We start from the raw sequence: 71,747 nt of genomic DNA, 5'->3' as shown, positions 1-71,747 counted from the left end.
TAATCAATCTGCCAGGCCTCCCCGTATTTGTACTTAGACCACCGCCCCCCATACCAGAGGGGCTTCACCCGCTTGGCCTGCTTAATGGCAGCGCACGTCTCACAGTCATGAATAACTTGAGAGATACTGTCCATGGTTAGATCCACCCCTCGGTCTCGTGCCCACTTATAGGTGGCATCTCTACCCTGGTGGCCTGAGGCATCATGGGCCCATCGTGCTAAGAATAACTCTCCCTTATGCTCCCAGTCCAGATCTATCTTCAACTCCCCTATCTTTGCAGCCTGATGTACTTGCTGGTTGTTTTGCTGCTCTTCATTAGCTCTACTTCTGGGGACATGGGCATCTACATGACGAACCTTCACAGGTAACTTCTCTAACCGAGTAGCGATATCTTTCCACTCTTCCACAGCCCAAATTGGTTTTCCTCTTCGCTGCCAGTTCGCCTCTTTCCATCTCTTCAGCCATCCCCATAGAGTGTTGGCTACCATCCAAGAATCGGTATACAAATAGAGCCTTGGCCACTTCTCTCTCTCTGCAATACCTAGGGCCAGTTGAATAGCTTTGATTTCAGCAAATTGACTGGATTCGCCTTCTCCTTCAGTAGCCTCTGCAACCCGTCGAGTGGGACTCCATACAGCTGCTTTCCACCTCCGTTTCATCCCTATGACGCGACAAGAACCATCGGTGAATAGAGCGTAACGCGTTTCTTCTGCTGGTAACTGATTGTATGGCGGAGCTTCCTCAACCCGGGTCACTGGCTCTTGTTCCTCATCCGCGACACTAAAGCTTTCAGCTTCGGGCCAATTTGTAATTATTTCCAGGATCCCAGGGTGATTTAACTTCCCAATTCGAGCGCGCTGCGTAATGAGGGCAATCCACTTACTCCAAGTAGCATTGGTGGCATGGTGGGTAGAGGGAACCTTTCCTCTGAACATCCATCCCAGCTCCGGTAGTCGGGGTGCCAGAAGAAGTTGTGCCTCTGTACCAATCACCTCCGAGGCGGCTTGGACTCCTTCATAGGTGGCCAAGATTTCTTTTTCTGTTGGGGTATAGTTATCTTCAGACCCCCTGTAGCTCCGACTCCAAAATCCCAATGGTCGGCCTCGGGTCTCGCCAGGTAGCTTTTGCCAAAGGCTCCAGGACAGACCATGGCTCCCGGCTGCAGAGTAGAGCACATTCTTCACATCTGGTCCCATCCTGACTGGACCAAGGGCTACAGCATGAGCGATCTCCTGCTTGATTTGGACGAAAGCTTGCTGCTGCTCAGGGCCCCAATGGAAGTCGGTCTTCTTGCGGGTAACCAGATAAAGGGGTCTCACAATCTGACTATACTCAGGGATGTGCATCCTCCAGAAACCTATAGCGCCTAAGAAGGCTTGTGTTTCCTTCTTATCGGTTGGTGGGGACATAGCAGTGATTTTGTTAATAACATCTGCAGGAATCTGACGCCGTCCATCTTGCCACTTCACCCCCAAGAACTGAATTTCTCGGGCAGGTCCCTTGACTTTGCTCTTCTTAATGGCAAATCCGGCTTCCAAGAGAATATGAATTATCTTCTCTCCTTTCTCGAACACTTCTATTGCCGTGTTCCCCCAAACAATGATATCATCAATATATTGTAAATGTTCTGGAGCCTCACCCTCTTCTAGTGCAGCCTGGATCAGTCCATGACAGATGGTAGGACTGTGTTTCCACCCCTGGGGCAGTCGGTTCCAGGTATACTGCACTCCCCTCCATGTAAAAGCAAACTGAGGCCTGCATTCTGCTGCCAGAGGGATGGAGAAAAACGCGTTAGCTATATCGATGGTCGCGTACCACTTTGCTGCCTTGGACTCCAGCTCATACTGCAGTTCCAGTATGTCCAGGACAGCCGCACTCAGTGGTGGAGTCACTTCATTCAAGGCACGGTAGTCCACAGTCAGTCTCCATTCTCCGTCAGATTTTCGCACAGGCCAGATAGGGCTGTTGAAGGGTGAGTGGGTTTTACTGACCACCCCTTGGCTCTCCAGCTCTCGGATCATTTTGTGGATGGGGATCACGGCATCTCGATTCGTCCGGTACTGCCTGCGGTGCACTGTTGAGGTGGCAATTGGCACTCGTTGCTCCTCTACCTTCAAGAGTCCTACTGCAGATGGGTTCTCTGATAGTCCAGACAAGGTATTCAATTGTTTAATACCCTCTATCTCCACTGCAGCTATTCCAAAAGCCCACCTGAATCCCTTAGGATCTTTGTAATAGCCATTCCGGAGGAAGTCTATGCCCAAAATACACGGAGCCTGTGGACCAGTCACAATCGGATGTTCCTGCCACTCCTTCCCAGTCAAGCTCACCTCAGCTTCCAACAAAGTCAACTGTTGTGATCCCCCCGTCACTCCAGCAATGGAAACAGGTTCTGTCCCCACGTGTTCCGATGGCATTAAGGTACACTGTGATCCAGTGTCAACCAATGCTTCATAGTCTTGTGGCTCTGATGTGCCAGGCCATCTGATCCACACCTTCCAGAAAACCCGGTTCTCCCGTGCCTCTTCCTGGCTGGAGGCAGGGCCCCTCTAAGCCAGATTGTCCTTCCTTCCTTGGGCATATGCCTTAGAAGTTCCTTCAAGGGGATCGGACATGTCATCGTCATCAGCATACTTAACATCTCGGCTACGAGCGACCGGAGCTGCTATCCTTTTGGTGATACTTTCTCTTTTCTTCAAATCACACACCCGTTGTGCCAAAGCAGCGGTGGGTTTTCCATCCCATCTCCTCATGTCTTCTCCAGACTCACACAGAAAAACCCATAACTCAGCCTGTGGGATGTACCTTCTCTCCCAATCAAAGGAGCGCCAGCGTTGGACACCAGGGCCTCTAATTTGTACAGCTGAGACTTGAATAAGGTCCTCCTTAATCTCTTCCCGGAGTTTCTTATGATTCTCCTCTATTTTGTCCTCTAGTTTCTGCAGTCGGGTTTCCACTGCTGCAATTCTGGCATGAGTTGGGCCATGCACAGCATCTGCATACATCTGCATACACTCGAAGCTTCTTTGCCATATCGAGCACAGTCTCATATGTATCATCCCGCTTCATTATTGCTAGGGCAGAAGCGTATTCAGGTGGCCCAAGTTGCACAAGTTTCCTCCACATTACAGGTGTGCATGGTACCAGGTCCGGATTCCTAGTTGTTGTATCATCTGAGAAAATGAGCTCTGCCACCGCCATCTCTCTCAGGCGTTGGATCCCCTGTTCTATGGTCTTCCACCGTGTCTGCTGCATATAGAGATCATCCGTACACAGGTATTGTTCTGCTAAGCTTCTTAGGACCCGTTCCCAGAGGCTGTGAGGGTTAGCCCCCCTCATCATACCTTGATCGATGACAGGATCATGTGACAGGGATCCCAAATGCCTCGCTTCAGTACCATCTAAAATCGTAACCTCCCCTGCAGCATCCCAAAGGCGGACTAACCAACTAATTATAGATTCGTCAGGTTGTCGTCTGTAATCCTTTCTTAGGCCTCTGAGGTCCTTCAGAGAAAAGGAGTCAATATTAGCTCCAGATTCTGTGCCCCTTGATGTGGCCTCTGATTTTGGTGAGGGTCCTTCTCCTGCATCATCATCATCATCCTCCACCTTTCGATTGGTCTTGCCTTTACACTTTCCACCTCTTGTATTAGCTGCAACAGCCATGGTTTGGGGCCTATTGTCTGATTCAGCTGCTAGCCTGGAGCCTGGGATGTTAGCTGCAGCCTGGGTCACTGGGATAGTAACTAACTTATCTCCCTGTTCCTTTTCTGCTATCTGCTGCTCCACAGTATCTAGCAGAGTACGGTAAACAAATGCCAAGGCCCAGCTCACTGCAGTAATCCTTTCTTCCTTAGTATTACCATGGCACTTCTCCCTCAAATACTTTGCCACCTCGACTGGATCCTGAATTTGATCAGATGGAAAGTCCCAGTCTATATGATCGGAAAATTCCTTTAAAGTCGGGCCCATATCCTCCCATTTCCCGCTCCAGTCAAGATTTTTCCTGCTTTGTTTTACTCCTAAGTCAGGAGTGTCTCTAACCCCTCTAGAAATCTCAGTCTTCATTTTATACACTCTCCAGACAGTATAGAAAAGGCTTAATATATTAAATGCCAGAAAGACGGTTTCTTTCAAACTCAGGGGAAATTCAGTATTTTCTAATAGAGATGTCAACAATTTGGAGGAGAAGAAGGAAGACAAAGGCTGAAAAGCCCCTTCCCCTTCTTCTCCCCAAACAAACTGTGTACACAGCCATAACAACAATCCATACGTTCCTGAAACAAAGTCCAGCATTTTTATCCCACACATCATCACACATAAGACCAGCACAATGAATATTCTGGTTAGTGCCCCCTGCTTACAAAAGCTACTTATTAGGGACAACATCAGAGCTATTTTTGGGTAAGGAAATAACCCCAGGGACCACAAAAGTATTAAAACTTCAAAAACCCCTAGGGACCAGAAATACCGGCAAGCTTCCACTCCAAATGACATTATGAATCACCAATATGCCCACAAAATAACCAAAACCAAAATATTATTGTTATAGGTTTTTTTCCACTGTTTTTTGGCCTCCGTTTCCCAGGCCAACGCACCAAAAGATATATTGTCCTGGTTTAGGACAAATTAGGGGAAATCTCCAAAAGGGAGCCCCCCAAACAAAACAAACCTCCAACCACCCCTCCCCCAACACCGGGTTCGGGAAGGAATTTCTTGGAGGAGCAAAGTGGAAAGCAAAACCTATTTATTTACAAGTAACAAAAGAACACTCCCCAACACAAGAAAAGAAAAGAAAACACACTGTGTTGTGAGGGCGCCAAGCTTCTCTCACAAGCTCCAGGTGTCCTGGACGTCTCAGGTCAGGTCCGGAGGCGGTCCAGTATCTTCAGGGGAGGGTAAGAAAGAGGGAACAAAAGAAAAGGAAAAAAACCAGCGCAAAAAGCAGAAAGCAAGCAAGCAAAGCGGCTAGCCAAGCCAAGAAGCCAAAAGCCAAAAGAAAAAAGGCCTGGTCAAACACTCCCCACCTCTCTTCCCCGCCCCGCTTCAGCAAGACGGCCGGGGGGGGCGGGAAGAGAGAAAAGGCACAGCTGCCAGACACAACACACGATATTGGGATAAAGGCTGTCAACCCTCGACAATAGCCAAGGGGTGTGAAAGCCTGCCAACAGATCATAAGGAAAGAGGTCAAATTGAGGAAGACGTCTTGGCCTTCATTAGAAGGAGACCATTCCCCACAAGTCTTTAGGAGACAACTCCTCCTGTGCCTGGCTGTAATAAACACACCACCTCCTACCTTTAACTGTGGGGAGTTCTATTCCACACCTCATTTGCTGACCGCGGCAGGAACGCTTCCCTGCTCCAGCAAGAACATCCGGGCTCTGGACGTCTCTGGGCGCTGCCAGGACATTCCTTTCCTGGAGGCACCTCCGCTCTCGGCTGGTCCTCGTGGGGAACAGACAAGACTGCTGGCACTGTGGAGAAAGGAACGTTTAACTCTGTATAAAGTAACCCGTAAGGCGTATGCAGGGGAAGGGCTGTTCACAAGTCACACAGAGATGTCCTGTGCACAACGTACGCCTGTGCAGTTTGGGCTTGGGTCTGGCTGATGGCAGAAAGGATTTGCTGTGTCAATAAGGACCTGCTAGGAATTCTGGGGGTGAACTGAGCAAATCCTGTTTTATTGCTGCTGTTTTTCCTGTGTGTTCTAATTGTGGTTGTATTTTCAGTGTGTGAATGTTTGAGGAAGATGATGTGGGTGGATGCCGATGTGGTGTATGGTGTGTGTTGTGTTGAGAAGAGTGAGCTCTCTGTCCCCTCATAAAGAGATATTCCCTTCCCGGTGAGCCTGTGTGTGGGGACTTTCTAGTTGCAGGGGTTGGTGCTCCCTGTGACACCTGGTGCTTGGGTATACAGGGGGGTTGAGTGGTTTTTCTCCCACATTGGGGTCATTTGGAACTGCACGGTTGTGTTTGGGGAGATTTCAGGATTTTGTTTGCAACAAGTGCAGCAATTTATGCAGAAAACTACAGTGTGGTGATTTATTATGCTGAACTATGGCAGTTCCTTTCTACTGCCCCCCTCTCCGAGCATTTACAGTCTCCTGCCACAAGGAGGACACTCTCTTGCCTCCCCTGGACATCCTCTTTCCTTTCCTGGACACTCCCTTTCTCTCCTGGAGCTGTTCTCCATTAAAGCTGTGGGACTTTGGTCCCGGGAAGAGAGAGCGCCTCTCGTCTTTTGCTTTTGTCCTTGTCAGTGTCACTGGGCCCAGAGCTTGCCAAACTGATCCCCCACGAGATGAAAACTGACAAATGGTCCCATATACACAGCTCAAAAATTGGCCACATTTTTGATGGACTGGAGTGTTCGCCACATTTTGGAATTCCCTATTCCTACACAGGTCAGGCAATTGTTGAAAGGACGCACCACACTCTAAAACCATTCTACAACAAGAAAACGGGGAGTGGCCCAAGCAACACCCCAGATGAGGTTGAGCAAAGCTTTATATGTCTTTATGTTTTTAATAGCTCATTTGCAGGAACTAATCCTCCAATTTTTAGGCACTTTTCAAACAGCACACAGGAAAAATTGAAAGAAATTCCTTCAGTTTTGATCAGAAACCTTGAGTTAGGACAAACTGAAGGACCATTTCCACTAATCACTTGGGGCAAAGGGTATGCTTGTATTTGCACAGGTGCCAGACCTAAGTGGGTCCCCGCAAAGGATGTGAAACTGTCTCATACACAAGAGCACACCGACAATTCCACCAGCAGGGAAATGAGCACGCAGACGGGAGCCGCACGGAGAAGCTACTGTGCGTGCCAGACGTTCCCCGTTCAACCTGTGAAAGCTACAATTCTGGAGTTTGATGTTGATTTTTGGACTGGGAAAATGGTTTGTATCATAGAGCTCTTTCAGCAAAAGCGTGGTGTCCATTGTGTTCCAAAGAATTCTAAGATATCCAAATTTGTAAAAATTGAAGGTTAGAGGGACAGTTTAGTGCCCTATAGTTGGCCAGTCCCTGAACAAGCGCTAAAAGATTTGCTTGAGAACTGAAATAGATGGGGAAGCTTTTGCCAAAAAACAGCTGAACAGGAACATGGAGCTTGATCAAATGATATACTGGCACTTGTTGGTTTTGCTTGCTTGCTTTTGCATGCATACGTGCCTGTAGATCAACCAAAAATGAAGGTTTGCCTTGCTTTAGCCAAGTCAGCAGGCTCAGACACCGTGTGTTTGACCCATTTCAGCCCAGACAAATCATTTGCAACCCGTCTGGTCGGTGTGCCTGTGCCAGCCAAGGAGCAGCCAATACCCAATCGTGACAAATATTGGTGTGAGGCTGCCAACGAGACCAATCCCATAACCAGCTGACATCACTGGGCCCCTGATCTTCTTAAAGCACCTTCTGAACATCAAGAATTGGGATTCTTGGTTCATTGGTGATGGAATTTTGTGCTGAGTTTCAGTACCAGGGAGATCTACAGTTGAATGTTACTCCCCATCATCCTGAGGACAGATACTCCAGTTTGTGGTGCAATTGTACTACCCCAGTGCCCCCTAAGGGTGAAACTGCTGACCAGTAGATGACCTAGATGAGTCCCCACATCAATTAGCAACAGAATATTGGCTCATTTGTGGAGATAGAGCCTGGCAGGACATTCCCTCAAAAATTAAAGGTGGCCCATGTAGCATCAGGCAACTCACTGTGATAGCACCTATCGTTCAAAAAGCCAGCAAGAGAAAACACAGAGAAAAAAGATTTGCCCATCATTATAAAGAAAACTGTAATAGCAATTTCAGACCCTAGGGCCCTGCAAAATGAGGTACATTGAATTTATTTCTACATCAACTTGCCTTGGGTGAGGCATTGAAACCATTACACCGATTGGGGTGTTGGCTGAAGAAAGAAGACAGTGCTACTTCCATTGCAATTAGTGACATGAGGACTGATGTTAGTGCTGTCAGACATGCAACCTTACAGAACAGAGCAGCAATTGATTTCCTTAGCAGCCATTCCATGTGTTCAGTGTCACCCCCATGTTCAACACTGTCACTGTCAGCTTTGACAGCTTTTGGACTGTGTTTGAGAAGTCAATTTTTTCTGACTGTTGAAGGGCTTTGGGGCCCAGAGTTCTTGTTAGGAACAAGGGATTAAGTGTGTGAGCCATGGAGTTGTTGGAGCAGGTGTTTTGTCTAAGTGGTGAGAAGGGTTTCTTCCTTTCTGTTTCTCTTTCAAGGGGAATATTAATGTTGCCCCTGAGTCCTCAGGAGGGGAGCCTGTGGACAGAGCTGCAGCAGAGGGAGCTTTGCCTGGCACCGAGAGCTGTGGGAACCATCCCCAGGAGCCCCAGGAGCCTGGTAAGGACAGAGCCCCCACTGGTTTAGAGAGGGGTGAGATGGCTGCTCTGAGCCTGCCTCTGGCAGGGAGGGAGATGAGAAGGGTTGAGTTCCTGTCTGCAGCCTCGGTGCTTCCTGGTGCCTTGAGTTCAAATCCTGCACTGGCACAGCCTGCCTGAGCCCTGCCCTCCACGCATCTCCAGAGGCTCTGACACTGAGTCCTCTGAGGGAATCCACAAAATTAGAGAGTTTTGGGAAAGCTGCAAAAGGCAGGTCTCAGATACAGCAGAACTGTGATTAGAGCCAAGCAGCAGCCGTGAGATAGGTCAGCAGAAAAATTGTTTAAACTGCAGAAAAGCAAGGACAAATAGAACAATGGTCTGTGTATTAACGCTGGTCTAGAATAAATCTCCAAGCTACAGAAAAGTTTATCTAGCAAGATATTGGGAAGGTTGAAGCTTAATAATGGAGCTCAGTGCATTGTGTTTTAAGGCTTACTGGTAGGTATTGTCTTCAAAATAAACAAGCACTGTTTAAACCAAAGGTACCCGTGCTTATAGTGATTGGATAGAACTACTGTCAGTACGTTTTTGCTTTGTGTGATTGGTCATAAAACTTTTAAAGTAAGTTTTAACATTAAGTTCTTTGTCTGCTGCCTGGGATGTGAGCTGCTGGCATCTTCCCATTGTCATAACCACGTAATGAGAGTGATGCTGGAAAACAAACAGCTCGAGGCGCGTTCCTCAGCAGCCCCGGCCCGCTCGTGATTTCTACATAGCCCCTGCCAGCGTCAAATGGCACGGCTTGATCTGCAGGGCAGTCAGTCTTAAACATCTGCAATATCCTATCAGAGTCCTAGTTTGGCTTCATTCAAAGAACGAGGAGAGTGCACCTAACACTGACCACTTGTTAGGCAATATCTTCCACCTTGCCCTTGTACCCCTACAGAGAGGCTGTCTGCAAAATGCCCAGAACACCCTCCAAATCTGCAGCAAGGACAGGAAAAGCAGGCAGAGGATCTTTCTGTTTTCAAGGTCCCCCTTCCTAGGCGACTTGACCCTTTCTACCTGATTCTCACTTGAGATCTACCCATGATAGAGCATTGCAGGAAAACACTTTAAAGGGTCATTAACCAGAACCTGCTTGGAAAGCAAGGGTAGAAACTCTTTCCCTCCCTGATGGGATGCGGGCTGGCAACTGCTGCTCTGAAGATGTGCAGCTGCTCCTCTCTGGAGAGGCCATGGAAGGGCTGTGATGGTCTATGGGGACCAGAGGAATGATGAGCTCAGGTTGGCATTTGAGCTTCATGGGAACAAGCAGAATGAAGAGCTCACAGTGGAGATGAAATTTGCCTGTGCCTGGCTCCTCCAAGGAAACCCCAAGAAGTCCAGATGAAGCAAACACCTTCTCCCAAGAAGCTAGGAAACCTCAGAGTCCTGAGCACCTGCACTTAGCCTGGAAAGGCCGGGAGGCAGCTCTAAATCCTCAGGTGAGGCAGCACTGAGGTCCTGGTATGAGAGCGCTGTGTAGCAGTGTTGTCCAGAGCCACTGCCAGGAAGTTCTGGGAGCTCCAGTCTATGAGATTCAGTTCTACAATTTGAAAGAGCAATGCAGGTCACACCATGCTTGGCTAGAGAGCCCTGCCCTTCACCCGTGCTGCTGCAGCAGGTGTGGGTGCACATGTGCACACACACACGTGCAGGTGAGGGGCAGCCTTCTGAGTGTCACTATGCCCAGCTGCTGGGGCCAGGTACCCTGCTCCAAGGCATCTACACTGTGCCCTAGACCACTGTCCCGCTAAGGCCACACAGGGACACTCCAGAAGGGGTCTGTGCTAGCCTGGCTACACCAAATAATACAGATAGCCCAGTTACACTGTCCTAGGAACAGCAATCCAGTGCAGAATGTTCTGGATGCCCAGCACTCAACCCTGTAGCCGACTTACAGTAGTCGTTGAACATCTCTGGTGCATCCAAGACCCGTTCTGGCTTTGAGGGAATATTTCTGCTATTCTTCCTGCTGGATCCAGGTGCCATTTTCTGACTGTAGAGCACTTTCAGGTTATTCTGACAGCCTGTGTGCAGGGGAACAGGTTTGTTAACCTGAGTTAGTTTCCTCCCAGCTGAGTGCTGCTCACCCAACTAGGAATCCCTTGGAGTGAAAATAAAGTCCTAAGAGAAACACTCACAAGCCTGCAGTGCACTAAAATCACTGGCAGTAGGAACTGCTGAACAGGGGTGAGCTACAATTTCCTCATTCATGGAAACAAATTTGACAAACACTTGGGTTTTTGAATCCCATTCTATTTAGTTGCAGTTTAAGCTAGAAAGTGCACAGCAGAGGGTTTGATGCTCTTACAGACTTCATGAAGGTTTGGAACCTGCAGTATAGGTGAAAGGTCACTGACATCTTTTCATAAAAATCCTTTCTTTAGGATTTTTCCCCCTTCTGAGAAGCTGTGGCCTCAGCAACAAAAGGTAAACAATGGTCATCTGCTGCTGGGGAATGCAACAGGTGGATGTGTGATTGGTCTCAGGTGGATGTTTGGATTTACTGACCACTCAAGGCAGAGCTAAGTCTCACTCTCTGCTGAGACACAGCCCTTTGTTTATTCATTCTTTCTCTATTCTTAGCTTAGCTAGCTTCTGAGAACTTTCCTTCTATTTCTTTTAGTATAGTAATAATGTCATATATATCACAAAATAATAAATCCAGCCTTCTGAACATGAGGTCAAGATTCTCGTCTCTCTCTCCACCCTGAAGACCCTTGCAAGCCCTGTAACAGGTGACCAACTGGCAGTCATAGCAACTCTCCTAAATAAATTCACTGTAACTGTTATGCCCTCCCTCGACCTCAGGAACCTTAAGAAAGGAGACTCCAGCCTGTACAGCTCTCAGAAACCAGTTGATTTCTCCTGTGACCACACACAGAGCCTCTGTGTTGCTGTTCCCCTGACCTGATCTCTCCTGCTGATTCAGCTCACACAGAGCCTGTATCACACCTTCTGGAGCATTCTGTGGTTTCCTTCTGAGGTGGAAGATTTTTGCCTCTTCTACATCAAAACCATTCAGATTCACTGCCCAGGCTTTCTGCTGCTCCTACAGAGACAAATCACCCTCAGTGCAATGCATTTAAAACAATTCCCACACTGCAATTTAAACAGACACCTAAGTCCCCTTCTCTTAGAATCTGAAGATGTTTGCCTGTGCTGCAAGGGTCAGTCACACAGAGGCAGGTCAAAGCAGTTTTTCCTCAGACTGTCATACATCGTCCTGCTCACATTTTCACACAATGGCAAATTCAGTGTCATTGCCAGTGGGAAAAGCCACAGCCACAAAGCCACCAAATGCTTCACAAACAGATTTCAGAAGACAGTGTAAAACATTCCAGAAGTGTTCCCTGTGGAGACATTGTCCTAGAATAGCTACCACCAGCAGTTTCACTTTGCATAGGCTCACAGCTTTGTGTTTGTGTTGCCTGCTACATTTTAAAGCCTCATTAGTCAAAAGCTAAATTTTGCTACCAGAAGCAGCATAGGCTTCGAGTGCATGGCAGTCTCTACAGCTTCAGTCTCATCCTAGGCTCCTGAAGCCCAGAGCTGCAAGTAGTGATGGCTGGGACTTGTCAGTCCTGTCTGCCCACTTGATAGAACCTATTGTTCACTGCTCTGTAAAGGGGCAGGAAGGAGTAGCGGTTGTTGAAGCAATTGTAACTTAGCAACATGCTCACCTTCTTGGTAGGGGAATCCTCAGCAGGGTCGTTCTCTTTGGTTAGGAGGAAATTTGCCATCTCCATCTGCATGGTGCTGCGTTTGGGAATGTAGCGATCTCAGCCGGCCTTTGTGGGGTAGCTTTGAATTTTGCATCCAGATTTACCTTCATTCACATATGAAAATATTGTCTTACAGCTATTTAACAGCCTGTATTAGAGCTTTCACGGGAGCAAACCCAACACTCTTCCACATCACACCCACCAGACAAGTAGGACTCTGAGGTCTCATGCCACACAGTCACAACCAACTTATATTTTCCTCCCTGCCACCAAGTTGGTTAGGGACAGTGTGGTGCAACTCCTTGGGTCTAGTGCAACAATTCCAGAGTCCAGAGATAAGGGGAAGATACAAAAACGCTCACAGGATGTAAAGCTGTCAGCTGACAGTCCTGCCCACACTCGTCCTAGCCTCACGCTGCGGGCCGGGCAGCACCTCCAGCAGGCAGGGCAGGACGGTCTCCTCCGGCGGCTGCTTGTCGAAGGCATGGCCTGGGGCGACATGGAGTGGACGGGGTAGGGGCTGCCCTTCGAGCTGCCCCCGGGAGCAGCTGAGTCGCCCTGCCCACCCACTGGCCTGGCCGTGCTTGCTGCTTTCCTGGAGGAAGCTGCCCAGAGCACGGTGCAGCTCAGGAACGGGCGGCCGGAGTTTCGGCTTCATGTTGCTGGGTACGCAGGAAGGGGCATCGAATTTACCCTCAGACTTGAGGTGCCCTAATGCCCCATGCAAGGTGCCCAGGCTTGGTGCTGGACCCCCCCGCCTGCCCCCGGCACTGCCCTTACCTGTAGAGGGAGGGGAAGGTGCAGCGCAGCCCCAGGAGCACTGCTGAGAAGAGCAGCGGCACCACCGTAACACTGGGGATGAGCCAGCCTGCATCGGCCGAGGAATGCCGGAACTGTAGCCTTTCCCAGAGCCACCATCTCTGAGCCCCTCGCAGCCCCCTGCCCCGTGCCCCCCTCCCCATTTCCAGCACTGTCCGCCTCTTGCCCTCAGCCGTGAGGCTCCTGCGGCCGCAGCCTCCAGCCCTGCCCCTTACCCGCATCGGCCACGGCATCAACCACAACGGGTTTGGGCCCGGCGCTCCAGCTGCCCCGGTACCACGGCCCGCTGGGCTGGGCCCGCACCTGCGCGGGGTAGCGGGAGCCTGGCCGCAGGTCCAGGACCTCTTTCCTCGCTGCTCGCGGAACCTGCAGGAGCTGCGGGGCAGAGCCGAGCTGGAGGCATGGCTGCTGTGGGCTGGCACCAAGGGGCGGGTCCCGCTTGGCCCGACCCCGCGCCTGCCGTGTGTCAGCAGCGGAGGGGGGCAGCGCTGCTCGGGGTTCCCTGGGCAGGCCTTGCCTTCCAGTCATGGCTGTTCTCCATGGCGTAGCCGAGCTGGTAGTCCAGCTGCTCTGCAGGCAGCTCCAGGGGCGGCAGCCACTGCAGGCTCAGCCGGCCCTGCGACGCTGTTGCCTACACAAGCTGTGGGGCATCTGTGAGCACTGCTGGTGTTGGGGATAGGCATTCGTCGCTCCTGTGAAACGGGACAGGGGACACTGTGTCCCCTGTGAGCCAAGCAAGGGCTGCAATGGCACTGGGACTCACCAGCCTGGTGCAGCCAAAAGGGCTCCTTGAAGTAGCTGAGTGTGGGCAGCATGTGGGTCTTGGTGACATTCACCAGGACAGAGATGGCACTGCCAGCCTTGGGCTGGAAGGTGCAGGCATAGGTGCCCTGTGCCCCCCTGCTTACCTCCTCGCACTGTTGCCATGCATCTTCCCTGTGGGAGGAGTGGGGAGCCAGTCAGTCTCACCAAAGCATACCCACAGCCAGCATTCCTCCTGCTCTTCCCCAGGAAAGCTACTGCTGCTTGTAGTTGGAGGTGCAATGTGGTGAGGGGGTATGAGATTGGTGGTGGAAGGGCAGGACAGAGCAGGGCATGGGCAAGGGGCCCAGTGTGGGATATTGGGACACAGCAGGACCAGTGGTCTCTGGGATGTGCCTGCATGGGTGCCACCTGCCTGCCATGCCCCTTACCTTGTGCCAGCCCCGCTCGGAGGTGGCCGGTAGAGGAGCTGGTGGGAGCTGTGGGGCTCTGCAGGGTCCCAGCTCCACTCGCAGCGCACGTGCCGCAGGTAAGGGGTTCTGCAGCACAGCCCGATGTCTCCTGGGCAGGGAGAGCCAGGACAGGGAGGGGGCTGCTTCCCCTTGGCCCCCCAAAACTTGGGAGTCACACCTTGCTACAACAGGACCCCCACCCCTGCAGCCCCAGGCGTGGGTGCCTCCCTGCTGCTGCTGCCAGCACCCTGCAGAGGGGATGGCTGCTCACCGGAGGAGTGGGGGGTCTCTGCAGCCAGAGCCTGTGCCCAGGGCCCCCAGACGCCGTCCATGGAGGTACCGTCGGGCTTGCTGCACAGCTGGATGTGGTGCCTCACCCCTGGCTCCAGGCCCCGGAGCACCACCCAAGTGTTGGCCTGGACCAGCCTCTGCAGGAGAGGGGCCAAGCTGAGGAGCAACTGCAGGCTCCAAACGCCCCTGCCCATCCCTGACACCTCCAAGTACCTGTCCCAGTGCTGCTCATTTCAGAGGGTGCTGCCTTGGTGGAGAAAAAATTCAATCTTCTGCCTTCAGGGAGCTGAACCAGAAGGGACTCTTCACCATCCAACACCTGGCTGGGTCCCATTCAGAGGTCCTGCTTTGAAGCCTCCGTCAGGTTTGCTTGGCAGTTACCAGCGAGGTGAGAACATTGTTCTGAATTGTCCCTTATACTTCATACACGGTGTGTAGAGTAGATATGTGCTTGTTCATCTCCATGTGTGCTCAGGGTCTGCCTTCATTTCTGGTTTTAGACCTGAGATTTCTAATTTCTGTCAGCTATCTGTAGGAACTGTGGGCACATCAGCTGTATTTACTGCCAGGTCGGGTATCTGACACTCATCTTTGAGTGCAAATGCAGAAACTGAGAGGCTAATGATGTTATTTCCCAGAGTCCCAGTCTCTGCCCAAGCTGTAATTCAACACTGCAAATTATTCTGTAGACCTGAGCCTGTGTTTTCTGTTTCCTGGCTGAGTGCTTCAACTGCTGGTGTTGCTTTTTGGAACAGGAGCACCTGACTCTTTTATCTTTATGACTTGTGCCTTGATGATTTGAAAGCAGCCCTTGCTTTAATTTTCTAGTAAAAGGGCCTAAAATGAAAGCTGTGGACATTTTAGAAGTGTTAAGTAGAACACTGAATTAAATTTTTATTGTAGGCCCACAGTGAGCAGGTCTGAGGCCAGAAATTGGTGCCAGAGTAAGTGCCTTTCTGTGCTTGTGCTCTCCAGCTCTTCCTGTACTTGTATGTTCTCCTGGACACAGTGGGATGTGTTGTCATTTCCTGGGACTTCTGCTGAAGGCAACTGGTTTTCTTTCCAAGGTGATTCTTATGTTTCCCCTCATGGCTTCCCCAGGTGACCAACCTCCATTCCAAGGTGTCCTGCTCTGCCATTGTCACTCTGGGAGAGCTCTCTGTGACCTTGAAGAAGGACATGGACTCTGAGGTGGATGAGGGTGCTCGGGTCCTTCTCCAGATGGTGTCCATCTCCTCAGAATTTGTTCAGAAAGCAACCAGTCAGACCCTGGGGATCCTGGTGGAGAATGTGACTCCTGCAGGAGCAATGACTGCTCTCATGGACATGGGAGTCAAGTAGGTTCTTCTTCTTTTAGTGATATTCTTCACCTTTGTGCGTGTGGGAGGGAGAAGGGATGAGACAGAGAATGGGAATGGCGGGAGGGAAGGGTCCTGTATCCTGCATCTTCTATGAACTCAGTGACTTGATTCTCCAACCAACCTCACTTCTGTCCTCTCGTCACCTATTTCTGCCCTCCTGCAGCCCATCAGTTCTCAGAATCACAGAAGTGTAGAATATGGGGAGCTGGAAGGGGCCCATCAGGACCATGGAGTCCAGCTCCTGGCCTTGCCCAGAACAGCCCAAGGGTCACACCAAGTGCCTGAGATTGCTGTCCAAATGCTCCTTCAGCCCTGTCAGGCTTGGTGCAGTGACCACTGCCCTGGGGAGCCTGTTCCAGTGCCCAAACACCCTCTGGGTGAAAAACCCTTTTTCCTGATATCCAAACGAAAGCTCCTCTGACTCAGCTTCCTGCTGCTTCCTGCAGTTCTCCCAGTCTGTCAGATTTTCCTAGATGTGGTGACTGATGGGGAAGGGAAAGTGCCTGCAAAGGCCAAGGATAGAGCCTTGTGCTTTTGTGGGCAGAGGGGCAATTGCAATTGCAGCTGTGAGCAGTGTTTGGTATTTCACAGTGCTAACCACAGAGGCCCTGGGAAAACCATGTCTCCTCATGATGCCACTAACTTGGGAAATGAGGAGGGTCCTTGCTGGGGCGTGGAGCACATGGGGGACAATCTGCTGGGTGTGGCACAGCCTGCACAGCAGGTGCAGCTCCTGCCAAAGGAGTCTTGTATGACTGTCCTGGCCTTAGAGCTCTACTTTCTATGCAAACTGATGTTTCATATTAGCCTTGAGAAGATGAATCACTTTACAGGCACCTCCAGAGGCTGACAGCCATGGCACAGTTGAAGCAAATGCTGCCTTAAATGTTGGTGCTGGGCCTGATAGTTCAGACACTCTCTAGAACAGGACAGCCTGGCTAAACTGCCTGCCACCCTTTCCTCAGCTTTGCAATAGGGTAAAACATTCAGATGGATCCATTGCCAAGCCCCAGAGAAGAAACAGGCTGCATTGTTGGATATTCTGCAACTTCACAGCCCACCACGTGTTTTCACTGCATTTGTTGTTTTCCAAAGGTCTGCAGATTTGGGGATAAATGGGTGGAAAGAGCCTCAGTCCTGCTGTAGCTCTGTGTACTTGGTGCCCTCTCATGGGTCAGCATCAATTGTCCTTAATTTCTAAATTATTCATATGTCATCTATTTCTTTAATCTTCCTCTGAGTAAATACTGTGAAAGAAACTGAGTATCAGACAGTGCAGGGAGACTGAATTCCTCCCTCTCCCGTGCCGGCAGGCCTAGTGTGCAATGCTGCCTTTGTGTTTAGCTGAGGACAGAGCCTTGTGCAGGTGTCTGAAGGTGCAGGGAGAGCCCAGGCTCCTTCCCCCAGCAAGGGCAGGGAGCGGCTCTGGCCAAGGCCGGCGCTGCCGCTGCTCCTTGTCCCTGTGCCCAGGGTTTGCTCTCTCCTCCCCAGCAGCCGCCCCGCCCCGGGGCGCGAGTGTGCGGCCCAACTCCTCCTGTCCCTGGTGGAGAGAATTGGAGTCACCCAGCTCGCAGGCACCCCCAGGGCTGAGAGGCTGCCACACGTGGCAGGGAAGCTTGCTCAGGACTGTCACAAGGACACAAGTAATGATCTTCATTTCACCTCACAAAACAGGAAAACCGCTTTGTGTCTGGCTGTAAAGGTGAAACCACGCAAGAGTGGAAACCAAAGGGAATATGAAGTTACCTCACAGTGTGAATAAGGGTCATAGAATCATGGAATATGCTGAGTTGGAAGGGCCCATCAGGGTCATCGAGTCCATCTCCTGGCCATGTGCAGTGACCCCAAGAGTCACTCCATGTGCTTGAGAGCATTGTCCAAACTCTTCTTGAGCTCTGTCCGCCTTGGCACTGTGACCACTGCTCTGGGCTGCCTGGGCAAATGGCTGTGCTGGGAAACCTGAGGCTGGCCAGCAAAAAGGAGCATTGCCACCTTTTTCCTGTGGCTTGAAGGATTCTTTACTGAGATCAAAAGAGCTCAGATCAGCCAGTCCAACACTTTTGTTTGGCCTTCGGTGCACAACACAAAGCCAAAGTGTTGGCTAATGTTCATCACTGAAGGACCCCAACATCCATTCTTCATTAACTTCAGAATTTCTAGAAATATTTCAGGGGTCTTTAGCCAAAATACTCAGTCTTTCTAAACCTGTTCTGCAGATTTCTAGAATGCTGTTATCTGTGGCTCAGTGAGTTCCAAACTTCTTCTTGAAGAAAACTGTGGTTTCCTACTGGCAAAATCAACCCAAATCACCAAAATCCCCTTCCTTTGGTGATGAAATTCCCATGAATAGCTGCCAAGAACACCAGAGCAACTAGGTGCCCTTGTGCATACCCATAGTATAGAACAATCAATAGGATGCATGAGGTGTTTTGTCCTGGCTTCCCTGCCAGGTAAAGACAGGCAAATTATTGTGCAGTGGCAGCAAGACACTGCTAATAGTCTCTGACAACAAAGCAGATGTGTTTTGCTTGCTCCCTGGGATCCTTTGATGCCAGAGAAGCACATCCCCAGTTTCAGAGTGAAATGGTATTTTTCTGTGGCCCCACATTCTCCTCTTGCCTCTTGTGTTCAGCTGACAGCACTGTGCAGTGTCAAGTGAGGTAAATCTCCCTCTTTGCTGAGTAGGCAATGCCTTCTTATGCAGGGATTGCACCTGATGAGTTTAAGGTATCAGTCTCTTCTGGTAACGCTCTTCCTGTGTTTGTTCACTTTTGTTTTGTTTCCTTCCTTCATTCCTTCCTTCCTTAGGCATTATGGACAGGAGATGGTGAAGATGTTGCTCAATCATCAACAATTTAAAACAGTTTTGGAACAATCTCTTTCCCCCCGTAACCTGGAAGATATTCTGACAAGATTTAAGAAGAAAGTAAGTGCTTGGCAGGAGAAACGTCTCCTTTGTGCAAGTATTGCCACTGCTAATGTGAGATCAAACATACCCAATCTGTCTTTAGCTCATTCCTCTTCTGCTGAATCATTTTGCTCCTGGGAATGAGCTGTTAATCCTCAGCCTGTTCATCTGCAGACCACAAAGGAACTGATATTAGTAGGGAAAAAGTGGGGTTTTGAATATTTTCAATATTGGTCACAAAGAGGAAAGGGAAAGAGGAGAAAATGGATTTACATTTAAGCGTAAGCCCCCACCATGCTCTCCCTACCCTGCCCCCTGTAAAGCAATTAAGTGAGAACTGTGCTTCTGAAGATAATAGAGTCTTTGCAAAGGACACTGGAAGTAGTAGTGCCAAGAAAATTCCCAAATTTACAAAAGATATCCAAGTCAATCCTAGTTACTACAATGTCTGTCTGTCTTTTGGGAATACCGCCCTGCTGTCCAGCCATGTGGGGCTGGAAGAAGCTTGGAGAATTCAGCAGCATCCAGTGGAAAATCCTTTGTTTGTTTGAGGGAGGATTTTATATTTTGTTATCAACATTATAGAAGGGAGCCTGCCTTTGTGCAGGCACAGGGAGAGTGAGCGTTGAACCAAATTGACTTCCAACACAATGGGCCAACCCCCAAAAGAGTCCAATTTATTCTGTTGATTCCTTTACGAACACTTGTTGCTTACCAGTTTGCATTATTCCCATTTATGGTCAAGACTAAGGAATTTTGGATTTTAGACTGCTGCTCAGTCTGGTAGCACCCATAACCTGCCTTGGGCTATTGAAAACAAAGAGTTGGCATCACTGAATCTCTGGTCTGTTTCCATCTGTAAGTTAGGAAATGTTTCCCTAAGCCTTGGTAGCAGTGATCCTGGTTCTAACTTGTGTTTTCATCAGGGAATTTCCTGTTTTATACTCTAAAGATTGATGGGGTTTCTCTGTGTCTTTGTAGGGGATGGAAAACCAGAAGGCTGAAGGCCCATCTGTCAAGGAGCCGGTGAAGGAGAGGAACGATGGCTCAGAGGAGCCCCAGGCCACATTGTCTGCTGGCAAACGGTGCTGAGCACTTTTGTCAGATGTGACAAAGCACATGACAAGCTTTACATGCCTCTTCCTCAGGAAAAACTGTCTGGCAGAGATGACCAATGCCACAGATTGTTTCCTTTCCCTACTCTAGGATATGCTCTAGGATAAAAAATGTCTACTTGTGCATTGTGCTGAACACAACTTCTCTGGAGGGGTGTCCACACAAATGGAGAGACAAACAGACACCCATTGGTGGCAGCTCAGACGATCCAGTGCAGTGGCAAGGGCAGTGTTGTGGAGGCTGGGAGAGAGCCAAGTTTCTGCTACCTGACTCAGGACAAGTAAATTCAGACAATGTTGTAATCATATTGTTGTATATCATATTGCCAGAGTCTCATACCTTCTTGGTGGTTTTCTCACAGCAGCTCTTCACAGCAGTATCATTGTTGCTTCTCAGCCAGGGCTCCTCTGCAGCCCTCCCTGAATGCCTCACCCCCTTTTATCCCAGCTACCTCCATGGGCCAAAGCTGCTGCCCAATTAAGGACATCACAGCTGCAGCCCATTTACAATAACTAGAATCAGGGCAGGGTCACTTATACAATACAGAGATCTTTTACTGCCATACATATATTTACTCAGGCCCCTATAAAACAGGGCTTTTTTATCACCTGAGTGGAGTCTTTTTCAGATGGGTGTTGGCATCTGAAATGATGAGAAATCTCAGTCTGGAAGCAAGATGGCATTCCACAAAGATGCAGTTCTCATCTGTGAGGTTTGGCCTGGCTGAATCATGATTTTCTTTCCCTCAAACAGTACCAAGTTTGAGTAGTAAGTAGCAAGGCAATTCCTGAACTACTTCAGTCAACAGATGTCTCAGTGTGGACTTTTTGCCTTGCTATTCCTGTCCTTCATGTTATCTGCTTGATGGACAGCATGTTTGGTTTATTTCCCACTGTGCTGCAATCAGCATTTAAGACAGGGATTTGCTCCTTGCTGTCTCTTCATGGTAGCTGCAGAGCTGCTTGTAACTGTTATCCTCTGATAGCAGAGGGGATTTATTGAGCTCTGTCCTGCTCAGCAGTGGCAGCAAAGTGACCACATGCCTCAGTAGCACAGCTGGCATCTTCCTGTGCTCATGGAAGAGACAGGTTGATCAGGAGAATTGTTCCCAGTGGGGTTGTTAAGCTGTGCATCTGATCTCCAGGGAAGCAAATAAAATGTGAGCGTAGTTCTGGGATGTCTGGCTTCTGTTTTTATCTCTGTTACAGATTTTCTGAATCTTTCAAATATGGCCCTGTTTATCTGTTCAGAATGCATCTGAGCTATTTTCCAGATTGTCATGTCTGGTTGCAGAGACACTTCTCCAGAGTGATGAGTTTCCTTATTCTAAGACACACACGTCCCATATGAGGATGCATTTAAACTTGGCAGTAGTGTCTCTCTTTCTCCACAAAGCAAAGTGACCTGTGTGCCCTGGCAGCCATCTGAAGATAGATCAGATGCATCTCATCCTTAGTTTTCCTGAGTGAGCAGTGGTGAGAATGTCACTTGCAGATTGTCAGCCATACTGATTGTCATGAGGTCCACATTGTTCTTCAGAGCCTCATGATTTTCCAGCTTGAAATCACATGATTAGGAAAGCTGCTCAAGATGTTTTGCTCACAATTAACTGCAGGTATTGTCTGTGGCTGCAGCTGTCTCCATAGAGAGCAGCAGGCACAACTTTCCCAGGCATTTTTCCTGGAGAAGGCTGTGAGAAGACCAGAGAAAAGAATGAGAAACAATTCTTATCCTCACTTGCTGCACCTGTTGTTGTGAACACGTGGAATGTGTTATGGAAATTTGTTTACCAAAGGATAATTTCTTAATTGGCCACTGGTGATGGTGTTTTGGATTCAATTGCCCAATCTGGTCTGTCTGTATCAGACTGTCTGTGAGGGCAGTGAGTTTCAGCATAGCATAGCATAGCAATTGATCAGCCTTCTGGAATCATGGAGTCAATGCTAATTATTTCCACTATGGGGATGCCATGCTATGATAATTATCTCCACCATGTCCTCATTAGGTTTTATTTTCCAGGGTGAAATCTCCCTCTGTTGGACACCTCCTACCCTGTGCAAAAGCCCAGGTCACGTCACCTCCAGCTGTGGAAGAAACGGAGCTGCTCCAGAAGCTTTACCATCTCCTGGAAGCCAAGGGGTTTCAGGCACGGATGGAAGGAGTGGAACTCCTCCTAGACCTGTGCAAAACCAGCCCCCAGCTCATCTCCACTAACATTGCCCAAGTATGTAAGGTACCTTCACTGCTCCTTTCCTTTAGCTCCTTTCCTAAGCCTGTAGCAGCAAAGTTAATTCAGTGTGTCTTGGCACTCTGTCCTGGCTGTTTGGGACACGCTGGTCCCTCTTACCCAGAAAAAATTTAATTCAGGTCCAGGCTTCAGGACAAGTCATTTCAGTCCAGCTGTATTTGTCTGGCAGGTGCCTATTGATGCTGTTCATCAGATGATGGCAGAATTTTCTGCTGGTGTAACTGCTGCTCTCTCCTACTCCCAGCTGGGTGAAGTGAAGGGAATCCAGCCCCTGAAAGCATGGCAATTGTTCTCTAGACCAAAAATGGGTTTGCACAGGGAAGAGAAGTATCAGGCTGGGTTGGTATAAACCCAGCTGCTTTTTTTAAGAACACTTCTATACACTCCATCTTGTCTTACACAGGTACAGCTCTGGCTACTCATTTCCATCCTTGTTCCTACTCCTCTTGGTAAAGACAGTGCTCTCCCTTCTTGGGGGTCTGTTTTTCTCTTTGGAAAAGGAGGAAAACAGCTAAGGACTCATCTCTGCCTTCTCCTCCCAGTAGCTGCTTTTTCCCTTTTTCCAGGGAAAGGTGCCTGATAATGTGGCTGTCAAGGGACTGAACCTGCTCTAATGAGAGCTGTACAGCACATTACACTTCAGAAGTCCACCTGTCACTTAGAGAAATTGTCTGGATCCTGGAAGAGTTGATCAGGGCCCTGCTCTTCTCCAGACACTGGCTCTGAGACAAACAAAAGAAAACTTAGATCTCCTCCAGCCATTGCCAGTTTTGGCAAAATCAGAATTGCCCTCAGTACTTGAGGCAACTGTATAGAAAACCAGGCATTGTAAACATCTGCTTCCATTCAAAGCAAAGGTATTCTTTAGCATTAATAAATGGAATTGATTTAATGATTTATAGATGGAGAGAAATACCATAGGAACTATTCAGTCCCCAGCCAAACCTCCTAAAAACAGAAGAAAATCTTTCAACCAGCATGAGGTTGTGCCACCATTCCAGTGAGTGGCCCACAGGAAAACAGTGACATTGTGCGAGCGAGTGCTGACCTGACAGAAAGGATCACTTTCATCTTTGACATTGCTGACTGCTACAGCCGCTCTTCAAACAGGGGCATTTGAATCCAGCTTTCACATTGCTTGTTCTCTTCACATTTTTTTGATTATTTTGTCCTGAGAATACCTGACAGCCACAAGAAAGTGAAGCAGAGGGCACTGGATGTGCTGGCTGAAATCACAGGAGCCCTGAAAGATGCCTTGAACCCGGTGATCATTGGTTTGGTGGAAGGAATGACAAAGAACCTGAACTCAAAGGATCCCAGGGTTTGTGGGGCAGCTGTGAAAGCACTGGGAGAATCCATTGCTCATTTGGGTAAGGCTGAGCCCTGGCAGGGACTCTCCTCAGCTTCGTCTCTGTCTCTCCTGCACAAGAGAGCGCTGAGTGCCTTGACAGCTGCTCTTGTCTGGGGAACCCTCCAGCTGACACCCACCAGAGGCTGTGCAGGTGCAGTCCTTATGCACCATCCCCAACAGGCTGGAATGGGATCAGCATTTCCCAACAGTCCCAGGAGCCCTTGGCTCTGTGCTGCTTGTCTGAAGAGCAAGTCCTGGGCTACAGCTCTGCTACAGTTCAGGGGCAAAGGGGGTTTGGAGTTTGCTTGGGCCCCCTCTGACTTCCCAAGTGAACAGCTTTGCTGTTGGCATGAAGGGACACTCACCCATCAGAGCTTCTGCAGGGCAGCCACCTGCAAGGCTCCACATTAGAGGCATTAGCTGCCTATTTCCCACTTTTCTTCTTTGTCTTCTATGTTCAAAGGGGAACTTGTGATTCACCAAGTTCATTTCTTTATATCAAACAGGTATAAACCCAGCTCTCAATGATGCCTTGTTCCACGTGTTGTTTTGTGTGGGGCAAGATGGCCACAGCAATTAACTACATAGGCAAGGGCTGCTCTAAATTCCTTTGCCACACAGATTTATGTCAGCTCTGAGAATGCTGCACTGGGGGAATATGCCTGAAAAAAGGAGTGTTGGAGAGGCAGGTCTTCAAGGGGAGCTTCCACTTTCTCCTCCCCAGCTGCTCTGTGAACTCAGGAACTGCCTGACTCAGTGCCTTTCTGTGTCCCAAGTATGGGGCTCTTCCTTTGTGCTCTGGGATGCAAAACCTTTTCACTGCTTCCATGTGACTGAACTCCTGAGGTCCCTGATGTGAAATGTTTTAACACAGCTCCTGCTACAGCAGACAAGTTTGGATTTACAAATGTGAAAGGAGAGCTTTTCTTTTGGAATTTAAAACCCTGGCAAGTAGGCTGGAAGGAAAGAAGAAAAGGATTCAAAAATCCACAGAAATGTACTTTATTTTATAAAATGGGGTTGGCCCTGCCCTTTCTCCTATGACCTGAGCAAAGTGAGCAGAAACGTGTGTTTCCCTTGTAGATCAAGTGTCCCTGCTGAAAGAGTTCAGCTACCAATGGAATCACCTGAGTGGCCAAGCCCTGCTGGATGTCACCGAGCGTATCACAGGCATGGCCTCCCCTTCTGAGCCCAGAGCTCTTCCCAGGGAGCTGATTTACAGGGAATGCCTGTGAGCAGACAGCAGAGCAGCTCCTCCAAACCAGGAGGTGCTGAGCTTGTCCCTGCTGCCCCATGGCCAAGGCAGGTGGGTTTGGCAGGTTTTCCCTGGCTGCTGCAGGGCTGGGCAGCACCTGAGATGGGGGCGGCGCTCGGCCTGGGGCTGAGCTCTCACTGGGGCATCTCAGAACCACCTCCAGCAAAGGGAGGGCTAAAAATGCCCCAGCTGGCTCCTCTCTGGGGAGCTCAGGGACATCTGTGATCTTTGAGGGGAAATGGTGGCAAATGCTCTTTCAGGGCATCCGTTTATTTTGTCCTCACAGAATTCTTGTTTTTCTCTTGGAAAGTTTTGAGGCTGAACCGTGCAGGGCCTGGGGGTCACAGCTTAGGCCAGAACTCAACAGAGGTACCAGAGGCACGGGTTTAGTGCAAGGCAGCCTCTGGGGCACAGGGACAGAAGCAGAGTGCTGAGGCTCCCTGCCTGTGCTCTCAGAGGGGCCTTGGACTGAGCCTTTCAGGGTGTGCAAACAGTGTCTGCCTGTGTCAGCGCTGCCCAAAATGCTACACATGCAGCTGATAATTGATTCCTCAGAGGAGCTTGCTGTGTCAGCAAGAGCCAAGGAATAGAAAAAGGATAATCTCAATATATAGCAGAGAAGATGATTGATAGCCTTGCTTCAACTGGGGCTAAATCTGCTAATTATGCCAATTTCTTTGAATGTAAGGTTTAATACACTTTGTGTCTTCATTAAGAATCTCAAAAGGGCATGTTCTGAGATTGGGAATGTCAAAGGCCCTTTAAAGAGCATTTGAATAAAGTAGATCTCCAGCAATAGGGCATTTAGTTTAGCAGTTCTTTTGATCTCTTTTTCAAATAAAGGAATTAACCATAAATTAGGACTACTTTAGAAAAAGCAGATGTTCTCTCTGAGATTTAGCAGGACCGGACAACTGTTCCTCACATTCAGTAGTCACCGATGTCTTTAATTGCATTTAAACTCAGATGAATTCCCATTTTAAAATGGGTACCATAACCCTTTTCTGCTTAGCAGAATTGGTTTTGGGTACTTGCAGGAGCTCTTTCAATGTTGATGTCTGCTGGTGGATTAACAGCATAGAGAAAATGAAGTCTCTTCCACCACAGAATATTAAATGGCTGCTGGATAACATTTTGTCTGATCAGAAAATAACAATGGTCTCCCGAGCATTTCAGGTTTTCATATCTTAGCCAAATCTGCCTGTGGCAAGGAGCCTGTTGGTAGTAAGCTTTTGTCTATGTTTGATACAGTTCAGTTAGGAAAATGGGCAGAGAGATTTCAGAGACAATGTGAGAAAACACTCGTGTTTTGGTTACCTTTCAGTCCCCTGTGTAGCATTTTTCTTTCTCTATGCCCCTATTTGAGTGGACATTATAGGAAAAAATGCCATTAAGATTGAGAGGGGAAATGGCATTAAAATGTGGAGATGCCCAAATGCCAAGGCAATGGGGTCTGGGTAATTCTCTAAGACACCCTGAGGTTTGAAACAGCTCTTTGTTGGAAGCCCCAAAAGCATTCTGCCAAAGACACCAGCTGGCCACTGATGTTTCTCATCCAGCTGTCAGGCAGCAGCCATCTCTGGTGGGCTGGAGTTTTGAGGTGTGTTCTAATCCTGCCCTTTGCTGTGTGCCACTGAGCACAGGGAAGATCCAGATTAGACATTTGGCACTTGGCATCAAAGTTACAAAAATGGAATCATCCCTTTTATTAGAAATTTCTCCATTTCCTCTCTATGGTGCATTTCCAAATCTTCAGTGTTGGTTTAGACAACTTCTTAATGGAAATCAAAGGCAATTGGACATTTCATTCATTGTTCATGCAGAGATTGTGAAATAATTTAGTAAAGGTAGGAAGTCTGCCACAGGGACAGGGCTCTGGTTGGAGCAATTAGTGCTGAGGGGTTGGTGGTTCTGTTTCCAAGATGCTCAGCTGCTTTGCCCGTTTCTGGACCAAGGGGCTCTGGGTGCTGTTTTGCTGCTCTTGGCCAGAGAGGCTGGCAAGAAGCAGAAGCAGAGGCAGATCCTTGTTGCAGGGAGGCTGGTGGGTAAGGAGCTGTGTCTCTGTCCCGGCAGTGCTTGTGCAGGGGGTTCATGCCAGGAGCCCTGAAGTCGTCCAGCGCGACGCCCTGCCCGTGCTCTGGCCCTGCCTGGAGAACAAGGCGCTGCCTGTGCGCAGCGCCAACGTCCGCACCGTGGCCACCAAGCTGGCCTCTGCCCTCTGCAAGGTGATGGGCACCCAGCTGAAGGAATGTGCTGCCAGAAAGCCTCCACATGTGGGGGAAAACCTCTCCAAAATGCTGGGCTGGTGAAGGCGAGATGTTCTCCAGAAAGCTGAGGAAGCGCTGAGTTGGACACCTCTGGATTTGCCTTTTGAGCTGTGCCAAAAATGACAGAATGCTAAGGAAGGGTGTGCATCTGCCCCGCTCTCTCCATTGCCCTTCCTAGTCATGGCATGGCAGCCTGGAGCAACTCCAGATTAATGACAAGGTGAGGGCAATCATGGCTCAGCCGCACGCAGAGGTGAGGGGGGAGCTGGGCCAGTCTCTGCTGGCAGGAAGGGTCTTGTGGCAGCCCAGAGAGGCTGTGCACATTGCCAGGGAACAGCTGTGCCCTGCACGTGCCCCTGCAAGGAGCTGTGCTGCTGCCAGTGCCCCTGGAGCTGTGGGGCTGCTGAGCTGTGGGGCAGGCAGAGGAGCAGGAGGGTGCATGTGCAGCTGAGCCATTCCTGGGGAGCACAGGGCTCTGGGCTCCCTGCTGTCCCAGGGCAGCCCCGAGGCCAGGCTGGGCCTGTGCCAGCTCTGGGCAAGTGGCTCAGGGTTTTGCCCTGGCCTGCCTCAGTGTCTGCCAGCAGGAGCATGTTTCCCTGTGCAGCTGTTTACACATCTCCAGGAAATGTGTCCCATGAAATACAGAGCTTCAGATGCTTTAGGTTTGCATGGTGGCCTCTGCTAAACTTTGCCTCTCTGTTAAACTTTGTGTCTCCATTTTGCAGATCTGACTGGTTACAGTCTTACTGAGAAGTTTTCTCTGGACCCTTCGGATGTTCCCTCACCCACAAAGTCCTCGCCTCCCCTCCAGAAGAGCTCTCTTTCCTCCAAGCTCAGGTAGAAGCTGCCGCCTGTATGAAGAGTGTTTGCAGATTAGGATTGATGTGTTAGGCTTCATAGTTACTGCTGTACATATGTTCTGATCTTTAGATACAGTTCTGAATTAATGTGTTTTGATTGTATCTTTAAAACTTGATGACATATTTTTAATTGTATATATTTTATTTTGATGATGAAAAAAAGTAAGTAAATAAATCAAAATTAAATAAACCAAGAGGAGAATGTGAGAGCAGCACCTGCTAGCCTAGAGATTATGGGAGTGCAGCTCACTCAATGTGCCAGTGTCTCACCACATCCTTTCCTCATTGGGCCTCTCCTCTTCCTCTTTGGCCATGCTTTCTTTGTGTCATCTGTGCTGCTCTTTGTTACTTGGCATTACAACAGGGCCACAAATTGACATGTTTGGGGGACAGTGGATCCAAAAGATCCTATCTAGTCAAAGGTTTTCTACCTAGGTGTGTTCTGTGCTCACTAAAGTCCTGCGCAAAGAAACCAAGAGAAGTGTGTCCAAATCCCAAAGCTTTGCTCCTTTGCAATCTCCCACAGATCTGGCTCACAGGTGTCTTCAATCACAATTCCATAGGTAAGAAGAAGTCATGTATTTCACTGGGAAATGATGCACTGCTTTGGCACATGTATATTTATCAGGGACAGCAGTGCAGCTGTGTTGTTTGCCCCTTGTTTGCAGAAGGATGAGTGCCCTGGGAGGCCAATAACAAATGACAAGTGTTCCTCAAATCTGCACTGCAGCCTGGGTGCCATTCAGCCCAGAGCTAGGGGATCATTTGTTCCCATGGACCAGTGCTTGCCAGTGGAATGAATTCCTGCACAGCTGGAAGAAGCAATTCTGGATTCAGCTCCAGCTCTTGGTGGGCTGCATGATCATTGACAATGCTGCACTTCCAGAAATTATTCTGCAGTTTCCTTTCATAGTCATTTGAAGCTTTTAAACTTCACATTTCAATTTGCTTTGCCTTTGGGCCCAGTGCAAACTGTAACCTTTTGGCAGCAAAGTCCTCATGGTTGCCTGTTGAAAGCGAAGGAAGCCAACCCACCTTGTCGTTGATCAGCATTGACTTCGATTTATTGATCAATTAGCCACTTTATATAACAGTGTTAATTAACTTCATGCATATTGCAAAATCCAAGCTCACGATAGGTTACAGAGAAAACTCTACCCCTTCCTTTTGTTTACAATACCTGTGGTTTGTCTATTGAAAACAGGATCAGTGTTCTCAGAGAGCCCAAGGACAGAATGTTTGCCTGTTATGGGAAGACTGTCTGAGAATCTTATTGTTTAACAAGTGGTGCTTGAGAGAGCCTAACTATTTATAGAATCAAGCCTGGGAAATGCTTTAAAACTACCTTTTACTTTTCCCTCAACTTTATACCTTCATGGCCTCTTTCTTTAAGCCATGCTAGAACCAGACTCTCCACAGTTGCCAGCTTCTGATGTTACACAATGTCACCTGGCTGCATGTTTTTGCTTAGCTCTAGGTCTAGTCCCAGCCTAGTAAAGCCCAGGCAGGGAGGCCCATTGCAGGGAAAATTGGTCCATGAGCTTATGGGGTTGCCATCAGCAGCAGAGTCAATGTGCCCTTTGGGGATTCCTCTGGAGACAAAATTAGGGACCTACTCCATGCCACAATATTCTCTTAGATCTTTCTAAAATATCCTAGAAAAGGCTGTGAAACTTCACATCTCCTTGCATAGCCAGTGTTTGAAGTGGGGCATTTTTGTCCCTCCTCAAAGTCATTGCTCTTGCACACCAGAAACATGAACATCCACCAGCAGGAATGATGCATGGTCCTGCTGCTGCTGCTTCAGAGCACTGGGCAGTGCAGACCTGGGTATTACCAAGATGAGCACTTAATTAGCATTTCATGCTCCTTCAAACTATCCAGATCTCAGGGCTTTTTGTTTCAAAGCAGCCACTGCACCATCTCTAGGGAAGAACAGGGAATGGGAAACAGCGACTGCCAGCCTTGCAGGGGTGTGAGAGAAAACCTGAAGTGTCTGCATCAAAAGATGAATGGGAAGAGTGTAATGGCAAAAACAAACGCTTCGTTAGGATAGCAGGAGCAGTTCTTTACTGCATGCTTGCATGAAGATCATTTGGGATCTCCTTTTTGTGTCTCATGCAGAAAAGGAGCTCTTAATAATACCACGCTACCTAAACCAGATTGGGATGCAGCTCTGTAGTGGTTCACAATGAAGCAGACGGCCTGCTTTGTCACTGCCAGCCCTGCTGAGCCTGCGAGGGACTGTAGTGTATCCCATGCCTGTTTTGCCTCCAAGCAGAGCTTGGTTTTCCTTATTAGTGTGGAGTAAATACAAGAGTAATAAAATGGGCAATTAAACTGGCCACCTTGGAGGATATGCTCATGCTTTGGCATGTCAGTCCTGTACCTCATGCACCCAAGGCTTGTTACTCATCATGAAATATTTTAACAAAAAAAGCTCAGCTCTCATGTTACATTTGAATAAAACTGCATCAGATGATCAAGAATTCTGCGGTCAGGAACAAGACAAGAGCCTTCCGACACTCACTTGCAGCTGTCCTGGATTGCTGCAGCCCTTTGTGAAAAGCTGCTGCAGACAGAGTGTTTGGAGTTGGTTTGGGCCTTTATGAAAGATCTGTGGAGCAGTGTGCAGGGCTCTCCTGGCAGGAAACTGTTTGTCCCAGCCCAGGGACACGGTGCCGGCAGGAGCGGAGCGGCCCCGCTCCCAGCCCGAGAGTCTGTGGGCTGAGCCACGCCGGGGAGACAAGGCAGCGAGGGGCTCCAGCCCAGCTGCTTCACTGCCCTGCCCGCTCCGTGGAGCTCTGCCCTGGGAGAAAGCCGACACCGGATGAGTCCCCGAGCTTCCATCAGCTGCTGGAACTGCTCCGTGACAGCTCCTGTTCTTCCGAGAGAGACCCCAGCGCCTTCTTGGAACGCGTGTCATGGGGCGATTCTGTTTGATAATAAACTGTTGGGGGTTTTCCACTTCCATCCATTAGTAATAATTTCCTATTGCTGGAAAGGGATTGTTGGCACACTTTAGAGGAGACAACTTCTTGCACAATATCCTATTTGAAGTTGTCTCAAACTGTGTGAGACAGATGGCTTCACATCCCCAAGGCTGCTGGGAGGCAGGCACAGAGGAAGACAAACCCAGTATTTCTGAGGGAACTCCTTGACACAAACCCAACCTGAGTTGTCAAACAGCAGACCTGATGTTTCGAGACATGGGCCACAGGGGAAACCTTTCAGTGTGTTTGGTCCAGGCTGGGCTACGCTCGAGGCAAAGGTGTGTCAGTGTGTTGGATAATACTCTTTTCTTGACCTAGAGATGGGGCAACTGAGAGGTGTTTTAAAAACTTTTATTCTATTTTCAGTCTCATGAGAATGGTGAGGCAATACAGAGGTTATAATTCACGCCATCACCATCAGAAGCCAGCTACTTCCTAATTATAATACATTATAAGCGTTTCTCGGTCTATCAGCCTTTTGCCATGCCATGTTGTAGATGCCTTGAAGCCAATTCTTTAAAAATACTCTTTGTGGGTCCCACTACAATGCATCTTTCATAGCTCTGTTTTTCCAAAATCTTATTTGCAAGGCCATCTTTTGAAACTTTTCCAGCTCCATTTCTCTCTCAACAATATCTGTCCTTTTCCATGGAAATTTTTAAGTTAGCGTTTCTTGTCTCAAGATTTATATACAGATTCATACTGTGTGGGCCTTCTATTAGGCCCTAAAAACTTTCTACATATCCATTTCCCACATCAGTGCACTTGGCTCCTCCTCTCCTCATTGTGCCTGGCAAGCCCAGGAGCCCAGAGCTCGTGCAGAACCCATCACAGCACTCAGTGGGAGCAAACTTGTGTCCAGTCCTCACCCGGAGCTGCGGTGCCCAGCATTCCACCACTCTGGAATGAGGAACTGTTCCTGCTCTTTCAGAAGGAGCTAAGGAGGTTTGGCCTTCAGATCAATTGTCTGCAGGCTCCTGCAGTGCCTGGTGCTGCTCCCTTGCCAGCGGCACCCCAGGGCAGGGGGGCACATCTGGGCTGCTGTGTCTGGCTCTGGGGCTCCCTATTCTGGGCAGTGAGGAGGAGCTGCAGAGGCTCTGCAGGACTGACAGGAGGGGCTTTGGGGCTGGCAGGAGAAGCTGAGGGACCTGGGCTGCTGGAGCTTCTGAACAGCAGGCCCAGGGCTCATCGGTCAACTGCTCCAAGTATTCTTTCAGAGAATCCCAGAAACAGCAAGGTTGAAACAGGCCATGGAGATCATCAAGTCCAATCTGTGCCCTGACACCACCTTGTCTCCCCTGGGCCTCCTCTCCTCCAGGATAAACAACCCCAGCAGCTCCCTCAGCCGCTCCTCACAGATCTTGTGTTCCAGATCCCTCATCAACCTTATTGCCCTTCTCTGGACACACTCCAGCCCCTCCATGTCCTTCCTAAATTGGGGCCCCAGAACTGCAAACAGCACTCGAGGTGCTGCCCAGGGAGTGCTGAGCACAGGGGAAGAATCCCTGCCCTGCTCCTGCTGGCCACACCATTCCTGATCCAGGCCAGGAGCCATTGGCCTTCTTGGCCACCTGGGCACACAGCACAATTCCAGCAATTTGCTGGCACAGAAAATTACCATCTGGCAATTTCCCAGTGCTGGCACATTCCCCACTCAGATCTGGTGTGCACTGGCACTGCCAGTGCCCACATCTGGAAATTTTCCTCTTCTGGCACCACCCATATCCCGAATTTACTGGCAAAGAAAGCTAAAACCTGGCAATTTCCCCTTGCCAGCACTGCCCAGTCTGGAGTTTGTTGGCAGCAGGATCCCAAGAAAGAAGGAAGGAAAGAAGGAAAGAAAAGAGGAAGGCATCCAGATCCAGTCCTTCCTGGAGCCTGGAGCCTGAAATGGGCTGTTTGCTGGCACTGCCAGTGCCCAGATCTGGAAATTTCCCTATTCTGGCACAGCCCAAGTGCAGCAATTTCCTGGCACAGAAATCCAAAAGCCAAGGTGTCGCAGACATTTTTTCACAGAAATCCTTTCTTTCAGATTTCTGCCTCTTCTGGAAGGCAGAGGCCTCAGAAGAGAATGTAAACAATTGTTATCAGCTGCTGTGAAATGCAATAGGATGCACCTATTTTGACCTGTCATTGGTTCATGTTCCCATGTTTATAATGAAGGGCCAATCACAGGAACAAGCTAGGGACAGAGTCCCTGGACACAACTTTGTTACAGATTCTTTCTTTCTATTCTTAGCTTAGCAGCAGCATCTGAAACTTCTCTCTCTTTATTCTATTTAGTATAGTCATAATGTATTATATATCATGTATCAATAAATCCAGCCTTCTGATCAAGAAACAAGATTCACCGTCAATTTTGGCAAGCTTTGCTGCATGTGCCTGCACTTGCTGGCGTATGGCCTTCCTGCATTTGGGAGGGTTTGACTTTTGGAATTATGTTTTTTGTTTCTTTTTTTTTTTAAGTATTCATGCCATGTCCCTAATATCTTCCCCTCCAAGTTTTTCTTCCTACTTGACCTTTTCCCCTGCTTTTGCAACCTCTGTGAGCTCTAGGATTCACAAGATTCCTTTTCCCTTCCCAAAAGGAAATGAAATTTCTCGTCGGGAATGGAAAAGGAATCTTGCGATTTCAATGGGGACCAATACAGGAATCTTTGGTGCATGTCCCTGCCCTTGATGGCCTGCCTGCCTTTTGATGGCTTTGATTTTAGGAAAGATTTTTTTCTTTTTTTGGTTGTTTTCTGAAGTGTCCGTGCAATGTCCCTCATATCTTGCCCCCAAAGTTGTGTCTTCCTATTTGAGTTTTTCCCCTGCTTTTGCAACATCTGTGAGCTTAGTTTTGGCATGTTTTGGTCCTTTGCACTGCACCTGACATAATCCCGGGCCATTTTCTTAGAGTCAGTACATTTCCCAAATTTTCTTTTTTTCTCCTCCAATTGCAATTCCTTTAATGGTGTCTCCATTCCAGCGTGTTTGTAGCTCCTTCTTTTCTGTCTTGTCCTTCAGTGGGGATCAAATTTTGCAAGGTTTGCTGCATGTGCCTGCACTTGCTGGCGTATGGCCTGCCTGCATTTTGATGGCTTTGACTTTGGGGAAGATTTTTTTCTTTTTTTTGGTTGTTTTATGAAGTGTCCATACCATGTCCCTCATATCTTGCCCCCTAAGTTGTGTCTTCCTCCTTGACTTTTTCCCCTGCTTATGCAACATCTGTGAGCTTAGTTTTGGCATTTTTTGGTCCTGTGCAATGCAGCAGATTTCCTCACAGCCTACTTTTTGAAGTCACTAAAATTCCAGATTTTCTGCTTTTTTCAATTGAATTTCATTGGAACCTATCACCTTTCAGAGTGTTTAAAAGCCTTTCTTTTGGGATTCGCAAGATTCTTTTTCCCTACCTGAAAGGAAATGAAATTTCCATTCGAGAAGGGAAAAGGAATCTTACGATTTCAATGGGGACTAATAGAGGAATCTTTGGTGCATGTCCCTGCCCTTGATGGCAAGCCATGCCTTTTGATGGCTTTGATTTTAGGAAAGATTTCTTTCTTTTTTTGGTTTTTTTCTGAAGTGTCCATGCCATGTCCCTCATATCTTGCCCCCTAAGTTTTGTCTTCCTTCTTGACTTTTTCCCCTGCTTTTGCAACATCTGTGAGCTTAGTTTTGGCATGTCGGCCCCTGCCAGGCGTCTGAGCAGGGACGAGGAGGCAATGAGGCCCCAGGCCTGCAAGGGTCACTTGTCCCCTCGTGGCCTCAGGCCCAGGCCCAGCAGCCATGGCCAAAGTGCTGCCCATGTTGGCTCTGGCAGGGCTGTCTCGCAGCTGCTGCCCATCCCTGTGCCCTGTGCAGCCCAGGCTGTCCCACGGTGTCCCTGCCCTGCGCCTCTGTCCCTGCAGGCTGTCGGCATCCCCCGGCTGCCCCACCTGGCTGGGCCCTTCCTTTGCTGACAGCTCTGCCTCCTGCCTGCCCCTGCCTGCCCACACAGAGCCTTGGGCTGCTCCAGGCTCCTGCTGGGGACGTGCTGCACCACAGCCCTGCCCTGCCAGGGAAATTCCTTTCTGCTGCTGCCCAGGCTGGGCCTCCCCAGCTGCCCTTGTGCGGGGTGCGGAGGTTCAGGGATATCACACCACAACCAATATGATCCAGTGAAGCCAAATTTATTATCCCTAAAAAGACTATATTTATAATAAATCTCTACTGTCCACGTGTCTCTAGCTAATACATGATTGGTTAATCCTAGTTGTTTACACATCTAAATTAGAATGCTGATTGGATCACCTAATTTTTCACACGTCTTGCTGTCGTCTTTTGGCCCATTCATGGTTCAATGTTTTCCTTCTTTCCCAAGCTTGCTGTTAAACTTGCTGAGTCCTGATGACTCTTCTTGTATTTTTCTCAAGGATATACCAACCCCATTTCTGAATATGTCCATTATCCATTGTTTGTGAATGTGTCCATTGTCCATTAGTACAAGCAGGTTGGATTGTGCATCGGCTGAATATGGCCCTTGTCTAGCCAGAACTCCTCAATCTGCAAAAAACTCTCAACAGTTCCCCGGTTTTGTTTTTGCACAAGCCAGACTGATTTAAAAGCACGCTCAATTATTTTCTGCACAGCAAGGCACTACAAGCAGAATTGAAAATGAAGACAAAGTATCATTATGCCAAAGGGTACTAAATCCTTGAGCCAGCCTGTTATTCCCCAGGATTTTAGCCACTCATCAAAAAAATTCTCAACCACTGTGAGCTTTTTCATATTCTCCTTAAGCAATGACAATTTCTTGTCAGTAGATCCAGAGTGGTCAGAGAGATTCATGCAACACATCCCTTCAAAATCTTCACGCTCATCTCCTTGTGCTAGCAACAAAAAATTTATAGCAGTCCTATCCTGTAACACAGCGTGGTGTATGCTACCTACATCAGTGGTAAGCTCATTCCGGATTGCAGATGTAATGTTCATTTGTTTTCCTGTCCAACAAGCCAATCGTTTGAATGATGTAAGGGCCTGTGATGAAGCTAATCCTGGTGTAAAAAGTGATGCCAGGATAACCGAAGGCCAATTCCACAATTCTACATTATCCTTGCAGTCTGAGACTAATAGATGCTCACTACATTTTGGACGTTGGAATTTGTGCCTGATGTCAAGCATCTGTTGAATGCTAGGGGCAAACAGTGTCAATTTCCCAAACTCGCATGGTCCTCCTAATCCTTTCTGAGGAATTGCAGGCCAAGCTTTATCTCCCACCAAAGAGAAACAAAAGTAGAAAAAAGTTATTGCAGAAGCTATTGTAGAAGGGACTTTTCTCTCCAATGATGTAGAAGCTTTTCTTGTAGTAACTAATGCTGCAAGTAGAGTTTGAGAACCTTTCGATTGGAAGATTTTAGAAAAGATGAGAGCTGCATTTTCACAATTTGGCTGAAAATGCCAAGTTGCACAGTCACTTCTACTGTATATTTTTCCATCTAACGCATTAATTCCAGCTGATGAGTATACCCTAATAAGACTTAGAATGCCACCCCATCAGCAGGTGATGTTTCATAAAAGCTGGGAGGAAAAGTGTGCTCAAGAAGCTGCAAGACCTAGAGTGCAGGGTGATCCTCTGTATGGTTCAACAGCACAAGAGTTACTTGGCAAAGGGCCCGGGGCTACTGCCACTGCCCAGGCTAGGAGCATTGATCAAGTCTTACAGATGAGCCAACAACTAGCATGTAATGCATTTCTTGCACTTCCAGATAAGTTACACACTATGTCTTTTACACAGATTTGTCAAAGAAAGAATGAAGACTTTGATAAATTTGTAGACAAATTGCATGAAGCTATCTATAATCATTCTGATTTCAATTCAGACACAAAGATACAATTGGATGGACTTTGGGATCATTTCTCCATTCCAAATGACTTTCCCTTCAGTCACAAGAGCCTTCCATCTCTTCCAAAACTTGTCTGCTGAAACTCTTCTGCTCCCATCCAAATCAGTTCACTACTCCAGCATAACCCTTGAAGCACGGACAGATGACTCTTCAACAAATTATAGCAGAAAAGAAGGGTATTTATGGCAGCCCTGGTCACATGTGAACTAGTTTCCAGAGACACGTGCAAGGAGTTGCAGACTCCTGCTCTCTATTTCTGCAGAAAAGGTTTTACTTTAGGTTTCTAAGGACCCATAATACATAATTATTACCTGCCTGCTTCGCATTTTTATCAGCTGAATATCTATTACAGCTGCGCAATTGTATTCCCTTAACTGGATTGGTGGGATTTTGAAATGAGGGAGTGGTTGTATGGGAGGAAGAAAGCAGTCTTCCTCATGGTTAACTCTCCTCCCATGGCCAGTTGGCAAGACTATTTGACCTGCTGCTCATGGTCCAAGCCTCTCCTAACTGTTCAATTATTCTTAAGGCAAGGTCTTTCTATGGTCTCAGCTTCTTCACAATTGCTTCCTCTATCCCTGTCACTCCTAGCTTTATGTTCCTAATATATTTGGTACTCTTTAACTAAGGCACATGATTTCTGCTACCTGTATTACTAACTTAGCTTCTTACCTCATTTTAAAATCTTAACTAAAATATGCAATCTTCTACTATCCCAATTCTCTTCCCAGCTGGGCCCTCGACGCATCTGCACTTTTCAATTTTCCTCATTACATTTTCAGCTAAGCCCTTGACTCACCTCAGGCACATCCCCGACTACCTCTCTCCCAGCAGCTCAGAGCTGCATTGCACAGCGCTTGCTGTGCCCCACAGAGCACAAAGCAGGCTGGCCTGGTGGGCCTGAATATTTCTGCCAAACACTCTGCATCTCACACCTTTGCTCTGGCTCAGTGCAGAACTGCAGGGTTGCAGGCGCTTCCTCCCAGAGCTGCGTGAGGCGCTGGCTCCTGCAGATGGGCCCTGCCAAGCTGTCCCTGCCTCACGCTGGCCTCGCTTCCCTGGCACAAGTGCCGGGCCTGAAGGAGCTGCCCTGTGCTCCAGCCTGCCGAGCAGCCCGGCTCCCTGCCCCGGTGCCCAGAGTGCTGCACACACTGCTGGCCTTTGCCAGGAGTTGCAGGGCAGCCGGCAGAAGAGGAGGAATCCTCAGCCAGCCCAGCGGCCCGCGGCTGCCCTTGGCCTTTCTCTGCTCCTGGGCACACTCCAGACGGCCATGGCCCCCAGGCCAGGCTGTGCCCAGCACGGCTGCGCTTCCCCTCGGCAGCAGCCAGCTGCCACCTGGGCTCTGAGAGCGGAGGATTCGCCCGCTCCCAGCAAGAGGCACCCAGGGCCCGGCTGCTGCCTCTTGCAGCTCCAAGGGCCTCCTTCCAGCCTGCCTCTGCCGGGGCTCAGGCTGCTCCGGCCTCTGCCGGGGCTCTGCTGGGGCTCCAGCCCGGGCAAGGCCGGGCCCGCTCTCACCTCACAGGCGCTGACAGCTCTGCGCCACAGGAGACCTTCCCGAGCACCCTCTCTGATCTTTCTGCTTTCTCACTTGAGCAAGGCTCTCCTCCAGCCAAAGAGAATATTGCATTTAGGGATACAAATCCAAGAGGCAGGAACCCCAATGCTCTCCAGTCACAGCTGAAGGCCTGCATCTGCACAAGATGTTTGGGCTGCCTCATTCTTCCTTTGGTTTTGCCTTCAAATGCCATTGCCCTTTCTGCCTCAACTAGAAATACCACAGCTGTGCCATAACCAGCCTGTGGGTCATATTCCAAAGACAGTGCGGTCTGGAGAGGATGAATGAAGAGGAGCCCTCCTCACTTATGAAACCATACAAAAAAAGCCATATGTGTGACTTAGTACCAATAAAAAACAATTGGTAATTCAGAAGGAAATGCTGAATTTTCTGAAGGGGTCAGAAGGAGGAGAATTTTCCAAGTGAGTTGATGTTTCAGAAACTTTATTAATTACAACTCTAATCTATAATTCTATGCTACAAATCTCTTTAGCAACCCTACTCTACAATCCTACTCTAAATTGGTAACAGAGATAACATCCTTAACTGATTGCTATGTTCTCATCTCCTAGGGTTAGGGTTAGGATTAGGCTTAGGCTTAGGTTTAGGCTTAGGTTTAGGCTTAGATTTAGGTTCAGGTTTGGGTTTAGGTTTAGGTTTTGGCTTAGGCTTAGCGTTGGGGTTAGGGAAAGGGTAAGGGAAAGGGTAAGGGATAGAGATAGGGATAGGGTTAGGGTTTGGGTTAGCATTTAAGGTTAGGGTTAGGTTTTAGGTTTAGAGTTTAGGGTTAGGGTTATTCGTCTTCTTCACTGAGTTGATGACTTGTGCCAGGATGAATGGTGGCTTGGCTGAAGTTACAAATGGATGCTGTCCACCGGAAAAAAAAAAAAATAACAAAGAACAGTGAACCATTACTTTCCAAGCTCATTGCTTCAGGGACTCAATCAGGATACATCAAGTTCCTGGAAAGACCCAGAAAGAGGAGCAATGGGACCATCTGCTCCCCAGTCATCCCCAATGTGCAAGACCTTGCCATCACAAGCAAACCTGGCCCAGAATCCCACTCATCTGTTTATTGTGATGTCTTCATCCTGCTGGGATTTTTGCCCTGCCAGTGCTCTAGAAATGGTGCTTTCTGTCCCGGGGTTTTCTTCCTTTCAGGAAACTCCAATGACTCACATAGGTCCCTGCCTTTGAAAGACAGGCACTGTGCTGATTCCCACAGGGACAGAAAGCAGTGTCTGCCTTTCCATGCCCTGCCCCTCGTGTGCTGGATGGCACCTTCCTTCCCAGCAGGGACAGCCCAGTGGCACTGGGCCCTGCAGTTCCCTCTCTGCCACACAACCTGCCAGTAACCCTGGCACAGTTCCCATCTGCTTGAGCGTGCCAGGCAGCAGATGGGGCTGGGACAAGTCCCTCCCAGCTGTCCCTGTTTGCATGGCAGAAACCTCTGAGGGTGGGCTGGGGGGCACCAACCAGGGCCCCTCAGAGGCTCACAGTGAGCCCCCCACAGCCCCTCCTGCCCACAGTCAAATCTCTGACCCCTAGGCTGGGACTGGCTTCCTTGGGTTCCTCCACCACCATTTCATGTCTCTGTACCCTGCGTTGCTCTACTTCAATTTTTTTGCCATTAGATAAAACTGAATACTCCACCAAATCACAAAAGAGGGCAACAGACACAGTCAGAGGACAGAGCACCTCTCCTCACAGGAAATGCAGAGGGAGCTGGAGTTATTCAGTTTTGTGAAGGACAGGCCCCAGGGAAACTTTATTGCCACTTTCCAAGACTTCAGAGTGGCTTTGAAGAAAGTGCGGGACATCTTTTTTAACAGGGCCAGTTACAATAGGATATGGACAAATATTTTTAAACACTAAGGGCATCTAATCAGAGTAGGTCTAAGGAAGAACTTGTGTACTCAGAGCATGGTGCCACACTGGCACAGCTTGCCCCAAGAGCTTGTAGGTGCCCCATCCCTGCAACCTTTCCGGCTCCGGTGGCAACAGGCTCTGAGCAACCTGATCTCTTTAAAGATGTCCCTGCTCATTGCAGGACACTTGCACCAGAGGACATTTACAGGGCCCTGCCAGCCCAGGCCAGTCTAGGATTCCTCACCATTTTCATTTGAAGAGCAGCAAGAGTGGAGGTGAGGAGGAAGGGGGCTCATCTGCTGCCTTGGGCTTGAGTGGAGGAGGAGCCCATCCCTCAGAGCCTGTTTCACCTGCAGCCCCTTCACATTTTACCTGCAGGAGCTCCTTGGCAGACCAGCGCTGCTCCTCGTCTGTCTGCAGGCAGCAGCTCAGGAAGTCACGCAGCAAAGCCGAGAGGAGCTTGGGCTGCCGCAGCTGTGGAGTCCCTACTGTGGCTATCAGGTATGTAGCCTGGAGAGAAAGGAGACACCAGGCTCCACCTCCTGCTTTCACATCTCTAAGGCTCTCCCAGATCCCTTTGTTTAACCTCTGTTCTTCAGTGGCAGTTTCTGCCCTGGCACAGACCCAGAGATGACTTTCCTTTACCAACCAAAAACCCAAACCCCAATGCAGCCACAGCTTTTCCACCATCCTGCAGATCTTGCCTTGGCAGCTGATTTCATTGCCTGACCTAGTTAGTGGGAACTACATCAGCAAAAGGACATTTGCTTCTCTGAGGATTCATGCCAGCTTGAGATGGTTTTTGGAAGAGGGACTTTGCTATACTAACTAATTTCAAGGGTTACTACATGAAAGGCATCTCTGCAGTGCTTGTTGGTCCTTTAAGCGCACGTGCTCTAGAACAAAACCCATCAAGCTTTTTGTGCTGTTCTTGAAAACAATGGGAATTGGAAGAAAAGAAAGGAAATCCATCAGTTAATACCCAGGTAGGAAACCAAACATTTACAATCTCCTCTTCACCACAGACACATTAAGATGCCTGCACAAATGTATTGGGATGAAAATGCCTGCTTGGGCACACATGAGCCACTTGCAGCTCTGTCTCTCAGCAGTCTGAAAATTTCAGCTTCCCATTTTTGCAGCCAAAGAAAAATGGTCTAGGTCAGAAGAAGGAGAGGTTCCATCCCTATGGACACCCTCTAGTCATTTGGCTGCTCAAGTCAATGCATTAATGCTAGGCCTATGCCAGAAAGTGCCAGGAAACAAACAGGAGGTTTTGGCAGGCTCTCCACATCACCAGGCTCTGGCTTGGTGACGTGCAGAATGTTGCTTGGGCTAGGAGAGAAACATGGTCACTGAGTGTTTCAGCAGCACTGCACAAGAAGCAGAAGAGACTCTGTGCATTACACCCTCATGCCCATGTTTTCCAGTGAGAAGAAACTGCACACAGGGTTAGGTTCCTCTCTAAAGACCACGGTTTTAGAAAATTTGTTGGGTTTGCGTTTCCTTCCTTCATTTCTGGAAAGGTAACAACACTTTTAAGATGCTTTTTCCCTGTTATTGAGGCCATCTACACAGACAAAAGAACTGGAACCACTAACCCAAAGGAAAGTGTTGAGTGAGAATGGAGTTTGTTTGCATGTGGTAAGGCTTGAGTTCCCCCACTGATGCAACCAAAAGTACAGCAGATGCTGATGTGTTGCAGGCACATTTGTAGGAGGGGACCTTGGTGGAAGTAGTTCCAGCAGATGGCAATGGGATTTTGTCCAGTGGCACACAGGACATGGGACAGGTGAGAAAGACAGTGGGATCAGTGAGGATTTGCTCCTTACCGTGCCAGAACTTTCGCTCAAGTAAGGAGGTTCTTGTTCTATCATTTCAATTCCCACAATTCCAAAAGACCATATGTCCACTTTGGGGCCATATGGTTGACCTGTCACCACTTCAGGCGCCATCCACCAAGGAGTCCCGGTTACCGAGCACCGTCTGCTCTGCTCAGGGCTGAGCTGAGTAGCGAGGCCAAAATCAGCTGAGGAGAAAACAAAATACTGGTTTTATCTGAATTCTGTGCAATTAGGAAAGCAAGCAAAAGAATTCCCCAGTAGAAGTTTGAAATTGCTCTGTTGAATCTCCTGGCATTGGCGACTTTAAAAATCCCCCCATGTTTTACACTGCCTCCAGCAGTGGCTTTTGTTCTTTGGAAACTTTAGACTTGTAACTCCCTCCCTCTGGAAGGGACCTACACAGGTCAAGGCCACTCTTGAGTGCTTGTGGCTCCTTCTACCTCTGCAACCTGCAACAGTGCACGTTGCAACTGTGCCCTCAGCTCGCAGCAGGGGTCCCTGCACTGCCACCAGCACCATTTTTGGGGAGCTGGCAGTCACGCCAAGCAGCCCCACACCCACATCCCTGGAACGCTGCACCTGACCAAGAATATACTGACCCAGTTTGACAGAACCGTCCGTTCTGAGAAGGATGTTGTCACTCTTCACGTCTCGATGAATCACTTCATTTGCATGAAGAAAATCCAGTCCTTGCAAGCACTGAGCGATAAAACAGAAACAGAAGGGCAAAAATGAGTGATGTGATTTCATCACACAAGAAAGGCAACAAAGAATCTAAAAGATTCCCTCTCCAGGGGAATGGGGAGTAATGGCAGAACAGTCATGGCCACTGAGAGGAAGAGCTTGGTGCTCCAACACTTGCAGAGCAGGACCTTTCTGAGGAAAGGCACGTCAGCTTTTGAAAGAGCAACAGCACCTGCTGTTGTAGGCTGTCCCCTGCCAACCAGCCCGGATGACTCCTGCTGAAGCGCATGTGCTCAGAAGCAAAGAGCATTCTGGCTGCACTCCTATCCTTTTTAGCTGAGCACTGAGAGAAACGAGTCTCTCTCTTCTTTCTTTGCTCTTTGTTTCAAATCCTGCCACCAGCACCTTTGCTTTTACAGGCAAGGTATGCAGTGAAGACAGACTCCAGGCAAACATTTAGAGAGGCAAGGTGGAGAACAGCAACTACAAATACAAGAGACAGAGCGAGAATACAACAGCAGGAGATAAGAGTACTGGCACTGAGTACAGGGAGTGCAGGGGCACTGGCAGGCCTTTCACTTGAGATGCTTTTACTTGCCCATAGCATACCAGCAACACAGAAACAAAGCTCGGCACAGGAAACCTCTCCTGTTCTGAGCCCCTGTTTGCCAGACAATCCTGCCCAAGCCCTTGGAAACACAGCTGGGTTTGCTGACCTCCCGACTGATGGCTGCCATCTCATCTTCAGACAGGCAGGTCTGGCTGACGATGTCGCTCAGGACACCTCCATCCATGTACTCTAAAACCAGCAAGAGTTCCTCCCCCAGAAGGTAGCTGAAAGAATGAAACAAGGGGGTAGAGATGAACATGCATGGCTACGTTGATTTTTTGCTTCCAGGTTTCTTATTTCCAGATGCTTTTTTGACAAGGACAGAATCAAAGGAATGGACATTCCCTCTTGGCTGTGCATTGTTTGCAATCTGTGCAGTCTCATACAGAAAGACACATCTGTGAAAAAGGAGATTTCTTAGATGGGCAGCAAATGAAAAGTGCAGTTTAGAAACAGCCCAGATAAAAAACATGTCAGGCATGGTGTTTCTGGAAATAAGCACCTAGTCTTCCTGGCATGCTTAGCAATGGCAAAGAGGGGCAACAATCCAAGGGAAACCCACTTTAGGATGGTTCATCTGCACTTAAGAAACTTTAAAAAATCAATCCCAATTAAATGTGGAGGCAGTGAACTTTGAGGCTATTGAGTTAGGAAGATACAGCTGATCCAGGTTTTGAATAATTTTGGAGTAATTCTCAAACTAGGTGTGCCAGGGAAGACTCATGCAGAAAGGATGCACTCTCTTCTCATCCATTGGAGATGAGTAGAGAAATATGAATAAATAAAAATTAACAGCTTTACTTGCTGCCACTGACCAAAGTGGGTTTTTAACCTGTCATGTTTGCGATATGTAAACACACATCCATGGGATAAGACCATGACCTCTCACCTGTCTAAATAATTCACAACATTGGGACTCCTATACGTCTTCATGATCGTTATTTCATTAAAGGTTAGCTCCTTCCTCCTCACTCCTTGAAGATTTATTTTTTTTATTGCCACCTAAAATGACATTGAAAATCAGTAACTTGAGGGGTTGGTGGCACGAGACCACAAGGCACGTGGAGCGAGTGATTTTGCAATGACACAGCTGAGCTGTGCCAAACTGCCTTGTGATTAGGCACTGCAGTTCACAGGAACTGACATTCCAACAGCCCATTTCTCTTCTCCCTTGGGAGCCAGTTACAGGACACGTGGGGCCACTGACATTTGGCCTTGACCACTTGGGAACAACGGTATCTCAGTTATCACCCATAAACCTCTGACCGCACTCTCTGCTGCTTTGTTTGGGACTCAGAAGAAGGAATCCATGCTTTAATACTCTGTGGATACATCTTGTTATATGGGCAGGGCTTAGGGCTTTCAGGGACGCCTTGCAGATCTCTCCCTACGTGCAGTTCCCAAGTGCAGCACTGCAGGTGGCTAAGGAACTACCAGTAACTTTCAGATGGATTTGCTGGCAGCCAGAAATGAGAATCCAGGACTCTGAAGCTGTAGCCCCAAAGAGCAGTGAGGTGCTCGCAGGCACCACCTTTGTTTTAGCAATGGAGAGCGAGTGAGTGCGTCCTTCTCTGAAAGGAACCGCTGCCCTCCGTGCCTTCCTTCCGGCAGCTGAGGAGGACAAAGTCCCAAATGTGTTCTGTGGGCTGGCACCAGTCTGTGCTTCTTGTGCCTTTTCAGCACAGCTCTGCCCAAAGCTCCAGCCACAGCTCACACCAGAGGGGAAAGCCCTCGAGTGCAGCAGAGCCTGCAGGGGCTGGTGACATTTACCTCTCCTCCTGTGGCACTGTCGAGTGCTCTGTAAACATGTCCAAAAGTCCTAGAAACAAAACAGAAGCAGAGAAAGGAGAAGCTGTTTAGATCTTGCAGTGAAAGCCAGCCCACACAGGAGATCTCTGCTGGAAGTGTCAAAACCTGCAGGATGCAGGAGGGCTCTGCCAGAAGGGAGATGATGCATTTTCCTCTCAAGTGCATGGGCACTGGGCCTGTTCCTGAAGCACTGGGGTCCAATTTCTAAAGGGAGTTAAGTCTTTCCTCTTGGGTTTCACTGTCTAAACAGTGTGGTTCCTATCCTGACCACAGAGTGTTTCCCTCTTCAAACCAGGGGAAAGAATTGTTCCTGGGAACTGTTATCTCACAGCTTTGATAGGGCATAGGTTGCTCTTTCAGGCAAGCAAGTTTCTTCTCTTTTCATTAGTGTGCCAGTATGATTTTGAGACACACAAAAAATGCTAAAGAAATTAACACAGAACTGTCCCACACTTGAGAGTCAAGGAGACCTTCCAGGTCCTGTTCCTTGATGCAGGCAAGACCTCGGTAGCAAGGCATCTCTGACAATGCCTTCTGAGCCCACTCACAAATTCTGAGCAGCATTGAGAGATGGGACGATCTATCCCCAGTGTGTGATCATCTTTGCAGCTGTCCTGACTTCACGCTGGATAGACATTCCACCCCCAAAACACCTGGCCCAGGGTTGTGCAGGAGTAACTGCTGTTGGACTCACCCGCTGCCAATATAGTTCAGATGTGTGTATTTCATCCGGGGATTTTCAGTGGTGTTCACCATTCTCCCTGAGGGAAACAAAATGCAAGATGCTGACTTTAAAGCAGAAATCCCAGCTTCCAGGAGATACAAAAGGCAGCCCCAGCGCCTGGAGCTCTGAGCCCTTTGTGGTCGGCTGGGGAACAACAACCACAACCAGGCAGACAGCCCTGCAGCACAGGTGGCCAGCACAGAGACTGATTTGTCCAGTCTTTTGAAGAGTTCTCTTGACAGGAAACAAAGCACAGGGACATACAATCCCAGGAGAGGAGGACATCTTCCCCACCTTTCAGCAGTTTGCCAAAGGAATGCCTTCCCATTTGTAAACCAGAGCAGCTCCAGCTGTAACCGATCCTGACGGGGCTTTCAGCATCAGGACCCTGACCTGTTTGTGAGCAGGCTGAGCTCAAAGATGCCCCTCTCCAAGCTAAGGAAGGCTCCAGCCTCTGCGGTCCCTCCAGCCCTCAGGGACAGGGCAGCGACCACAACAAGGCTGGCAAAGCCCCAGCAGGAGCACTGACAGGCACTGATGGGAAGAAGCCAGAGTGAGCCTGAGCCCCAGACAAGCTGTTACCCCCATTCAGGACACAACAGGATGGGCTTTGAGATCAGCCACCCCGAGGCACAGATAAGTGCCCTTTTTGTCCCAACAGGTGATGGCAGACACAGAACCCACTGGGCTCTGGTCTCAGCCCCACCAGGTCTCTTATCTGAGAGCACAGCACTGGCAGCTGTTATGGGCAAGAAGCAGATTCATTGGGTTGTGCTGCAGATTCACAAAGGGCTTGATGTGTTTTCCTAGAGACTGATCTGAGCAGGGCCTGGGCCAATGGGTAGGATTCTAACAGTCATGGGAAAGAGTGGGAATCAGGTATGGAAAAGTGCCATGGTTTTGAGGGATATACCATGGCTGGGCTGGAGGCTCTCTCCTGAGAAATGCCTGCAGTACAGTTTTATCTGATCATGCCACTTGGATGTGTCTCCTGGACACATCTTGATAAGCATAAAACTAGAAGATTAAATAAAGTTTGTTATCAAAGTCTCTGTTTTTTCTTTGGAGGCACATGGAAAATACCTTGTGCTCTCTATTTGTCCTGTAACCTGATGTTCTTTCAAAGTAGTTCTTATTGACAAAAAGATAGCATTCTCTCATTGACAAAAATATACCATTCTCATGAAAATGAAATGCAGATGAAGTAGTGGTAACAGTAACAGTCATAAAAATGACATCAGTAAAACATGGGGTAGAAGGGCTCCTTCAGGATGGAGAAAAACACAACAAAAAAGCCCCACCAAAAATGAACAACAGAAAAGCAATCCCACCCCACCCCCCCCAAAAAAAATCCCCAACCAAAAAGACAAAACTGCAAAGTCAGTGCATTTCTGTGAAGTTTTTTTGCTGTGATGACTGGTTGCAAGTCAGGAGTCTAAGGAGAATTTAGGAAGCTAAAAATTCTGTTCAGTTTGGCCACTAGCACACAGGACTTGCCTAGATCATTTGCTAGGTCACAGCCTTCTGCTGATCCAAGAACAATCCCTGCTTCAGCCTTTAGCAGAGAGGGAAGCTCAGGCAAACCCAAGCCAGTCCCAGGTGCCCTCAGAGGCAGCAGGAACACCCAGAGCTCTCTCGCTGCCTCGCAGCACAGCACTGCCTCCGGGGAGTCCTAAATGGCCCTGTGACACCGAGCTCAGGAGGAGCATTGGGTACAGCTCTGCTGACACCTGCACACAACACACTGTCCCTCAGATAAGAAACACCCCAGACGTACCCAGCAGCTCCAGGTACTCCTCCTCAATCTCCTGTTCCCGGGATGTGCCCCAGCCTGAGTTCCCAGGTTTCACAGAAGGGCTTCCTCCAGGTGATGCTGCTGCAGCAGCAGGTTCAGAGCCCATGATGTGCTGGACCTGGAGCATTTCTGCTGGGCACTGCTCCTGTGCCTCACTCCTCACTTGGGGTTCTTCATTGCCACACATTCCCTGCAAGTCTTCGCAGGCTGCCCGGTGAGATGTCAACACTTGCACCTCAAGTCAAACAGAACAAAGCAGTCAGACACTACAGCTTGTCCCTGTCAGCCAGGAGTCATCGACTGTGAGGAAAGGCAAAGAACAGATTGAACGGGGATACAACAGCTTGTTTCAATCCTCCTTCTGGGTCACCAAGTTCCACTGTAAAAACACATCAAGAAAAAAGGAGAGCAGGAACAGGCCAGCAGGAATCAATTTGGATGACTGCTGGCCAAAAGGCCAAAGGACAAGTTTCAGTGTCCAGGGCAGACGTTGAGATTCAGCACACCGGGAAATGTCCTTCAGAGTGACTGTGATACACACACTACAGCAGCATGGCACTCAGAGGCATGGCCCCACTCCCTGCTGCCCTGCACTGGAAAGGTAAGAAGGGCAGAAACCACCAGATTGGTGACTGCAGTGGCTGCATCCCTCTTTCACTCACTTGGTTTTGCAGAGACTGACGGAAGCGATTAAGTTTCTCTCGGATGATTTTCATTTCTTCCTCCAGCTGCTTATGCCTTGCCTTGATCATACTGTGAGCTGTCTGAAGCTCTGCATCCAGCTGTTCCTTCATGTTCTCTAATAAACAAAAGAGAGGACATTTCATGAGTGGAGTGGCTGCCACTCTTTCATTCACCTGGTTTTGATGATCGCCCCTCTGCTGATGGAGATTCTCCTCTTGAATTCTTCCCATGTCTTCCTTGTTCTTTCTCTTCACTGCCATGATGTCACTCTGAGCTTCAGGCAGCTCTCCTTGTGGCTCTGCCTTGATGTTCTGTACACACAAAAGCAGAGCAAGGGACTGAGAGCTGCCATCAGGCTCAGCTTTTTTCCTCTTGCAGCCTCAAAGTCACATTCATTCAGCCCCTTCTTTCTGCTTCCCTCCCCACATCTGCCTCCATTGCAAACCTCCTGTCCCAGGGCTGATCTCTGCAGATTGCAAGGCTCTGTGCTTCCATTGCCTGTGGGACTCCTGGCCTCCTCAGTCCCAAGAGCTCTGGTTTATGCCCCTCTCCCTGCCCTTCCCTCTGTGCCCTGGCCAGTCAGGCTTACCTGGCCATTCTCCTGTGGCTCTTCCACCTGCTGCCTGAGCTGCTCTTCCTGCTCTCGGGCTGGGAACAGCTCTCCCTGAGTCTGGCATGGCAGCTCAGATGAGGCAGTGTGCTCCTGCTCTTTCTCTAGAAGCACCTGCACAGAAAGCAAGAGAAGATGGGTTTCAGCTTCCCATACGCCCTTTGTGGGCCAAGACTCACAGGCTGCTGGGCTCACACGTTCCCAAAGCACTGTGCTGCTGCTCTCCTGGGTCGTTCTCTGCCCGAGGGGAGGCACAGATTCCAAAGTGACCCTGGCCCTACAATCAGGGGCCATCTGGGACTGAAGCTCCAGCAGCCTCTCAGGCAGCTGACAGGGAAGGGGTGGCATTTCTCAAGGGTCTGGTGAGGGCCTCCCTCTGCTTCCACCGTGTCCTGTTTGTCTTTCAGTAGTGACTGACTCCCCGCCCTGTCCCACAGCTCCATCCTGGCTCTGCAGGGGCTTCCTGGGTGAGCTCACTCCTTGTGAGAGACACTTCTGGAGTTCACCTTCTCTTCAGGCCTGCACCAGCATTCCTCCTTCCTGACATCCACACTCTTGTTAGAAAACCGGGTCATTCAGGAGATAAGGATGCATGCAAAGATCTCTGATGGAAGTCAGAGAATCTCTATGGCCACCTCAGTATATGGAGGAGGACCAAGGTTTTACTTCTCCCTCTTTTGTCAACGGAGAATTCTGACCAGCAGTAACAGAGTTTCTCATAAGGCCCCATTAACGAATGCACTTACACAGCCCTGGGGATGCCAGTGAAGGAAACCATGTGTCATGTATGGCATGGCATGTATGACCAGAGTCACCAGACCCCAGCTACAGCATGGGATAGTTCCACTCCCTTAAGACATGCAAAAATTCAAAGGACAAATGAAGGCTTCAGGTCAGAAAAGGCTGGAGTAGGAAAACATGAGGGGAAAAAACAACCATCTCTGGAGGGGGAAACATCTCTGCCTGCTCAGGATCAGTCAATGGAACTTGTCTCTACTTCTCTCCTGAATGGATGCCTTTGCATCTTCCACTGCTTTGGAGCAGAGCCAGGAAGATTAAAATAGATAGATAGACACATCTCACTTTTATCATCTCTCTTTACTGTGCTGAAGAATTTACATTCTTTGAATGGAGAGAGATATAATTCTCTCTCCTAGGTTTTTTTTAAGGGAAGGTAGTGAGAAACTCATAGAAGGAGAGAAAACAATGATTATCTCTACTTGCTGTTCTTGTTTTTTAGTACATGAAGAATGTGTTATAGTGATTGTTTACTGAAAGTGATTTGTTAATTGGATTTTAGAGATAGTTGTTTAGACTGATTAGATAATTAGATAAAAGGCTGTGTGGAGACAGTCACGAGTTTTTCTTTCGTATGTTTTTAGTATAATATCTCTTTAGTATAGTTTTAATATAGTACGAGTGTAATATAACATAGCTTAATAAAGCATTTGTTTCAACTTCTAAATCATAGAGTGAAAGCACATTTTTCACCACGTGGGGGTCTCCCTGAATCAATCCTGTCCTTTCTGTTGCTACACACATCAGCACTCGGCAGCAGTGCCCCAACCAGCAGCCATCCTGAACTTGCTCTCCTGTTGCTTCAGTAACCCACACTCTTGGGGAATCTGGAGCATGTCGGTCCTTATGGAATGCAATCAGACCCAGAGCACTGCACTGGGAACGGCTCTCTTTGTGCATCTCTGCTCGGGCAAGTTCTTCGCTTGGACTCGCCCACACTGATGGTGCTGAAGTGGCTGGAATCAGAAATGCAGCCCAGCCCCTCCCAGCTCCTCTAATCTCTGAGCACCAGCTGGAATGCAAGGGCATTGATTTCCTACTCAGTTCCCAAACACAACACACACTGATTCCCTGGGCAGCCAAAAGACACGGGAGCCGTTAACTTGAAAAGGATGGGCAAGCCCTACTGGCTGGTCTGGCACCAGAACAGCTCGTTCTGCACCAACATCCCTGCCCCAAACGATGTGTTCTTGTGCAAAAATACTGCATTGTCCAGAACTGCCCCCTTGAAAACTGAAATTTTAGCAGAATTTCTGCCAGTGCTGTAAAAGGGTAGGAAAGACTGAGAAAAAAGCTCCCTTGCTCCCTGGAGAAGGAGAAATTGCACAAGGCTTCTCCTTCTAGCAAACAAACAAATCAACAAAATATGAAAGTGTTACCCACACCAGTGTCTAAAGCACTTGGATGCAGTGAAGGGATGTTTGGCAGGGAAACAGCCCTCGTGCTGAGCATTGGCTCTATGGATCCAAGGCAGGGATCAATGGCAGTCTGCCTGAAGGTCCCTCATGAGCCCCCATTGTCCAGGCTAAAGCTCCCTCAGCACCTCCTCCCTGGCCTTGTGCTGCACCCCTTGCCCAGCTCCCCTGTCCCTCTGTGCCCACGCTGCAGCCCCTCCATGACTTTCTGCTTCCCAGGGCCCACAGCTGCACACAGCACTCCAGCTGTGGCCGCAGCGCTGCCCAGCACAGGCCACGCTCCCTGCCCTGCTCCTGCTGCCCCACTGCTGCTGGCACAGCCACCGTGCCCTTGGCCTTCTGGGCCCCCTGGCCCCACGCTGCCTCCTCTTCAGCTGCTCACGGCCGCCAGCCCTGCGTCCTTTGGGCCCACGCAGCTCCCCAGCCACAAAGGTGCCCATTGCACTTCAGATACAGCAGGCACCATTGCAAGATGGCCTTCCTGTTCTACCACCTCATGTTCCAAGGAGATATAATCAAGTTTGATAGGAATAGGATTCTAAGTTCCTCTCTTTAAATTAAAATGATCTAATTCAACTGTACAGGAAATTGCTCTTCATTAAATTTTCCCTATCTGCTGTCTGCAAGCATCGTTCTCTTTTCAAAACTAGGTTTTTAGTTCTTCAAACTCTGAGAAGGAAATTTAAAAAAAACTATCGCTGCTTTTCTTATTATTTTTGTTACAGGCATGAATATGGTTTTTCTTTTGGCCTTCCTAGTTGGCCCTCTACAGTCTACTGCTACTGGCCAAGCTCTCAGCTTGCTCTACAAGTCTTAAACACCAGGAACATGAAATGTTCCTTTCTCACTCACCTCAGGATCTTCAGCGCTGCTGAATACACGCTTCAGGTGTCCTGTAGTGGGAAGGGAAAATGAACCAGATGCTGTCAGAAAACTGCCTGGGCTGCTGAATCCCACAGAACAAGTCAACCCAAACAGAGATGATTTCCCATTTCACAACATCCCTCCAGGAGACACATCTCATTCACACAGCCAGCAAGAGATCAGGACAATATTCTTGGTTGTGCCTACACTGCAGCCAGTTTAGCCAGGAAATGAATACAAATATGATCAAGCAAATGCAAAGTGCTTTTAACACTCAATGCTCCTGTTCTACCAAACACATAAGACAGCTTCTGAAATCTTCTCCTTCAGGTACTCTTTTTTTTTTTCACTCAATGTCATTGCACCAATTCTGATTAACTTGCAGGAAACCGTTGCCCAGAAAAGCTTCCCCAAAATCCCCCAGAGGTGGCGCAGTTCTATTGTGGAAAAGCACAGCAGCACTTCCTTTCAAAGGGAACAACTATTTTAGCATTTAGAAAAGGTCAAGTTAGTCAAATCCTTTCATGACACAATTTAAAAAGAAAGAAGCTTTCTCTGAATTCTGGGAACAACTGCAGAGTTTTTGGAAAGCCTTAAAGAAGGTCTGCCACTCTACATTTTCAAAGGTGTCCTGCTTGTCCCAGCAACCTGAGGAAATGACACTGCTGCCACAGACTCTCCCGTGCAGGGAACGGAAGCCCTGCAGGTTCCCCTGCAAATGCTGCCCCTGTGGCTGCAGACACCCCGTTTTAGCTGAACCTCTTGACAGGAGCTTTACCAAAGCACTGGCATCCTAATGCTCTTTCTGTTTCAAAATTGGAAACTCAGCCCCCAAGAAAGAGCAGGAAGACATACAAAAGCCAGGTTAGGATACACCCTAACCTAAGCAGAAGGGAAGCCTCTACTTACATGCAAAATTCGTGAAATAATAAATGGAATAAGTAATGCCATATGCAGCAAAAGCTGCAGTGGCCAGATGGTTAACTATTGGCATTTCTGCAATTTTTCTAAAGGCTAAAAATACAAGCCTCGTGTCAGTGGGCAGCTGCCTACTGACAGATGCTTTGACCAGGAAGGGTCTCCTGATCTGAGCAAGGCCTAGGGCTGCTCTGACACTCAGGCCTTCCATGCACCAAGGCAACCTTCTGATGCCACTATGACGACGTGGCAACCATGCCCTGAAATCACAAAGGGACAGCTCTGTGTTGGTCTGTGAGTTTATGCAAAGCAATAATCAACCTTCCCTACAGAAAACACAAAAGAGCCTGGAAAATTCTCATCTGTCACAAAGCAGCAAAAATTCCCCTCATGGGCCAAACCCTGTTGTTCAGGGGATCCAAGAGGAACTCCAGCAGTGCCCCAAGCACCTACAGCCTGTACCCCAACTGAGCACTCAGATGGGACACAAGCAAAGGAAACCAGACCAAGACAATGGCCTACAGCTTTGCACGTGTGAGAAATGACTCTCACTTTTAAAATTTTAAAGGTTTAGTAAACCTTAACAAAGGACTGAATAAAGAAAAGTCGCATCACTGGGAGCATTTTCTTTCAAACGTAATAACTATTTTAGCACACAGTAAAAGGTTATTAAGTTAGACAGTCAAATCCTTTCATGACAAAATTTAAAAAGAAAATAAGCTTTCTCTGAATCCTGGGAACAACTGAAGAGTTTTTAGAAGGCCTTCCAAGAAGCTCTGCCAGTCTACATTTTCAAAGGTGTCTTGCTTCTCCCAGCAACCTGAGGAAATGACAGACTCTGCTGCCACAGACTCTCCCGTGCAGGGAACGGAAGCCCTGCAGGTTCCCCTGCAAATGCTGCCCCTGTTGCTACAGACACCCCCTTTTAGCTGGACCTCTTGACAGGAGCTTTAGCAAACCACTGGCATCCTAATGCTCTTTCTGTTTCAAAATCAGAAACTCAGTCCCCAAGAAAGAGCAGGAAGACATACAAAAGCCAGGTTAGGATACACCCTAACCTAAGCAGAAGGGAAGCCTCTACTTACGTGCAAAATGTGTAATGTAATACACAGAAAAAGAAATGCCATAGGCAGCAAATGCTGCTTTAGCCAGATGATGAAACATTATAACAGTGTTGTATGAGTTTTTCCTAAACTAGGAAAAACAAGGCTCTTGTCAATGGGCAGCTACCCACTGACAAAGGCGCCAGCCAGGAAAGTTCTCCTGATGTGAGCCAGGCCTAGGGCTGCTCTGACACTCAGGCCTTCCGTGCACCAAGGCAACCTTCTGATGCCACTATGACGACGTGGCAACCATGCCCTGACATCACAAAGGGACAGCTCTGTGTTGGTCTTTATGCAAAGCAATAATCAACCTTCCCTACAGAAAACACAAAAGAGCCTGGGAAGTTCTTCTCTGTCACAAAGCAGCACAAATTGCCTTCATGGGCCAAACCCTGTTGTTCAGGGGATCCAAGAGGAACTCCAAGGGTGCCCCAAGCACCTACAGCCTGTACCCCAACTGAGCACTCAGATGGGACACAAGCAAATGAAACCAGGCCAAGAAAATGGCCCACAGCATTGCACATGTGAGAAATGACTCTCACTTTTACAATTGGAAACGGTTAGTAAACCTTAACAAAGGACTGAATAAGGAAAAATTGCAGCATTGGAAGTCTTTGTGATTAGCAGCCATGTGCTCATCTGCAAAAAGGATGCTCTGCCTTTTATACCCTCAGCCCCTCCAAAAGTTTTGTCAGTCAACTCTTTCTCTGCTGTCCATTGGTGGAGATTACTTTCCTGCATCCCGACTGGAGGTCAGGCGTTGTTACACCCTGCCTGCTGGTCACAAGCCAGCCCTCCCCAAATGCCCTGACTACCCAGGGTGTTACAAGGGGGACGGGAAAGAGGACTATGGGAGGATATATTACAATATAATCACTACTCATTTGAACATCCACATAACATCTGCTTCTCAATTGTCAGACCCAACCATTGCATTCCTCATCCAGAACACACAGAACCAGGAGAGAAGCCACTGTTGGCATCACAGCTGAAATGCTTCCTTACAAATCTCCCCACATATTTGCACCTTTATTGGACATGCCCAGGGCTCCGGTGCGTGTACATCTCTGCCTCTCTTCCCCTTTGGCAGCAGTCGAACTGGCAGCATCTGCCCGCCAGCAGCAGCTGCTCCCAGCTGGGAACGCCACTGGCGCTGCTGATTTCCAGAGGCTTCTGTGTGCCAGGGAAAGCCAAGGCAGGAGCGGGTTGAACGGTGCTGGCGCTGCTGCTGCTCTGTGCCAGAGAGCCCCGGCTGGGTAGGGCACGGTGCCCACTGCGCTGCGGGCTCCTTCTCCTGCCACAGCTGTGCACACCTGGCAACAAGGCATGACAACCTGTGGGCAAGCCTGTGGAGAAATGGCTGCATGACAGAGGTCACATGGACATTCGCTTGTTAGCCGAGCCGGACCTGGGAAAGTACCGAACACAGCTAGTTTGAGTTTTTGCACCTGCAAGATAGCGTGTCCTTGGGCCTAGCTGGGTATGATAACAAGTAGACAGAGAGACGTGGGAAATAGAGAATGTAGGCCCAAAGGAATGAGGAAAAGTTGACGGTATAGTTTAACCAATAGATTGCTTGACTAACAGAATATTCATAAGCTTATTACTTGCTGTATAAGTGTCTGATGATCTCTTCAATAAACGGAACTTGCTGTTGACTCATATTGAGCCCTGAGTTTTCCCAGCACCCGACAAATGGCTCATGCCCGACAAATGCCTCATTCTGCAACACAAGCCAAGGGGTGTCTGGGGCTGCACTGCTCTGCACACACCCAGCACACCTGCAGCACAGAATTTTAACCCTCAAACAGGTAAACCAAAGGGAAACAGCTGGAAAAGATTTCATTTCAACCATTCTTTATGCTTCAATAGGAATGACCAAAATGAAAGTTACCAAGCAGGGCCCGATCCACCCTGCCAGCTCAGTGTAAGAAAAGAGGCATTACTTTATTTCAGTGCTGGGTGCCTGAGAATCACTCCCCTGAAACCTGCACACCCACGTGTTAAGTATCCATGGAACTAAGACATTACTTTCATTACTTTTATTCATTACTTTGCTCAAACTCACAGGCTAAACATTCTCCCAAAGTATTTGACATGTTTAAATCATTTCCCCAAAATTACTGACATTTAGAGTAGGGGTCTCTTGCGGGTCTCTGGTGGTCATGTGGTGAACATCCCATTCCTCAAATTCTCCTTCCATGGTTAAGAGCCTTCTTCTCCTTGAATGCATTGCAGCTACCTCCTCAGTAGGCCCACTGTCTTTATTCTCAAGGCTAAGACATCCACTTGCACACATTAACCACTGCTGTGAGGGAAGGTACGACTAAGCACTGCCTGTTAAAGCTTAACAAATTCACAATTTGTTGCATGTCAACACATCCCCAACATCTCTCGTTCCTTCTCTGGGAATCAAACACAAGCATTTTGTGATCCCTGAGCCCAAGCCCTCCTGTCACCCAGCAGCCCTTCTCTCCTCACAAACAGCAGGCCCAGCAGGGCCTTCCCTCACTGGCTCCGTCACCAGCTGTGTCAGGAGTTCTCTGTCACACACTGCAGGACCATCCTGGACTGTTTGCTCTCCGCTGCACTCTGTTGCCAGCAGACATCCCCACCCTGTTCCATGCCCCGTGCAGAACCCTGCACCTGCTGTCCATGGGCACCTGGCAAGGGAGGCACTCACGGCAGAGAGGCACCAGCTGCCCTGGGCAGGAACCAAAACCCTCTGGGGCACAGCTGCTGGCCTGGGTCTGGCACAGCCCTGCACGCCCCACTCCTCACGGGCTCTGGGCTGGAAATGCAATTGCACTTTCTGCCCCATGGAGAAACAGCAGGGCTGCACAAACAACGGCCAGCAGGCCACATCCCAAAGGCACTGCAGCATGGAGCTGAGAAGGAAGAAGACCCTTCCCCAATTCCTAAGCATACCAAAACCACCATCATTGGGATTTTTAATCTTCTGAATGTAGAGTTCATTCACAGGGTGACAAGGGAAACTTCCAATGGAGTTGAAGTTTGGTAGAGTTTTTATTCTGAGTCCTACTCAGACTGTTGATTTGAAAATTCATTTTGAAATATTTTTTAAAAGGCTGTGCAGTCATATGGTTTTGTTCTAATACCAAAATGGCTAGATGAAATGTACTGGCATTTTAATTACATGCAAACTGATTAGTCTGTGAAAGCTTTCCTGTAGAATAGCCACTAAACAAGAAATGAAAATCTGTGGACTGTTGACTTTGCAAATTTCTAATAAACTTATCAGACAATGAGGCATTTTTAGTTAGATCATAGAGCAAATTAATTCCTATGGATAACTTGATTTGGATAAACCTGTTGATTTCAAATTAAAACTGCCAGCACATACTAAGTGGAAATCTGAATACTCACTTCTATGAGCTCTGAATTATTAGATAGTCATATCTAATTAACACCATATTAACAAAAATTAACATTCTGGCATTTTTTTTACTTACAGCCAGCTCTTCAACACTCTTTGTAACACCAGAAAGAGAGTTTGTAGCAATGTGAACCATGGGTTGGTGGAGCATTGCAGAAGGCTCCTATGCCAGCACTAAACATTCACATTTACCATGGCATCCCTTCTTGCCTTTAATTCCAAGCTATAGCTCAGTTCCTGCAGTATAGATTCACACTTGTAGTCTGTATTTGCAGCTGGTTCTTACTTCCCTGTCCAGAAAAATATCATGCTTGGATTTCAAATCAAAATAAAACGAGGAGAGAGTCAGGTTCTGGATAGGTATAGCAAGAACAAAGAAATTTTTTCACAAATATGTTGAGAAGTTGTTTGTACCGGCTGCAAAAACGGCAGATTAAAGACTTGCACCCTAACTTGCAAGCTGAGGTTTGCCTGTTCTTTCTGGACTGATTTCTTGAGGCCAGACACTGAACCCGATCAGTAAGAAAATCAAAACCACAGGAGTAGTTTGGAGAATATTGTAAATTATTCTGTCATGATGCTTTTTGCCTGAAAGTTCTGGCCATCATCCAATTGGAGTAATTAGAGGAGATTGAAGCCATCACACTGTACCTGTGCACACAATTCCTTCTCAGGAGTAATCCATGAAGCAACGCTGACAAATCCACACCAGCAGCTGCTGCCACACAGTCATGAAGCAGAAAATATGTATTTCTGCTACACTGGGAAAGCTGAAGATGCCTCTGCTGAGCTAATTTTAGTGACTGCCCACCCCAGATGAGACCTTGTGGTCAGTCTCCAACAAGTCAGGGCAGTTCATATTGTGCCTAAATGAAGTAAGTCTAGCAATACATAGACCATGGAGCCTGAGGAAAGCCAGTAGCTGTGGGAGATTTGTTCCGTATCTTTCTTTTTACTAATTTATTGCAGTCAATTATTTCAAGAATGGAAACTTTTGGCATACCATTGGCTGGAAGGTTGGTCAGTCTTCCATTCATGACTCCTCTGAAAGCATCACCCCAGTGTTTTTATCAGTAGCTCTTCCATCATCATGGCTCACACAGCATTTCCTGCAGCTCTTTCTGGAGTCAGGAAAAGGCACCAGGAGAAGGGGGAGAAAGCTGTGTGCAGAGACTGTGTCAGCTGAAGAGACATTTGTTTCCTCTGATTTGGCTGAATGGCTGCAGGAACCTTGCTGGCACTGCTGGCGGGGTGGCCTTTGGCAGGGCTGGGCAGAGTTTGGGGCCCAGGATCCCTCCTCTCGGTGGGACACCAGGGTGAGCAGCCCCTGTCCCAGGCAGGAGCAGAGGTTCTGTGGCTCTGCCCGGGGCACAGGGCCCTGCCACTGCCACGAGCTCCTGCCGCGGCTCCTCTGGGGCAGCTCCTGCTCTGCAGCGATGATGGGCGCAGCTGGGGGGGCTGCAATGGAGGGGGGCTTCCAGTGGGCTCTGCTGGTCTGCCACGCTGGAGCCAGCAGAGCTTCTGGAAGGAGTCTCCTCTTGTGAGCTGCGTGAGCTGGAGCTGGCACTGGCCACAGAGCCGCTGTGCTCATCCCTGACAGGCCCAGAGCACAGCAGCCTCTGGGCCTCCTTGCTGCACGATGGCACTGAGGAGCCATGGACCAGAGGTTCAGTATGTGTGACTCAGTTTCCTGATAAACTGTGCTCAGAAAACCCTGCATCCCTCCTGCCAGATCTAAGACACTCCAAGAAATCTGTTGGCACATTGGGAACTCAGAATTGTTTGCATTTTGAACAATTGTCTTATGAGTGCTTTTGATTTTTTTTGTCATTTTGTATTGATTCATTTGATCCTTCAGAGAAGCTTTCCTTAAAATATAAAACATGGGGAATTGTGGAGACCCTGGGGGGGATTCCCTGGTCCATGGAGACACAAGAAGCTTCCCTCAAAAAGCTGTTAGACCCCATAGGCTCCTTCCCCTGTTCCTGTGTCTGTTCCTGTGTTCCTGAGCCACACCTTCCCTATTCCCTGATCGGCCCCCTTATCTTTGTACTGCCCCGAGATCAGGGTCAACCCCCAGGCCCCTGAGGAGACAAAGTGAGACCCTCTGTGTGTGGGTGCTGGGACCTGAACATCTCCCTGCACAGCTGAATAAAACATCTGTGGAGATCATGCAAAGGTCCTTTTTGCTTCTTTACAATGGACTGTGCTAGCAGCAATTCAGACTGCTACAGAGGAGAAGCTGCAGTACTGGCACCAAGATTTTGGCAACTTGACCATAGGCACAGAGGGCGTGCAGGATGCTGCTCTATGAATTCCTTAACCAGCCATCTCTGGTGCTGGCATATTCCCTCCAGCTTCTGTGCAGCCAGGGCCACCTTTGGTCCAGTAGATGACATTGTTATTTGAAAATTTCGGCCCACACCTTGGGCAGGAGGCCATCCATAGGCTCTGGTCCTGCAGCCCCTGCTCAGCTGGCGACAGTGTTCCCTGTGGGGAAGATGGAGCAGCCATCACAGGGTCTGGGGGGCTGCTTTCAGCAAGGTGGCCAGGCTCTCTCCCTGCTAGGCTCTAGCAATTGTTTGGGGGAGCTGATGGCAAATTGTATGTAGTCCTGTTCATCCTACTCAGAAAACCTGACAGCTTCTATCATTCTAATGCAGAGTGGGCACGCTGGATTTCTCTTTGCCCACTGCAGGATGCAGCCCAGGCAGAACTGGTGGTGACAGGGCAGAGAAGAATTCACATCCTTCTTAGTGACCCGGCAGATGGGGCAGCTCCGTTCTGTCCCCATGGCCATGTCTGTCTGTCCCAGCAGCAGGGAAGAGCTGAGGACCATGAGCTGCTCTCATTGGCAATCTTGCATGGCCAGAGCCCAAGCTCCAGCCAGAGTGGCCCAGCCTCTGTCAGTGCCCAAATTGAAGCAGAAAGGGATGTTGTATCACAATGCATTCCTTGGTGAAGGAGGTCCATAGCAGCCTCAAGAGGCGCCTCAGACACTCAACAGTCAAGGCAGTAACATATGGACAGGACACAGATGGCAGTTCATGGCTGGGAGAGCATTTGTAGATATATTCAAGGACCAATTTCCTAGGAACTCTCCACAGCTCTGGGATCTGCCCATCAGCTCTGTCAGAAGCTTCAGCAGAACAACCAAAGTCCTAAAAAGCAGCTCCCAGACACTTTTCCTACCACCCTGCCTGAGTAGCCGGGTTGCTTGCTGCAAAACACTCTTTTTCTCCTCTTCCCTAATGCCCTGTGGACACTTGCAGCCAAAATAAAAAGCTCCTGGCCCTTTGTGTGATGTGATAATACAGTTTTTATATTTCCATGCTGGGATGAAAAAAGCTGTGCTGTGGGTCAGGAGAGGCCAGGAGCCACTTGGCCTTCCTGCAGGCTGAGGTGGTCCCAGCAGACATCCTGATGCTTTTTTGGGGAATGTGTGAGGGGGAGTGGAGGGGGTGACAGGGAGCCCGAGATCCTAGAGTGGAAACTCAGCTCCAGAGAGCCAGTGCAGACTCTTCCTGCTGAATGCCTGCTGGGGCTGGCAAAGAAGGAAATTGCCCCAGTAACAGCCCGGTGGCACTGTGTCTCAGGGACAGGTAGAGGGAGGTGACAACAAACAGCAGCATGGCCCGGTCTCACAGCTCCTAGGAAGCAGTGACAGAGGGGCTCATGTGCCAGAGATTTCAGAAACGCTGTCTTCTCAAAAGGCCACTCTGAAACCCCTCTCTTTGCCTCTTGGGTTTGTGTGTGCTTTTGACAGCCACAGCATCCTGGGGCAACGCGTTCCACGATTTCATTAAGCACTCCTTGAAAAGCACCTCCCATTGTTCACTGAGCTGCCAGCCTGGTCATTTCAGAGGGTGCTGCCTTGCTGGAGAGAAAAATCAATCTTCTGCCTTTCAGGGAGCTGAACCAGAAGGGACTCTTCACCATCCAACACCTGGCTGGGTCCCATTCAGAGGTCCTGCTTTGAAGCCTCCGTCAGGTTTGCTTGGCAGTTACCAGCGAGGTGAGAACATTGTTCTGAATTGTGCCCCATACCTCATACACGGTGTGAAGAGTAGGTATGTGCTTGTTCATCTCCATGTGTGCTCAGGGTCTGCCTTCATTTCTGGTTTTAGACCTGATATTTCTAATGTCTGTCAGATGTCTGGAGAATCTGTGGGCGCATGCAGCTGTATTTACTGGCAGGTCAGGTATCTGACACTCATCTTTGAGTGTGGTGCCTTTATAACACAATGTGCAAATGCAGAAACTGAGACGCTGATGATGTTATTTGCCAGAGTCCCAGTCTCTGCCCAAGCTGTAATTCAACACTGCAAATTATTCTGTAGACCTGAGCCTGTGTTTTCTGTTTCCTGGCTGAGTGCTTCAACTGCTGCTGTTAGTTTTTTGAACAGGAGCACCTGACTCTTTTATCTTTATCACCTGTGCATTTATGATTTGAAAGCAGCCCTTGCTTTAATTTTCTAGTAAAAGGGCCTATAATCAAAGCTGTGGACATTTAGAAGGGTTAAGTAGAACACTGAATGAAATTTTTATTTTAGGCCCACAGTGAGCAGGTCTGAGGCCAGAAATTGGTGCCAGAGTAAGTGCCTTTCTCTGCTTGTGCTCTCCAGCTCTTCCTGTACTTGTATGTTCTCCTGGACACAGTGGGATGTGTTGTCATTTCCTGGGACTTCTGCTGAAGGCAACTGGTTTTCTTTCCAAGGTGATTCTTATGTTTCCCCTCATGGCTTCCCCAGGTGACCAACCTCCATTCCAAGGTGTCCTGCTCTGCCATTGTCACTCTGGGAGAGCTCTCTGGGACCTTGAAGAAGGACATGGACTCTGAGGTGGATGAGGGTGCTCGGGTCCTTCTCCAGATGGTGTCCAGCTCCCCAGAATTTGTTCAGAAAGCAACCAGTCAGACCCTGGGGATCCTGGTGGAGAATGTGACTCCTGCACGAGCAATGACTGCTCTCATGGACATGGGAGTCAAGTAGGTTCTTCTTCTTTTTGTGATATTCTTCACCTTTGTGCGTGTGGGAGGGAGAAGGGATGAGACAGAGAATGGGAATGGTTGGAGGGAAGGGTCCTGTATCCTGCATCTTCTGGGAACTCAGTGACTTGATTCTCCAACCAACCTCACTTCTGTCCTCTCGTCACCTATTTCTGCCCTCCTGCAGCCCATCAGTTCTCAGAATCACAGAAGTGTAGAATATGGGGAGCTGGAAGGGGCCCATCAGGACCATGGAGTCCAGCTCCTGGCCTTGCCCAGAACAGCCCAAGGGTCACACCAAGTGCCTGAGATTGCTGTCCAAATGCTCCTTCAGCCCTGTCAGGCTTGGTGCTGTGACCACTGCCCTGGGGAGCCTGTTCAAGTGCCCAACCACCCTCTGGGTGAAAAACCCTTTTTCCTGATATCCAAACTAAAGCTCCTCTGACTCAGCTTCCTGCTGCTTCCTGCAGTTCTCCCAGTCTGTCAGATTTTCCTAGATGTGGTGACTGATGGGGAAGGGAAAGTGCCTGCAAAGGCCAAGGATAGAGCCTTGTGCTTTTGTGGGCAGAGGGGCAATTGCAATTGCAGCTGTGAGCAGTGTTTGGTATTTCACAGTGCTAACCACAGAGGCCCTGGGAAAACCATGTCTCCTCATGATGCCACTAACTTGGGAAATGAGGAGGGTGCTTGCTGGGGCGTGGAGCACATGGGGGACAATCTGCTGGGTGTGGCACAGCCTGCACAGCAGGTGCAGCTCCTGCCAAAGGAGTCTTGTATGACTGTCCATGCTTAGAGCTCTGCTTTCTATGCAAACTGATGTTTCATGTTAGCCTTGAGAAGATGAATCACTTTACAGGCACCTCCAGAGGCTGACAGCCATGGGACAGTTGAAGCAAATGCTGCCTTAAATGTTGGTGCTGGGCCTGATAGTTCCCAAGAGACACTCTCTAGAACAGGACAGCCTGGCTAAACTGCCTGCCACCCTTTCCTCAGCTTTGCAATAGGGTCAAACATTCAGATGGATCCATTGCCAAGCCCCAGAGAAGAAACAGGCTGCATTGCTGGATATTCTGCAACTTCACAGCCCACCACGTGTTTTCCCTGCATTTGTTGTTTTCCAAAGATCTGCAAGTTTGGGGATAAATGGGTGGAAAGAGCCTCAGTCCTGCTGTAGCTCTGTGTACTGGGTGCCCTCTGATGGGTCAGCATCAATTGTCCTTAATTTCTAAATTATTCATATGTCATCTATTTCTTTAATCTTTCTCCGAGTAAATACTGTGAGAGAAACTGAGTATCAGACAGTGCAGGGAGACTGAATTCCTCCTTCTCCCGTGCCGGCAGGCCTAGTGTGCAATGCTGCCTTTGTGTTTAGCTGAGGACAGAGCCTTGTGCAGGTGTCTGAAGGTGCAGGGAGAGCCCAGGCTCCTTCCCCCAGCAAGGGCAGGGAGCGGCTCTGGCCAAGGCCGGCGCTGCCGCTGCTCCTTGTCCCTGTGCCCAGGGTTTGCTCTCTCCTCCCCAGCAGCCGCCCCGCCCCGGGGCGCGAGTGTGCGGCCCAACTCCTCCTGTCCCTGGTGGAGAGAATTGGAGTCACCCAGCTCGCAGGCACCCCCAGGGCTGAGAGGCTGCCACACGTGGCAGGGAAGCTTGCTCAGGACTGTCACAAGGACACAAGTAATGGTCTCATTTCACCTCCCAAAACAGGAAAACCGTTTTGTGTCTGGCTGTAAAGGTGCAACCACACAAGAGTGGAAACTAAAGGGAATATGAAGTTTCCTCACGGTGTGACTAAGGGTCATAGAATCATGGAATATGCTGAGTTGGAAGGGCCCATCAGGGTCATTGAGTCCATCTCCTGGCCATGTGCAGTGACCCCAAGAGTCACTCCATGTGCTTGAGAGCATTGTCCAAACTCTTCTTGAGCTCTGTCCGCCTTGGCACTGTGACCACTGCTCTGGGCTGCCTGGGCAAATGGCTGTACTGGGAAACCTGAGGTTGGCCAGCAAAAAGGAGCATTGCCACCTTTTTCCTGTGGCTTGAAGGATTCTTTATCGAGATCAAAAGAGCTCAGATCAGCCACTCCAACACTTTTGTTTGGCATTAGGTGCACAACACAAAGCCAAAGTATTGGCTAATGTTCATCACTGAAGGATCCCAACATCCATTTTTCATTAACTTGAGACTTTCTAGAAATATTTCAGGGGTCTTTAGCCAAAATATTCAGTCTTTCTAAACCTGTTCTGCAGATTTCTAGAAGGCTGTCATCTGTGGCTCAGTGAGTTCCAAACTTCTTCTTGAAGAAAACTGTGGTTTCCTACTGGCAAAATCGAAAAGGAATCTTGCGATTTCAATGGGGACCAATAGAGGAAATCTTTGGTGCATGTCCCTGCCCTTGATGGCATGCCATTCCATTTGATGGCTTTGGTTTTGGGAAAGATTTATTCTTTTTTTTGGTTGTTTTCTGAAGTGTCCATGCCATGTCCCTCATATCTTGCCCCCTAATTTGTGTCTTGGTCCTTGACTTTTTCCCCTGCTTTTGCAACATCTGTGAGCTTAGTTTTGGCATGTTTTGGTCCCTTGCAATGCACCTGATATAATCCCGGGCCATTTTCTTAGAGTCACTAGATTTCCCAAATTTTCCTTTTTTTCTCCTCCAATTGCAATTCCTTTGATGCTGTCTCCATTCCAGCATGCTTGTAAGTCCTTCTTTTCTGTTTTGGCCTTCAGTGGGGATCAATTTTGGCAAGCTTTGCTGCATGTGCCTGCACTTGCTGCCGTATGGCCTTCATGCATTTTGATGGCTTTGACTTTGGGAACGATATTTTCCTGGTTTCTTTTTCTTTTTATGTATTCATGCCATGTCCCTCATATCTTCCCCTCCAAGTTTTGTCTTCCTACTTGACCTTTTCCCCTGCTTTTGCAACCTCTGTGAGCTTAGTTTTTGCATGTTTTGGTCCTTTGCCCTGCACCTGATATAAACCCGGGCCATTTTCTCACAGTCACTAAATTTCCGAAATTTTCTTTTTTTCTCCTCCAATTGCAATTCCTTTGCAATGCAGTGATTTTCTCACAGCCTGTTTTTTCTGGACACTTATATTCCCAATATTCTGCTTTTTTAAATTGCATTTCATTTGAACCTAACTCCTTTCCAGAGTGTTTGTAAGCCTTTCTCTTGGGATGTGCATGATTCCTTTTCCTTCCCGAAGGGAAATGAAATTTCCCTTCGGGAAGGGAAAAGAAATCTTGCGATTTCAATGGGGACCAATAGAGGAATCTTTGATGCATGTCCCTGCCCTTGATGGCCTGCCTGCATTTTGATGGCTTTGACTTTGGGAAAGATTTTTTTCTTTTTTTTGGTTGTTTTCTGAAGTGTCCGTGCCATGTCCCTCATATCTTGCCCCCTAAGTTGTCTCTTCCTCTTTGAGTTTTTCCCCTGCTTTTGCAACATCTGTGAGCTTAGTTTTGGCATGTTTTGGTCCTTTGCAATGCACCTGATATAATCCTGGGCCATTTTCTTAGAGTCAGTACATTTCCCAAAATTTCTTTTTTTTCCCTCCAATTGCAATTCCTTTGATGGTGTCTCCATTCCAGCGTGTTCTTAAGTCGTTCTTTTCTGTTTTGCCCTTCAGTGGGGATCAATTTTGGCAAGATTTGCTGCATTGGCCTGCACTTGCTGGCGTATGGCCTGCCTGCATTTTGATGGCTTTGACTTTGGCAAAGATTTTTTCTTTTTTGGTTGTTTTCTGAATTGTCCGTGCCATGTCCCTCATATCTTGCCCACTAAGTTGTGTCTTCCTCCTTGACTTTTTCCCCTGCTTTTGCAACATCTGTGAGCTTAGTTTTGGCATGTTTCGGTCCTTTGCACTGCACCTGATACAATCCCTGGCCATTTTCTTAGAGTCAGTACATTTCCCAAATTTTCTTTTTTCTCCTCCAATTGCAAATCCTTTGATGGTGTCTCCATTCTAGCGTGTTTGTAGGTCCTTCTTTTCTGTTTTGGCCTTCAGTGGGGATCAATTTTGGAAAGCTTTGCTGCATGTGCCTGCACTTGATGGCGCATGGCCTGCCTGCCTTTTAATGGCTTTGACTTTGGGAAAGATTTTTTCTTGTTTTTCTTTTGTTTCAAGTATTCATGCCATGTCCCTCATATCTTGCCTCCTAAGCTGCGTCTTCCTCCTTGACTTTTTCCCCTGCTTATGCAACATCTGTGTGCTTAGTTTTTGCATTTTTTGGTCCTGTGCAATGCAGCGGATTTCCTCACAGCCTAGTTTTTGAAGTCACTAAAATTCCCGATTTTCTGCTTTTTTCAATTGCATTTCATTTGAACCTAACGCCTTTCAGAGTGTTTGAAAGCCTTTCTTTTGGGATTCGCAAGATTCTTTTTCCCTTCCCGAAAGGAAATGAAATTTCCATTCGAGAAGGGAAAAGGAATCTTATGATTTCAATGGGGACTAATAGAGGAATCTTTGGTGCATGTCCCTGCCCTTGATGGCATGCCATGCCTTTTGATTGCTTTGACTTTGGGAAAGATTTTTTTCTTTTTTTGGTTGTTTTCTGAAGTGTCCATGCCATGTCCCTCATATTTTGCCCCTTAAGTTTTGTCTTCCTCTTTGAGTTTTTCCCCTGCTTTTGCAACATCTGTGAGCTTAGTTTTGTCATGTCGGCCCCTGCCAGGCGTCTGAGCAGGGACGAGGAGGCAATGAGGCCCCAGGCCTTCAAAGGTCACTTGTCCCATCGTGGCCTCAGGCCCAGGCCCAGCAGCCATGACAAAAGTGTGGAGAGTATTATTAATAATTGGTTAGCTGAGAAAGGCCATACTGACATAATGCCGCTGGTTAAGCTGAAGGAGAAAATTCAGCAGTCAGCAAGCTGAAAGGAAAAGTCAGCAGTGACCTTGCTGCAACATGAGGATAGGGAGTAGAGATTAGTCCTGAATATATCCTAAGAATATGTAGAAAGTATCAAAAGTAGAACTATAGGAATGTAGAAGTAGGCGTAGGTGCTGATATGTAAGCTGACCAATCCTGAGCTCAACTTTTGCAATATGTATGAAGCTCATTATTAACTGTATTTAACCCGCCGTACTGATCAATAAAATTGAGCCTGTGATGATCAAATTGATGTCCTGGTTCCCTTCCGTCGACAAATGCTGGAGAATGCGGGCATAACCAAATCTCTGCCCTTTTTCTCGGATTAAAAGAAAAAGGGATTATGACACAGTCGAGGAAGTTGGGTTTCGGTCCCTGCAGCCGGGACCGTGCCGGAATTTGAAGCACCCTTGATGGTCACAACTGTGAATCAAGCCAATACGTGTCGCAGGAGCCTGGAGAGCTGCAACAGCGCACGCTGATTAATAGGTATGGATAGGCAAGCGGCATATGATTTATTTACCGCCTATTTAGAGCGGCGTGGGATAAAAGGGATAGATTTTAAAAAGGAGTTACCAGGGTTATTAGCTTCTGGCCATGCTAAGGGTATCTTTTCTAATCCTCATACAGTTCATGAGCTAGCAGAGTGGAAGAAGTTTGGGGAAATATTGTGGGATACAGTACTAGACGATGATAAGTCAGCAAAGAAATTCGGGAAGTTATGGCGGGTGGTGTATAACACGTTACTTCAGCAGGTCTCTGAGAGAAAGGCAGCAGAAAGGGCAACAGAAGCTCATAAGAGGAATATAGGGTATGGTCGTGAAGATGATCCCCTGGCACCTTCTGTAACTAAGGTACTTATGCCTAAGAGTCCCCAGCAAAGTGGTGTGGAGGATTTTCCTATAGGCGCAGTGGAACCGTCTGCACCTTTCCTGTCAGAGGGGGAGAGCGAGTCGGATGGTGGGGGTAGGGGCAGGCCAGCTTTGCCTCCGCCACCAGCTTCAGGCAGGTCGGATGGTGGGGGTGGGAGCAAGCCAGCTTTGCCTCCGCCGCCAGCCTTGCCTCCGCCGCTTCCCCTCAGCGAGCCGGCTCTGGTTACAGCTTCAGCGGGGGGGTCGCTTTCCCCGCACGAGCCGGCTCCGGCGGGGGGGTTGCTTCCCCCGCGTGAGCTGGCTCCACTTGTGTTGCCTCCGGTTTCACTGTCAGCTCCAGTGGGGGGGCAGCTTCCCCTGCTTCCCCCACGCGAGCCAGCCTCTGCTTCACTGCCCCCCCCGCGCAAAAATTCGGTGTCTGCACCGAAGCGCCAGCAGCATAGCACCCTTAAAGAGCCAGATCCCATCCCAGGGGCGCACCGTGATCCATGGGGGCAGATGGTTAAACAGAGGAGGGAAGCTTGGGCTGCTTTGGCGAAAGAAGTAATGCAAATGGGGGATGGTGAGGCGGTGGAAATAGCTTCTAGTCTTGCATGTCCAGTTACATACACACCACAGTATGATGCACAGGGGAACCTTACGCATAATATAGCAGAATATACTCCCTTAGATTGGAAGCTGTTAACTCAGCTACGTTCTACGGTTAGTCAGTTTGGAGTAAAAAGTGAACCTGTCAGGCAAATGTTAGATTATCTTTTTAATACTCAGGTTTTATGTCCTAATGATTTAAGAGGAATAGTTCGGTTGATATTCACTCAGCATCAGCAGTTATTGTTTAACGCCCATTGGCAAACGTTGGTGAATGAATCGGTTGCTGTGCAACGAGCCCAGGGAGACCCATTACATGGAGTGACAGTAGAGGAGCTGATGGGCTTAGGGGCATTTTTGCGTACAGAGGCACAAATGATATTTGGAGCTGATAAACTTAGAGAGTCTATGGGGTTAGTGCGTGCTGCAATAGACATGGTTAAAGAGCCAGGAGGGTTACCGGCTTATATGGGTATTAAGCAAGGAAGGGAAGAATCATTTGGAAATTTTATTGATAGAGCAGCTACTGCTATAGATCGGGCTGGTGTCGCAGACTACATGAAGGGGGCGCTATTGAAGCAGTGTGCCTTGCAAAATAGCAATCCAGCAACCCAGAGAGTGTTAGCTACTTTAGGGGCAAATTGAACTATTGAGGAAGCATTAGAGCGAATGGCATTAATGCCAACAGCTTCACAGGCATTTATAGCAGAAGCCTTAAAGGAATTAGGATTAGGGTTACAAAAGCAAGCAGAGTCCACTCAAAATCAGGTGTTAGCTGCTCTTGCTCCTCTCCGAAGTGGCTCACTGGCATTCACGCAAGGAGGTTTGAAGCCATTCCTCAAGTGTTACCGATGCGGCAATGAAGGACATACACGCCGAACATGCGGAGCGACTGGCGTATGGTGTCAACACTGCTGATCCAGCTCCCACAACACTACGGCTTGTAGGCGCTGGTCGGGAAACCATCCGCGGAGCGCGCATCACGGGGGCCGCGCCCAGACACAGGTTGCCGCCGTGACATCGGAGACACCAGCAGCTGCCGTGACATCGCTGCCACCTCCTGTCTGCAACCCGCAACAACCGGGAGCCTCGGCTTGGACTTATCAGCAGCAGTAGACGTCACACTAATGACGAACCGGCCTGAGAGGATACCCACTGGAGTAAAGGGTCCTCTTATATTAAATGGACAAACATGTGGAGCATTATTGCTGGGACATTCCTCTATAACTATGTTGGGATTATTTGTTTTGCCTGGTGTTATCGATGCGGACTTTACAGGGGAAATACAAATTATGGCTTACACCCTTTATCCTCCGATTAAAATTACAAAAGGACAACGCATTGCACAATTTGTACCACTGTCACAAATGACATCAGGAATACAATCATTTACTGGGCAAGCACGGGATGAAAAAGGTTTTGGCTCTACTGGTGTTACACTTTTAACTGTGGATTTACAAAATAGACCAAAACAAAAGGTTGAAATTACCTATGGGCATCAAAGCATAACCCTTTATGGATTATTGGATACAGGAGCAGATACTAGCATCATTTCTCCAGAAGCATGGCCACAACATTGGCCTCTATTTCCTTCATCAAACATGCTCACAGGAGTGGGAGGATTTACATTGGCAAGCAGGTGGCCGTCTTTGTCTGTGTGCATTGAGAATCAACAAATATCTGCTGTGTTTTCAATTGTTCAACTGCCTCCTACAGTTTCCTGCTTAATTGGAAGGGACATTTTAACACAATTGGGAGTGGTGTTAACTAATCAGCACCCTTTGGGGTAATTGCCATTGCTTGGACTTTCCCCATTCCACTCACCTGGAAAACGGATACACCGGTGATGGTTAAGCAATGGCCATTAAAAGGGGAAAGTCTTATGCATGCCCATGAATTGGTACAGGAACAATATACAAAAGGGCACCTACGACTGTCCACAAGCCCTTGGAATACACCTATTTTTGTAATCAAAAAGAAATCAGAGAAATATCGTTTGATACATGATTTGAGGGCTGTAAATGAACAAATGGAACCAATGGGGGCCTTACAGCCTGGACTTCCAAATCCAGCTATCATTCCAGAACACTGGCCACTTTTAATTATTGACCTAAAGGATTGCTTTTTCACTATTGGCCTGCATCCTGATGACATGAAGAGATTTGCTTTTACTTTACCAGCAATAAATCATGGGGAACCAGATAAAAGATTTGAATGGACATCTCTTCCGCAGGGCATGCGCAACTCCCCCACTTTATGTCAGCTTTATGTTGATGCTGCATTACAGCCACTACGTCGTAAATGGCCAGCAACTATAATATATCATTACATGGACGATATTGTTTGCACAGCAATAGCCATCCTCCTCTTTACAGATTAACACCATTAAAAATACTCTTGCTGCATATTCACTTGTTATTGCTGCAGAGAAAATTCAGACTACAAAGCCCTGGAAATATTTGGGATGGACTTTGATGGATCAAATAGTGATACCACAAAAATTGGAATTACAATTGGACATTAAAACTCTACATGATGCACAGAAGTTGCTGGGAGACTTACAGTGGCTGAAGCCTATTGTGGGAATACCAAATCATTTATTAGAAGCCCTACGGCCTTTCTTAAAAGGCGTGGACCCTACTACTCCTGTACACCTGACAAAGGAGCATCGTCTTGCGTTGCAGCAAATTAGTAACTGTGTACAGCAAGGGTATGTGTCTCGTCGACAACTCGACCACCCCATTGACCTTACTATCTGGAATAGCCCTTGCCACTTGCTTGGTGCTCTCTCTCAGTTGCAAAAGAAAACGGGGGAATACGGGTGTTGGAATGGTTATCACCACCACTACAGCATAAGAAAACAGTATCTTCAAAAATTGAACAATTGGCTGCATTAATCAAAAAGGGGCGTCTCAGAATTCTTGAAGTGGATGGTAGAGAACCTGCTACTATTAGATTGCCTATGGAAAAAGAAACCTTGGACTGGTACTTGATAAATTCAAAGAATTTACAAGAAGCATTATTGATGTCACCTGCTAAAGTAGAGACTAGTAAATTAGTGCCTAGAGTTTTGCAATGGATGACAGAATGGAAC

This window comes from Melospiza melodia, chromosome 23 (assembly GCF_035770615.1).
Source record: "Melospiza melodia melodia isolate bMelMel2 chromosome 23, bMelMel2.pri, whole genome shotgun sequence".
Lineage (NCBI taxonomy): Eukaryota > Metazoa > Chordata > Aves > Passeriformes > Passerellidae > Melospiza > Melospiza melodia.
The sequence above is the reverse complement of the archived record's forward strand: the minus strand, read 5'-3'. Positions refer to the sequence as shown.